The sequence below is a fragment of the Nuphar pumila genome, chromosome 2 (genome assembly GCF_984573655.1).
Source record: "Nuphar pumila chromosome 2, dmNupPumi1.hap1.1, whole genome shotgun sequence".
Taxonomy (NCBI): domain Eukaryota; kingdom Viridiplantae; phylum Streptophyta; class Magnoliopsida; order Nymphaeales; family Nymphaeaceae; genus Nuphar; species Nuphar pumila.
In genome coordinates, this window is record NC_143250.1 from 9319172 (window position 1) to 9391260 (window position 72089).

General features: G+C 35.8%; 1 protein-coding gene across 4 annotated transcripts; it reads right to left on the reverse strand.

The window, feature by feature from the left end:
• Positions 1–15772: 15772 nt before the first annotated feature.
• LOC149844689 (zinc finger CCCH domain-containing protein 36-like) lies at positions 15773–51119 on the reverse strand. Of its 4 annotated transcripts, none has more exons than XM_089995122.1 (7): positions 50873–51119; positions 36973–37188; positions 36660–36870; positions 36370–36530; positions 34583–36282; positions 34426–34482; positions 15773–16433 (listed from the first exon to the last, which is right to left on the reverse strand). In XM_089995122.1, the coding sequence occupies exons 1-6, from the start codon at positions 50973–50975 to the stop codon at positions 34438–34440; spliced, it is 2436 nt and encodes an 811-aa protein (XP_089851248.1). In that variant the 5' UTR covers positions 50976–51119; the 3' UTR covers positions 15773–16433; positions 34426–34437. The 4 variants fall into 4 exon arrangements, with proteins under 4 accessions (XP_089851248.1, XP_089851249.1, XP_089851253.1 ...); XM_089995123.1 differs by lacking the exon at positions 15773–16433 and adding an exon at positions 18151–18428; XM_089995127.1 differs by lacking the exon at positions 15773–16433 and having other exon boundaries at positions 34282–34482; positions 36433–36530.
• Positions 51120–72089: the final 20970 nt, after the last annotated feature.

A 72089-nucleotide genomic window follows, 5' to 3' on the forward strand; every position in this document is an offset into this window, starting at 1 on the left:
CATCAACCCACAATTTTACCTTGTAGGGAGGCAGGCCCATTAAGTGATCTGATTTTGGATGAAGGATTTCCTTCTTCATAAAAAAAAAATTAAATTATCCCTACCTTATAATTTATTCCCAAAATCATTCCTAGCTTATTCCTATTGACAAAATGACCCTTCCATTAACGTGAAGTTGAATTAACCATGGGCAAATGTTGACAATGGTTAAGAGATAAATAAAATGATCAACGTACCTTGAGCTCTAAAATGCAAATCTTCAACAATTGACAAGATCATCTTCTCTTTCAATGCCCTATGTAGTGGTGTAACACCTCGATCTGGGAACTCTAGAGTTCAGATTCCTGAGTATTACTTCTCAAAGAGAAATACCAAAGTAGTGCACAAAATATGTCATAAATTTTTTTAAATAAATAATCATCAATTAATGTCAATAAAACAAATTTCACATAATCAAATCAAGCCACTAAGGCTACAACATCCAAATGAGGTGTCACCTCTCAAGTTCAATAAATAAAAAGAAAATAAGATAATTGTTCTATCGAAAGACGAAGCCACCTACGTCCTTAAGAAGGTTGATAACGTCCTATCTCCAAATCTTGTCTCACGATGTTACTTGGAACCTACAGTTATAGTTATTTAAAGGGGTGAGTCTAAAACTCAATAAGAAATAAATTACAAGCAAATTGAGCTCATAGTTACAATTGTAGTGAGCTCTAAGCTCTTAGTCTTATTTTAGTTTTTGATCATATAACATACACACGTTTGTATCTTTTAAATTCCCCAGTTTCTTATTAAATTCTCACAAGTTAGCATTTTTTTAATGCTAACAACTATCTATTTTGGATATACATGTAATAGCCTAATATGGGCATAACAACCCGTGTAGAATACCCCAATTCTATAGTGTTGGTCAGACTATAAACCACACTCGCTTTATCCACTATAGTGTAGGGCCTCGGTAGTGAACCAGTAAGTCAGTAAGTAAAGCTATACCTGCTCCAAGGTTCGTGACTCATGCTATATCCTAATCTTACCTTAGAGTATCAAATCTTTAGGTGAAAATATAATTCCTTAGGACATATATAATATGTATCTCATGCATTCTTACATGAACTATTTCTCGAGTTTATATTCATAGTATCTCGACAAGGGTTCTCAAGGGACATTCTCAATTAAGCATTCTCAAGGAACAATTCTAGGATTATGATATTTATCAATTTTCTAAGCATGCAAAGACATAGTGTTTGTACATCAATAAATCTCGATGGCCTCGATAATGGCGACTCTCATGTTGACTGCCATTAGATAGCCATTTTCACCTATCACCTCCCAGCAATTTATGGGGTTAAGTTTAGCATGCTAAGGTATTTCAAACCACAGTAACTAGTATGCGACTTAAAATGTCATCTCAAAGACTATTCACATGCATGTATTTCTAAGTTTTTCATAATCTCAAGTATGCATTTTATCTAAAATACAACAATTCAATACATGCAACTCATGCTGAAAATGCACAAATACATGAAATCGTTTATGGCACCAAGGCTATGGCACCAAGGCTAATTCGCATGCATTCATTTCATTTCTTATTATCACAAGAAGGGTGCATTTTTAATATGTAATTGCAAACTCATTAGGATACAACTATGACCTCAAGTAAACATGATTTCATGTAGTCTAATATATCATTAATTAAAAAATGCTTATAAGCATACAATGTACTATTAACTAAAAATGCTTATAATTTTTCTTACCTCGAACATAAGTGCTAAAATCTCACCTGAGGTCGAGTCTCCCATCATAGTAGCTGAGTCTGTACACAACACAAGGACTCATTTAATTACTAAATTACATTTCTTACATTTTATAAAATTATCAAACTACCCCTCCTAAAGATGGTCTGTTTGACCTCAATTTCTTTTGTGTGTATTTGGTTATGAGATCAAGATAAGCAGATTCCTCTCTGTGTTCTGATTTCAATGAACCAAACCTTACCCGATTTTGAGTTATGGGTGAGAAGTTATGATCATTTTACTAATTTCATAATATAAGGATATTTTTGTCCTTTTACTATCCTACAGGTCTGACCTAACCCAATTCAAATTCAGACTGAGCCCTATCTAATTTTAATCCAAACTAAACCTAAAAAGTTCAGTCTTTATCTCTTTCTTTCGTTTAGCAAAGTGAGCCCAGTTTTAGTTTGGTATAAACTAAACCAACCTAGTTTAGTCTGGTTGGGGTTCATACTGGATCAGAGACATAGATTCAGTCTCTCTCTCTCTCTCTCTCTCTCTCTCTCTCTCTCTCTCTCTCTCTCTCTCTCTCTCTCTCTCAAGGTAGTTGATTGAATCCAAATCAAGTTTGGTATAATTAGACCAGACCCAATTGGTGAAAATTGGACAAGATCCAGTCTCAGTTTGGTTTTGGTCAAAACTAAACTTAGATCTAGTTAGGCTTAGATGGATCCAGACCCAATTTAACTTGAGTTTGGATCAAGTATATCCAAACAGAGATCCAGACTTTGTTGGCACAGACTGGACTAGACCTAGTCCAGTCTGAGTCTAGACCTGAGACAAGGGGTCCAAACTCTATCTTACAGGATCCACAAAAATGAACCTAGACCTAGTTTGGTTTGGGTCTGATTCAACACCTAAAACTGAGATCGGGCTTGGTCCCAATCTTTGTCTTTTTTTTTACTAGACTTGGTCTGAAAACCCAGATCGAGTCAATCCTCAGTCTTCACACCCAGACCGGTTCAAGTGTCCTTGACACAACTAGTGAAGCTTGCAATAGGGAACGACCGAAATGGTCGTTTTCTCTTTTTTTTTTTTACTTTCTTTGTGTCAACCCTTTGTGGTCGAGATTGTTTGTCAGGTAAGTTTCGATCCGCATAAAAGGCTCACCTTCTCTCTCTCTCTTTCTTCTGTAGTCGAGGATATCGACAATCTCTTGGTTGACAGCGATTAAGGCAGAGAGCATGCCCTCTTTTACTTCGTGATTGAGTGACACCAGTGGTTGAGATAGCGAATGCAACCCTCTTTCGCTACTCTCCACTCAAGGACGTCAGCTACCAGGGTTGCTGAGTTTCATTTTTTTCTGTTGGTGTTGGCAACCATTGTGGTTGTCGGTGCCGTCTCTTCCTCTCTATCTATTTAAAAAAATAGCAGAATGGGTAGGGTTACCTTTCGTCAGCAGCTCTAGCCTCCCTCTGTCCTTCCCTCTTCTCTCTGCAACTTCATCTCTCTTTTTTTCTCTGTAATTTCTCTTTTTTCTCTGAGAACACGATGGGGTAGAGTCATTTGTAAGGTTTCTTAAATAGAAACCTTATAGCTATGGGAGCCCCCCATGCTCCCACGATTTTTCTCTATCTGGATGAGAAACCATTCCTCAATATGAGGAACAATTTCTTAAAGTTTATCTCAACTTCTTTTTAAATTTTTAGCATTCTAATATTTTTTTTAACCGCGCACAATACAGATTTTATAATTCTACCCCACTTAAAAGAAGATTCATCCCAAATCTTACCTGGAAACTAATATCGGATGTTTGTCTCATGCTCCCAGGTTGCCTCATTCTTGTTATAATGTTTTCATCTGACTAGTACCAATGATATGACTTTATTTCTCAACTTCTGCTTATTTATATCTAAAATCTCAATGGGCTTTTCACTCATACTCAAGTCATCCTGCATCTCCAACACTGACTCACTTGTATCCAATATGTGCAAGAGATCTGACATATATTTCTGCAACATAAGACATGAAACACATTATGAATTTTGGACAAAGAAGGTGGCAAATCTAAATGGTAAGTTGTCAGACCATCCCTCATAATTATCTCAAAGGGTTTAATATATCTTGGACTCAATTTTTTATTCCTACCAAAATGCATCACTCCCTTAAAGGAAAAAAACTTCAAAAATACATGGCCATCCTATTCAAATTCTAACTTATGACACCTTTGGTCTGCATAACTTTTTTGTCAACTTTATGCTGCTAAAAATCACTAGCGAATGAATTTAACATGCTCTGCTATACGCTGCAGCGACTGCAGCCCTAACCATCTTCTTTCACTGACCTCTTCCCAACACAATGGTATTCAGCATCAACGACCGTATAATGCTTCAAAAGGAGTCATGCCTATGCTTGCCTAAAAGCTATTATTGTAGGCAAACCCCATCAGAGGCATAATGTCATTCCACGAGTCACTATATTTCAAAGTGCATGCCCACAACATATCTTCTAGAGACTGAATGGTCCACTCTGACTGTCCATCTGTCAGAGGGTGGAATATCGTGATCAACTTTAATTGTGTTTCTATTGCATCTTGAAAACTCCACCAGAATTAAGAAGTAAATTTGGAGTCCTTGTTTAAAACAATCGAGTCAGGTACTCCATGAAGTTTGACTATTTCCTTGATGAAGAGTTGAGCTAGTCGATCAAAAGAGTGTGATGTTTTGCAAACCAGAAAGTAAGCTGACTTGGTCAGCCGGTTAACAATGACCCATATTGATTCCATCTCATCTCTAATCCTCGAAAGTCCTGAGACAAAATTCATAGTAATATCTGCATATTTCTAGTCAGATACAATAATCCACCAGGTCGCTAGTACTTAATCTTTACTTGTTGACACACCAAACACCTACTTACAAATTCTGCAATGTTTTTTTTATGTCATTCCACCAAAATGTATCCTTCAGATCTCGATATATCATTGTATTGCCTGGATGAATGACATATCTTGAGTGGTATGCCTCATCTAATAATAGTTTGTTGAGTTGCTCATCCTTAGGAATGCACACCCTATTGCAAAATTTGAGAAGACCATGTTTGTTTACCCTAAAGTCTGACACTTTAACCTCAAAAATTATTTCTCTAACTTTTGCTAACTTTAGATCTGAGGGTTGCTTCTCCTTAATTTGATCTCACAAATTTGATCTCAAGGTAGTTTGCATGAACAATAACCGACCTGGTAGACACTAAGTTTTTCCTTTATGATGGGCAATGGTGGAAAACAACTCCTAATCTGTGAGTCTCTCTAAGGCCCCTGACTTTCTGCTAAGGGTGTTACCGACTATATTAGCACTTCTCAGAAGATACTTCAACTCAGTCATAAACCTTCAGAAATGTAAGTCATCTTCACTATCCTAGATTAAGATCTTTATGAGAAAATAAATATTTCAGGCTCTAATGGTCAGTAAGCACCTTAAATTGTTCATCATACAGAAAATATCGCCAAATCTTAAGTGTGAACACCACAACAACTAACTCTAAGTCATGAGTTGGATATTTCATTTTTTGGGTTTTTAGCTAGCGTGATGCATAAGCTATCACATTTTCACGTTGCTTCAATATACAACCCAATCCTTTATATGAGGCATCACTCTAGACTATGAAACCTCCCCACCATGAAGGCAAAATTAAAACTAGTGTTGTGGTCAAGCGCTTCTTGATCTCCTTAAAACTTTGTTCCTACTTCTCATTTCACTCAAATTTAACATTTTTTCTTGTGAGTTTGGTCATAGTAGTCGCCAACACTGAGAATTCTTTCACAAATTTTTAGTAATAACCAGTCAATCCCAAGAAACTATGAATCTCTATAGTGTTTTTGGGTCTAGGCCAAATGAAAACTGACTCAATTTTTGTAGGATCCACCATAACTCTATCTTTTGATATAGCCAAGAAAAGACATTTGCTCAAAACAGAATGCACACTTTGAGAACTTGGCATAGAGTCAAAAATCTCTAATTGTATGCAAGATAATCCTTAAATTCTCTTCATGTTGCTCCTTCGAGGTTGAGTATATAAGAATATTATTAACAAATACCACCACGAACTTGTCTAAGTATAACCTGAAATTTTTGTTCATTAAGTCTATGAGTGTTGCACGTGTGCTTATTAACCCAAAGACATGACTAAAAATTCATAATGACCATCTTTTGATCTAAAAGTTGTCTTAGCCCTACCCTTTTCTCTGATTTTTAGCTGGTCATACCCTGAACACAAGTTTAACTTTGAGAAACATGTAGCTCTTTATAATTGATCAAACAAATCATCAATTCAAGGTAGCATATATTTATTCATGATGGTCACTACATTCAATTGTTGATAGTCAATGCACATCTATAGTGACACATCCTTCTTCTTAATAAATTAGATTAGAGCACCCCACGGGGATACTGATGGTCAGATAAAACCATTATTCAATCATTCTTGAAGTTGTTCTTTGAGTTCTATGGGTCCCATTCTATAAAATGCCTTAGAAATGAGTTTGGTTCCTGAGAAAAGATCAATCTAAAACTCAATCTCTCAGTTTGGAGGAAGGCCTAAAAGTTCTTTCAAAAAAATATTGACATATTTCCGCACAATCCCTACATTTGTCACTGAAAGACCATCCTTATTATTAGTCTTCATGTAGGCCAAGTATCCAACACATCTATCATGAAGATAATGATTGGACTTCAAGTATGATATGACTGTTGGCTGGCTAGTTTCTTAACCCATTGAAAGTGAAAGTTGGAGTCTGAGGGTTTTGAAAACTCACACACCTCCTTCTACAATCAATAGTGACATGGTGCATCAACAACCAGTCCATACCTAAGACCACATCTATCTCTTTGAATTTCAGTTGTAGGAGATTCACTGGTAATTCATTGTCTTCTATACTCACAAAACAATTTTTATACTCAATGATTACTACCATGGACTCTCATATTAGTGTTTTAACTAGATATGAAGTGATTAACAATGAAGGTGCAACAAGTATCAACTTTACAAAGGTGGAGTAATAAAACTATGCATAGCATCAGAGTCAAACAAAATATGTACATAAATTCTTGAAATAGGAAGTATAGCTTCCACCACATCTAGAATAACAAGGGCCTTCTGAAGTGTGACAACATAAACTTGGTCAAAAATTGTTGACTTCTGCTTCTGAGTCACACCATCCCTCTAATCTAATGACAGTTGAAGCACTTGGCATTATTTACATTGTACTACCCCTCGTGCCTCTCATGACCACAAGTCCCGCACTTATCCCAAGGATGGGTCGCGTCCTGTGTTTTTTGCCTTGTCGACAGATGCTTGCTTACAATCTTCCCTTGTTGCACATTGCCTTGTCCTTCAAAAGACTTCTTGAATCATGGGTGAAATTATCTCTTATGATAGTACTTCTTTTGCGGCGTCTACTGCTGCCTGGTTGCTTGACTTAGATTTTTCTTCAATTTTTGGCTTCTCCTTAGGCCTCTACTCCCAAAACTTGTGCATGATGCCTGATCAATGAGCTTATTGTACTTCTTTATCTGTACCAGCCCCATCATTCTCAAGATCTCTGGTTGCAATCCCCTCTCATAACATCTACATTTTTCCTTCTCTATAACTATAGGAGATTGCATGAATCTGGAGAGGAAATTAAACCAAGTTGTGTAGTGAGCCACAATCATGTGTCTTTAATTCAACTTCTTGAATTCTTCCTCTTTTACTGTCCTTTTATTCCTTGGAAAGAAATGTCTATAGAACTACCTCACGAAAGTAGACCAAGACATGTACATGTCCGATTTCAGGGCATCTCTGATGGATCTCCACCAATGCTCTATGTCACCCGACAAGTTGGACATGACTACCCACACTCGCAAATCTTCTTGACACTGAATCACGTCCAAGGTCTATTCCACTTGCATCACTCATTTTTCAACCTTAATACCATCAGGAGTGTCATCATATAGAGGGGGTTGCATGTTCTTGAATCTCTCAGCCCAAGAGGTGATGCTTGCAATGATGCTCTATGTTTGGCCTTGTTATGCTCTCATGGTCTGCAAGAGCTCATAAAGGATGCGATCTGTGGTGTACTTTGGGAGTACACTAGTGACTCCTACCGCAAGACTCTGCTCACAAGAAACAGGTGAAGCCTCCCTTCCCTCACTCTAGAAGTTGTAATGAACATTGTTACCAGAGAAGTGTAAAGTGGAGGGTACTCCTCTGACCGAAGCACCCCCTCTATTTGCACTCTCCTCCTATGCGTTGCTTGGTTGTGCCACCTCACATCTAACAACATGAGTGTCCTTTGACAAATATGATGTTCCTTTGTGAGTTGCCATAACGTACATCATTGCCATTCATTTGCATTTTTAATAGAAAGTCTACTAGATTCATAAGGTTTAAATTCATATGTAAGCATACATACACATAACACAATAAAATTTGTTATTAAATAACAAATTTTGTATATGTTTAAGCAAATGCAGAATTCAAAGTACAAAACATTCTAAAATTATTTACATTAATTGAATAAAATCAAGTGTCTCGAAATTCTCTCTGCTGAGGGGGTAACTCAAGAGATTCAATCGGGTTACAAACTGGTGTGGTTGGTGTGTAAGTAGGGGAGTCAGGAAATTTTATTGGGTTGGTCGATGTGTAAGTAGGGGAGCTAGGCGTGTCAGTGGGTTCTTCGTCCCCTCTTCCTTGGTTCTTCTACAAGTGTAATGTCACAAGACCACCTCCCCTAGTGTCGTCTTCTCTCCAAGTTGTTGTTAGGGGATCCTAGTAGGGAAAAGAAAGTCCCATCCCACTTAGATCTATGAAGCCAAGTGAGGGAGTTGTTGTGGCTTCTGTCACTGCCACTCGCCTATCCTCAACTTGTACCTCTAATGGTACATGACTCTCTTCCCTAGTTGCAGCAGCCATTGCCTCTGTGTAAACCGTCAAATCAATTTGACTGAGTACTATCATAGCAATTTTACAGTGAGTAGGGGACATGTGGCATCCTCGGGCGCTGACCATGGGCCTCCTTCTTCTCATGAAACAGGCCTATGTCCTCCGCATGACTCCTTTTTGAGCAGATAGCCCATCTCTAGTTGTCCCTCCTAGTACCGCCAACACTCTTTTGTGACGCAGTTGAGTGTTGCACAGTGATTGCTCTGGTAGTACGTAAAAAAGGGATAGTTGCATTGCCATATCCCGAACTGTGTGGCTCATATTCATTATGGCCAAAGCCATAATGGTCACCATCGTTGTCAAGTGAGCTCACAGTTGAATTGCTGGTGGGTCAGTGTTATCTTGACTGGGATTTCTATGACTCGTCATTCCTACCAATATAAAAATTTTAATTAATAGGTTTCTAACTAGCAAAGACTTTAATCCTTATTTATTAAACTTTGGATGATAAAATTCTTATGTCAACCTGACTTCGATATCACTTTGTAACACTCTAATCTGAGACCTTCGGAGTCCAGGTTTGTGGGTATTACTTAACAGATAGAAATGCTAAAGTAGCATACAAAAATATGGCATTTTTTTTAAAAAAAAATAAACAATCATCAATTAATATCAATAAAATAAATCCCACATAATCAAATCAAGCTACTAAGGCTACATCATCCAAATGAGGCACCACCTCTCAAGTTTAATAAATAAAAGCAAAATAAGATAATTGCTCTGTTGAAAGACAAAATCGGGTATATCCTGAAGAAGGTTGACAACATCTTATTCTAAATCTTGTCTCATGAAGTCACTTAGTACCTACAATTGTAATTATTAAGGGGAGTGAGTTTAAAACTCAGTAAAGAATAAATTATAAGCAAATTAAACTCAGATTTACAATTATAATAAGCTTTAAGTTGCTAGTGTTATTTTAGGTTTTTATCACGCAACACATACATGTTTGTGCCTTTTAAATCTTCCAGTTTCTTTCTCAATTCTCACAAGTTCGCAAATTCTCACAAGTTAGCATTTTCTCAATGCTAACCACTATCTATTTTGGCTATATCGGTAATAGCCTACTATAAACATAGCAATCTGTGTAGAATACCTCAATTCTATAGTGTTGGTTAGACTATAAATCGCATTCGCTTTGTCCATTGCAGTGTAGGACCCCCGGTAAGTCAGTAAGTAGAGTTATACCTGCTCTAAGGTTTGTGGCTCATTCTACATCCTAATCTTATTCTAGAGTCCCACATCTTTAGGTTAAAATATAATTTCCTAAGACATATAATATGCATCTCATGCATTCTCACATAAACTCTTTCTCGAGCTCATATTCACAATATCTCGACAAGTATTCTCAAGGGACATTGTCAATTAAGTATTCTCAAGGGACAATCCTAGGGTTCTAAAATTTATCAATTTTTTAAGTATGCAAGAATGCTATCTGCCATCAGATAGCTATTTTCACCCATCAGCAATTTATGAGATTAAGTTTAGCATGCTAAGGTATTTTAAATTCACAATAATACAATTGTAACTAGTATGAGACTCAAAATCTTATCTTGAAGACTTTGTTCTCATGCATGTATTTCTAAGTCTTTTACAATCTCAAGTATGTATTTTATCTAAAATACAACAATTCAATACATGCAACTCATGCTTAAAATTTACAAATACATAAAATCATTTATGGCACCAAGGCTAATTTACATGCATTCATTCTATTTCTCGTAATTACAAGGGTGCATTTCTAATATGTAATTTAAACATGATTTCATGTAGTCTAATTCACAAAATACGTTAGCATAAAATATGTTATTAATTCAAAATGCTTATAATTTTTCTTACCTCAAACGCAAGAACTCTAACATGCAGTCGATTCTCTCACCGTAGTAGTTGAGTATGTACATAACACAAAGACTCATTTAATTACTAAATCACATTTCATATATTTTATAAAATTACCAAACTACCCTCTTGAAGGTGGTATGCCTGACCTCAATTTCTTTGGTGCGTGTTTGGTTATGAGATCAGGACAAAACAAATTTCTCTTTGCGTCCCGATTTCAATGAACTAAACCTCACCCGATTCTTAGCTCAGGTGAGGAGTTATGATCATTTTACTAGTTCTAGGACATAGAGTATTTTGATCTTTTTACTATCCTATGGGTCTAATCTAACCCAGTCCGGGTCCGGAGTGAGCCCGGTTTGGTTTTATTCCAAACTGAACCTGAAAAGTTCAATCTTTGTCTCTCTCTTGAGTTCACAAACTGGATTCAGTTCTAGTTTGGTATAAACTAACCAACCCAGTTCAGTCTAGTTTGTGTTCAGACTAAATCATAGATAGTCTCTCTCTCAAGGTAGCAGACTGGATTTAGATTGAGTTTGGTACAACTGGAGTAGACCCAGTTGGTACAAACTAGATCAGATCCAGTCTCAGTTTGGTTTTGGTTCAAACTGAACTTAGATCCAATTAAGCTTAGATGGATCCAGACCCAGTTTAACCAGGGTTTGGACCAACTGGATGCAAACAGAGATTCAGTCTCTATTGGCACAGACTGGACAGACCTAGTCCAGTCTGGGTCTGGACCTGAGACAAAGGGTCTAGACTGTCTTATAGGATCCTCAAAAACTGAACCCAGACCCAGTTTGGTTTGGGTCTGGTTCAGCACCTAAAACCGAGACAAGCTTGGTCCCTGTCTCATTTTTTTTTACCAGACTCGGTCTGGGCTGAACCCAGACCGAGTCGGTCCTCAGGCTGGCCCGACCCGAACTGGTCCGGTTCAGCCCAGACCGGTTTGGGTCGGGCCAACTCGGTCCAGTTCAGCCCAGACCGAGTCAATCGGGTCTGAAATAGGGAACGGCCAAAGTGGCCAATCTCTTTTTTTTTTACTTTCTCGGTGTCAACTTCTGTAAATCACTCCCTAATATGCAGGGCAGTGAATAGCCAGCATTCAGTAGTTAGGGAGCCCTTTCTCAGAGAAAACAGCGTTTATATGATTAATCCATCAATGATGTACTCAAGCATGTGAAAAAAAATGCTTGAGCCAATGTCACTGATACGCCATTTTTAGCTCTCATACTGTATCCTCTTATATACTGGTCATATTGAAAACTTCATAAAATTGTTGTTATCCCTGTATTTACAGTTGAATCCATGTGACATAGGCTTGAACAGAGATACATGGATATTAGAAAGCCTATGTTCAACCACAAAATTATAAGAGATTAAGACCTAGGAAACCATACTCACCATGCATACATGATTTGTGAACAGTGTGGGGGTACCATACTCACCATGCATACATGATTTGTGAACAGTGTGGGGGCTATGACCGCTTGCAGTTTACGCAGAAACCAGGGGGATGCATCCCTGTAGGTGCTGTGTACTGAGCACATATGAGCGCAGTATGTCTTATTTTTGCGCTCATGAAGGCACATGTTAGGCTGATGTTGCGCACAAGGTGCGTGCGAGGCAGCAGGACATGGACTATTGTTCACTTTGAGTAAATATCATAAAACTGGGATCCGCAATCGAATAACTCATCTTCTATCTGTTGCAGCCAATCACATGGTAGCATTTCATGGGCTCAACAGCATGCAGGCCTCACTCAAAATGCTTCCATGTGTGTGCTGATTAAAGAGATCAGTGGATCCCTGTTTTTGAAGCTCAACTGGGTTCCACTCATCTAATAACTGATCTCCTACGTGTGCACAACCAATCACATGGCAGAATTCCATGGGCTCCACAGCAACAGAATGCGAGCCCCACTCAAAATGTTGCCATGTGATTGGCTGCGCACACATAAGAGATGAATAAAAGAGATCAGTGGGTCCCTATTCTTGATGCTCAACTGGGATCCACTGATCTAACAACTCATCTCCTGTTTGTGCTCTGCCAATCACATGGCAGCATTCGTATTCACTCTTAAATGCCACTGCATCTCAGTCTTTGGTGTGGCCGGTGACTCACTGGTTAGGTGCTGCCTCGCAATGTCAGTACTATCCTTTTTCCTAATACTTCGGAGTATATAGGATTTGCTGCAAAAAGAGATGATTTGTTATTCTTTAGTAGCTCTCTCCTGCAAATGTTGGAAGCCAACTGAAACTATCTTTGTCGGTTGGGAAAGGGGAAAGGGTGGTGGAGATGCGGATAGAGAGTACTCTTGGAGCTTTACACCGTGAACACAGAAACAAAGGTCATGGTCAAATTGGCACCTCTCAGCCAGTAATGAGACATCGGAAACAAAACGGTAGTTATCAAGAAAAAAAGAACTTGCATACTTCCATTTTGTTTACAGAAAATAATGTATTGTACTGCAAAAATGACATGTTTTCCGAAATGATCTACAACAACACCTTTTTACCCTTCGCATGGGTGAATTTCTTGAGGTTTGCACTATATATAGGTACGTTGTCTTGATGTTGTAACCTCTCAGTAATAACTACATTTGCACGATGATTTCACGGACTTCACAATGTGCAAAACTAAATCCGTGAACCACCTGTAACTGAAATATGTGTACCTTTGCAAATACCATACAAAATTTTTATATATAGATAACATTCACAAGCTATCATGTGAATCTCTTTTAAGTAATTGATCCTCAAGGAGGTCCGCAAATGTGTGACGTCATTCGCATATTAATTTTTGTAGATTTTCTCAACCTTTGTACTTTGGTCGATCTTCGCAAATAAGGTACTCCTTTGGATTATATAGTATGACATTTGCGAGCTATCATGTGAATTTTCTTTAAGTAAATGATTCTCAAGGAGGTCCGCAAATGTGTAGTGGCATTCACATATAATTTTTGTGAATCTACCCAACCTTTGCACTCTGATCGATGTTCGCAAATAAGGTATAACCTTTGCATATATAGTACAACATTTACGATCTACCATGTGAATCTTCTTTAAGTAAATGATCCTCAAGAAGGACCGTAAATATGTGGCGGCATTCGCATATAATTTTTGCAAATATCTCCAACCTTCGCATTTTGTTGTTGTGACTTATATGTGGAAGTTTTGACTCATTTGCAGAGTTTTTTAACATTCACAAATTTGAAGAATGACATGCATATAAATTTTCTCAATTTTTGTAGATGATAATCAATATAAAAGCAATGGTTTGCATTCCAGAGCTATTTTCATATAAACTAAGGTTTTTTGTGGTCCCTAACATTTTTATTCCGACAAAATTTTTTGACAACTATTTCATGTGATTCATCGATGGCACTTCATTAGTGACTTTTTTAAAATCATCGTTGGTGAGTTTTTTCAATGAACACATTTTTAACGATTGAATCATTTATATTTTGAAACATCAACATTAACCAATAAATAACTAAAACATTAACATGATTTAGTTATTTTGTTAAAGAATTGCATGATTTTCAAGTTATCTTTGTATGTTCAATAGTATATTTTGTTTTTTCTTTGTTTAAATCGTCTGCCAATGAGTGTTTATTTGTTGCTTTGTTTCCTTAATGATTGATATGCTTCTATCCTCAAATTTAGTTGTTTATTTATTGTGTATCATGTATTATAAACATGAGTAGAAAACAATTGCATTATTTTTTAGATTTTTTTGTATTTTTAATAGCTTATTTTGTTTGTTTTTTTGTAATACTTTTGTATCTTTATTGCCCACTTGTTTACCTTTATTTCTTGTTTTGTTATTGTAAAAAATATGAAACTTGTTTATTGCAAAATGATGATTGAAGAGACTCTCGAAAGAACCCACACCCACACATGTACTACAATTAGAATACAGCAAGAAAAGCCAAAGAAAAATAATACATTGGGTGATACTTCCTAATACTATGAAGTACTAAGTAAACTTAACAAGTGAGTAGAGAGAGACCTTACTATGGGGCCAAAAGCCTATGTGTTTGACATTTTTTACAAAAAGATATTTTTCACAAAAAATATAGCCTTAGTAAGCTCTTGAATGTCGTATTATATATGTGAATGTAGTGCGTCGACCAGAGTGTAAAAGTTAAGGGCATTCACAAACATTAACAAGTGAATGTCGCTACACATTTGCGAACCTTTTTAAAGACCCTTAAAGGAGATTTAGCTCGTGAATGTCATCTATTTATGCAAATTTTGTATGATATTTACAAAGGTACATAGATTTCAAATTTAATTATGCAAACTTCATGAGGTCCGCAAAATCATGAGGTCCACAAAATCATTGTATGAATATACATTTTAGTAAACAACTGCAAAATCAAAATAGAATACCTATATATTGCATGAAGCTTTATAGGTTCGATTGTGTGAAGGGTAAAAGGTCTTAAAAAAGTCAAGCATTTGCAAATTTAAACATAAAGCGGATTTCAAAAATTGTGAGGTAGTTCAAAATCATGTCATTTTTGTGGTAGATCACTTTTCATTTTGTTTATCCTTTGAATTAATAAGCAGACAAATCCCAGCAATACTTTAATTGAATAAAAAAAGAGGCTCTGCAGCAGCTAGTTCATGTCACCTTGTGTTGGGACGGTGCAGGTTCAAGACCCAATGGTATAGTTGTATAACTGGTAAGGGTCAGGCTAACCCCAGCTGGCCTTTAAAAAAAAGGAGGCTATTTTTTATGCAGCATCACTGTATGCTTAGCATGGGACAAATGTCCAGCCATATCACCACTTAGGCAAACTGGGGTTAGGCAGACCCCTATCAGTTATACAACGATACTACTGGGATTTGAACTTGCAAGGTCCCAACACAAGGTGATGTGCACTAGCAGATCTTACCAGACAAGCGGAGCCCCGTTGGTCCATCCATCTCAACACTTCTCAAGATGAATAACACCCATCTCAAGAAACGCCAGTATGGATGGTTGTTTCACTGCATGCCCACCATGCAGCGACACTGCATATAATGTGAAGTCCTGGAAAGGGGATTTAGAACTATTGCTGGCCTGAATCAGTCTGATAATGTTAGCAATAAAAATAGCTGGACCAGGACCACCCACTCATGATCATGAACATACAGAATCACCTTAAGCCCAAACAGAAATGAACAAAATCTATCGTGGTGATCCTGCCAATGAAAGAAGACAAAGTGTCCTTTTCTGAGATGATTGACCCACGGTATTGGGTTCACTATCTTTATGATAATAAGTTTTCAAATATCTCACAAGATCGAGGATATTAGGATAGCCGATGGCAGAACAACCATGACTTCACTGTTACTTTGCTTTGCTTCATACTATTATAATCACCCCGATGATTTTAGAAAATGTAGAAATCCCTTGATTAAAAAATAGCCACATGTATCCAAATTTTGATAGGATGCCATGATCTGATTTCATTGAAAATGATAAAAATATCACCTCCATGATCTGTTTTTGCTCCACTATGAGTTTTTTCTCTGACAGTCAAACAAGGTGGTCATCAGTTGGATTTGAACCTGAGATCCCTCGGTCAAGATAATGCGGTCTCAAAGTTTTGCACCTATTTTCTTCAACCATGATTTTGAGCCTTTTTCTTTTTCTTGTTTTTTTTGGGCTAGGCTAGAACACTCCATCCCCCTCAAAATCACCGACCGCATATCAACAGGCTTCCAGTAGGTAAAACCTGTGATGTCCCTCCTGCCCATCAGGAAGTACACCCCGCTTCAACCTTTTCGCAGAGGTTTGGAACCATGGTCACCCAATGTCAGGTGACAAATAACAGTTGCCCTTAATCAGAAAGGCAGAGCCATGGTGGGCAATTTTGAGCCAAAGTTGCTGCACATAAAAGCATAGTGATTTAAAATCAACCGAAAAGCCATCTTCACTCTACCCTTCCACATAAGGACCACCCGATCATTGAATTTGGTATAATGATACCTCAAACCCTACACATGTACAAATTTCTTCATGGCGCACAAAAAACTTGGCAAAATATATCCTGATGAAAATTAAACCAAACATTATCCAATTGAACAACATTGTATTCAGTTCACCGCAGCAAAAGAAAGGTAGCTTTGATGAAACTTATTATCCTGAAGATATGGGATTCTGAAGTGCTTGAGATTTTTAACATTCTAAAATTAAGAAACGAAAAAAATCTCAAAATATTTGACTTCTAAATGGAGAAGTATAAAGGATGAAATTTGGCTTGCGAGAGTTCAACCAACAATAATTACTTTTGACTGACTTGAAATTATTTGCACATAACTTGAAAATGGACCATGCAAATTATTTGTATAAATTTACCAAAATGCCAAATCAACAGTTCGTGCAAAATCTTTGAGTAAAGCCTTCATATACTTTGAGAAAACATTTGACATTCCATTCTTCACATGTTGGAAGGCTTATTGCATACACTTCCACTAGAATATGATAATAATTTGAATAACTTTATCTTTCAGCCACGAAATAAAACAAACACAGCAGTGAGAACATAAAATGATGCAATGCAACCAAGATGCAATCAAAATCTTCAACAATAACATAACTGATTTACAGTACCCACTGCTGATATCCAATTCTAGAATTGATTTCGAAATTGCAGTTTGTTTTATGTTACTAGGGAAAACCAAGCTAGTGCATGTCAACATCAACTATTTATTGAACTTCTCAAATTCAAATATGCAAACTTAGTCACTAGGCCTACATGTTTAGCATCACTGCCCAAGGTTGTCTTTTTTTGTTGATATACCAAGACTACTCTAACATCCTTTAAGATTCAATAGAAAGACTTCAATTTCCCTAGTTCCCCTATTCCGAAAAGTTGCAACAGCCATACATAATTCATTATGTTTTTCTAGAGAATATATTGTTATCTCCTATGTGGTAGAGAACAATTGTGTCAATTAAGCTTCACTATGAGATGTATCAATCAAGTTTCAAACGCTACTGCCTTTTAAGCCCAAGGCTAAATTTAACTCGTCAACCCTATCATCTGTTTCTTAGGAAGATCACCTAAATGATCAGTTTAAGTATTTTCAGCTTTTTATGCACTGATTCTATCTGTTGCATATCTCATAGTAGCACCACAAAAGATGATTTGCTACCATCAGAGGCGGTTAAAAAAATATCTGAGAAAAATATCTAATTGAGAATTGTAACATAAAAATATATCCTGTTTGTTACCATCAGAAGTCGTTAAAAAAACATCTAATCAAGAATTGTACCATAAAAACATATCAAATTGGCATACAAATAAAAGTTCTGGACTTATCTACTACCAGAATAAGAGGTTTCATTATCTTCTATGTCACAGGGACTCGGCCAACTAGGTGCCGCACCCGCATTGGTGCGGGGGTGCGCGTGCGGCACCCGGTGCGGTCAACCTGACCATGGGTGCGGTCAACGCACCCATGGTCATTTTATATATATATATATATATATATATATATATATATATATATAATTTTTTATATTTTGCCGCACCCCCGCACCCGCACCCATGTGACATAGATTATCTTTGACTTGCACTTTCACATTCAATAGAAAATCCTTTAACTGTGAATTCTTGTTTTGGTACTTATAGCTCACTTCTTACATAGCTGTATAGCTGTGCTTATATTTGGACAGAGACTCTTTGAAGATGTCCATAATTGTTTCATAGTTCTAAATCTACCCTCAGATCTCTTGGATCTATGCATTCCCTTGTGTATTCTTTTTCTTGGGCTCTTTGACGCCACCTAATCTTTTAGGGCTGGTGCTTAGCCAGTACATAGCACTTTTGACTAGAGGTAGTTGCAGAACACTTGTAGATTGTTAATGTCGCAACACCTACCAACAATCAGAGCATAAGAAATTACACATTATAACAATCATGTCTTAACTTCGAATATGAAGAGAAAGAGAATAATGTCTACTTAATGCTTAGCAGATGACATGCAATTAAATGAAAGAGGAAAAGTGCATCAAGACAGGTCTGCTGATTCAGCTTTGAAAATGACACAATTGAAGTATAGTATCACTCCAACAAGACAATTAAATGTCATTAGATTATGATGAAAGCACGCCAGAGCTATAGTGATGATTCTATTAGTTGAACCTGTTGAAAGAATTGTAACACAAGTGTGTTACCATGGTTGGGTCATATGCCCATGTACACTGTATTACTTATAAGGGCATTTCTTCCAATCTGTAATAGTATTGTAAAAGTCAAAGTAAGATGGACTTTTCTGTCCAGGTTTAGATAGGAGGTCAGTGCAAGGGGGGCGACTCATATATGCTGCTATGTATCATTCTTTTCTCAAATGAAAGAAGTTCTTCTATGGTTTCCCTCCTGCCCCTTTTCATCTTATCTCTTCTCAATTGTTTCGATATGGAATTAGAGCCATATCAAGACTGAAAGGGAGGTTGAAAAAGGGTGTGCAGTGAAGAGGCTTCATCTGTTTCTGACCAGCGATATGCCTCGTGATGCGTGCTGCTGACACCATCAGTGCTTCAGACGCCTAGCAGAGTTGATGGATTCTAGTTAAGGGATTCAATAGTTCTTGATTTTAGAAGATCATCAAATCAAGAATCATGGTTTTTGGTGATTAGATTTTGTAAAGATTTTCCAATATTTTCTGGATTGGGGATCATTTTCTGTCAAGATTCGGGAATTATTTTTACTCTAATCAGATTTGTGGCTTTTAATCATGCAAATAGCTTGCATCTGGGTCATTTTTTAGTAAGGATTGTGCTGGTAGTGGTTTTGGGTAGAAAACTCATGATATTTGTGAGTTTCTTTGAAGTTTTCATGAGGATGTATGAGGCGGTAATGCTGTTTTGATGATTTTATGAGAGACCATACTGTATCAACTGCACTAGTTTTATGCTTTACATAGAAAATTTATGAAGGGTTGTTAATATCGGCCTGCCGTGAGTATTTTTACATATGAGGTTGTCTTAGTTTTGTGAAGTTTTGACCTTCATTGGGTATTGGTACTGCAGTTTGGGCATGTACACTTGGTTATAACAGTGTGTGTATTCTATTTTGATTAGTTAAGACATATACAGTCTTCTTATTGCTCGCTCTGTTTTGTTATTTGTGCAGCAAATTGGAAGTATGGGGGTTGTTTGCGGTAATTTGGTGGTGTAATTGGGGAATTGATAAGTATGGAGAAGAAGGCGGTTATTCAACTGATTCCAATCAAACTAGATGAGAATAACTAGGTTATTGGGCTGATTTCATGAAGACTGCTGTGGAAGGGTTTGGATATGGTGGGCAGGGTACCTTGATGGGACCAAAACCAAACCCACAAATACTGATGCTGCAGATCATGCTACTTCCCTAGAAGAATGGGAAAGATAATACTAATGTATTTAAGATAAAAGACTTGCGCGACCTGAAGTATTTTTTGGGACTTAAAGTGGAGTACTCTTAAGAGACCATTCTACTTGTCTCAGCATAAATATGCAACAAGTTGCAAAGGCAAGATTAGCAGATGATTCCAGAAAGGTAAAGTCCCATATGGAGCCTAATGTGAACTGATATTCCAAGTGTTTATGAGGGTTACCCCCAAAAATTCTGCCAATAGAGACCACTTGAAAGGGGCCAACCAACATCTCGTCATGTCTATCAGGAGAAATCTCCAAACGAAGTGACTCACCGACCTGAACCATCGACACGAAGAAGTTCCCGAAGCCGGGATACCTTCCACTATACTTGCCCATAATCGCTAACCCTGTAAGCTAGGATGAAGGCCTGTACTGTGAGAAGTGTCGTGCTTATCTTCTCCTTCAGGGGGGGGGGGGGGGGGGGTAGGAGTCTCCATCATGGTACCCCCTCGAAGCTGGGTATTGGCTGGCCTCTAGTTCGCATCAAGTTAGATGACCCAGTGATCTATAGGCAGTTGGTAGGCAGACTGATATATCTGACCATTACTAGACTCGATATTACCTTTGTTGTGCATGCGGTTAGTTTATAAGTTTGCCTAAGTCGGTTCACATTGTTGTTGTGCTTAAATTTATCAGATATGTGAGAGACACTATACATTATGGCATGTTCTTTTCTTTATCATGCTCGTTAGAGCTAAAAGCATATATGATGCTGATTTTGGAGGGTTCACTCATGATAGACTCACTATTATGTGGCTTTATATCTTTCTTGGGAGTTCACTGATTTCATGAAAGAGCAAGAGGCAGCAAAAAATAACTCTACCCATAGTTGAGATTGAGTATAGGGCTATGACTCAAGTCACAGAAGGGATTATACGGATAAGATGGTTAAGGGGAGAGATGGGAACTTCAGTTCATAGTAAAAATTATTTGTATTGTAACAACATGAATGCTATTCATATTGCAAAAAACCCAGATTTCATGAGAGGATTAAACATATGGAAATAGATTGTCACTTTACAAGGGCATTTGAAAATGGGATTATTTGACTTGAGCATGTGAGCTCTAAGGAGAAAATTGCAAATGTTTACGAAGAGGCTAGCTCCTACACATTTTAGGAATTTCTCATCAAACTTGGGATGATTCCTCTTGCATCATCCCAAGTTTGAGGGGGAGTGTTAAGAGAAATGTAACATAGGTGTATACCCATGTACATTGTACTATTTATAAGGACATTTTTGTCCAATCTGTAATAATATTGTAAAAGTCAAAGTAAGATGGACTTTTCTGTCCAGGTTTAAACAGGAGGTTAGTGTAAGGCGGTTGACTCATATATGCTGCTGTTATATCATTCTTTTCTCAATGAAAGGGTTCTTCTATGGTTTCTCTCTTGCCCCTTTCCATCTTATGAATATTCGAAAGGTATTCTAAGATAGAGGATGATAAGAAAAATAACTAATATGAAATGTAATACCAATTTTAATCATATGTTCCTTGTGATTAGCCTACATACTTTAAGCCATCATAACAGTACAGGAATGTCAAAATTAAGAGCACAATGATATTAAACTTAACTACTTTAAGCATCATAGATGACAAATGTTTAAATAAATAAAAGATCAATTTATGGATGAATTGTGTCCCAGTCATCCATTGATTTTCTATGGGTATCTCTTTAGAAAAGAATGATATGCACGCACACATACATTTTTATAATCAATTTAAAAAGTAAAATAACAAATTTTGTTAATTCACCTATTAAGATTTTACAAATTTGTAGACCATAGTAAAAATAAACTAGATCAAATAAATTGAAAAGAATTGCATTTAGTATAATACATTTTTAGCATAAGGTTATCTACATACAATACCAATAAAATCTATCAACCCTTTTGAAAGAGGTGAAGCAAAGGGATTGTAAGTTTGTAACTGCTCTAAATGAGTGATAATTGAGTTTGTGAAAGTGAACAACGTGAATTTCACAAATTGTATGCAGTGGAGAGTCCCAGCTACCTAAGATAATACATCTTCTGATACTATAGAGTTCATCTACTCAATTAAGCCTTGCTCGCAAATCATCCATTCCTCGTAGGTGATATTATGGACCATGAATGTTCTCTCTTGAGCCATCCTCCATCACTTCCTCATAAGTAATGATTGTACGTCGTGTCGTGCCACTCCCATCTACGTGAACCATCAATCTAAGAAATTTGATATAGGGCAAAAGAACACCCTTCCTAGTCAAGTAATATGAATCATAGCGTTTGATTTGGATTTTGGGAAGGAGATTAAACTAGAAGTATTATTTAAGAGAAGATGAATAGAGCTTCAATTTTGGGATCTCATGTGAGTAGACTAGAGCCCAAGTTTATTATATGAGATGGACTAAGCAGTAGGAGTGGAGCTAGTAGGGATAAATGGCATATTTTGATTTTCCATGGATAGTATCAAAACATTCTTCAAAGCTCACTTTTTTTTTTTGAGTAGTAATATTTTCTTTTACACTTTTCCCCCATCTCAATTTTCAATAAACAATGATGAACACCAACAAGAGGAATGATAGAAGCTAAAACAACAAACAGAAAGTAAGAAATAAAGTCTAGAATTGATTAAAAAAGAGCAATAAATGGTGCTGACTGGATGATGTCACACGATTGGCAATGGCAAGGGGATGAGCACCCTTGCTATGCATGCTGGGATGAAAATCCCAGATATATCCATTGGGTGAAGAGAGAAGAAAGATAGGAGAAGAAGAAGAAGATAGCAGAGAAAAAGAGGGGTATATTGCTTGGAGAGGAAGAGAGAATGAAGAAGGATGAGAAAAGAAGAGGAATCTTCCCTTAAATGATTATCACAAAATGGGATGATTGGCTTTGATATCAGATTAATTCTTGGAGGAAGGAAGAAAATGAGCTTTCATAAGAAAGAGACAAACTGTAGACCAAAATGGCCCTTCTTAGCATGAAGGCTGCAGTCCTCTCATTCTTATTAATATGAGAAGCCCTAAATAGGGTTGTAGAACTATTAATATTAGAACAATGCCACTAGGTGGCATTGCACTACATATGCATAAAGTAAAGGAACAAATAAAAATTACAACACAAGAGGCAACCAGATAGTGTATAGACACATCACAGCCAGCACACATCTCTCTAAATATATGAAATGACAGAAATATCCTAATTGTGTGTACTATAATGCCTACTCCATTCATTGAATTATTATTTCTTGTATTCCACATGTTAGCTCCATCTCTTAGATCTCTAGCTTTATTTTATTTTCGTTGTCTCTTGTAGACACCTTGTATTTATTTTTCTTCTCATTGTATCCACCAATTTTGCACTCTTGTCAATGTCTATGCAACAAGTGATGTTAAGTGTTGCTAATGGGAAATATCTTGCACCCTTGTCTACTTCTCATTATGATTGGGTTCCAATGGAGATGTCCCTTGTGATGAACAACCTGCACCCTTGTTTGCTTCTTATAACACTCACTATTTAGGATTGCATTTCAAACATATAAATTGAAGTAATAGCTAATAGGCTTGAGAAGCAAATTGCCTATAAGAAAGACATCCTTCAAAAATATAATCATAAGCATTCTTCAAAGAAAATTTTATAATTCTACTAATAAAAAAATGTACTTCAATAAATTTTCAAACTTATGTAAAAAAATCGGAACTTATGCATGATTGAATGTGAATCACAACTTGTGAAGAGTTGCAACTGCTAGAACAATCGAGTCATAAAGGTCCCATAAATGGACGGGCTGGTGTTTTCCATCACCAACTTGGTCATTTCCCCATTGATGGCTGACTAAAAAATGGCTGGACAGCCATGACCTTTTAGGAAAAAATGTATATTTTGGCTATATGGTCAATCACAGACCAAAAAACGGTTGGCCAGCACCATCCGACATAAGTGGCATCAGTCGGCCATTTTTTTGGCTGGTGACTGGCTGACTACTTTTCTTTTTTTCTGAATTTCTTTTACTTTTTGGAAAACTAAAACCTAGTTTTTCAGGTTTTGAGTCATCCAAACACTGTCACCTGGGTACGGGTGCGGAGGGTAAGACACTTTAACGAAGTGCCGAATAAGAGGAGCGATGTCTCCAAGAGCAAACAAGAGAGCACACACATACACAAATAGCCACTAATGGGCAAGAGTACAACAAAACCACAAAAGTAGCAAAACACCCAAAAGAAGAGGAAAAAATATATTTCACTCAAGAAGGCTTCAAAGAAGCATGCTTTACAATGGGGGAAAACCCCTCTATTTATAGACAAAAGAGGAGGCCTTGGAAGGGCTCCTAGAGGGACGTTGGAGCCCTTCCAACAGTCATAAATATGACCGTTGGATGCTCCAACGTCCTTCTAGGGGGGCCTTTCCAAGGTGAAAAAGAAAAAGAATAAAAAAAGAAAAAAAGAAAAAGGAAAAAGGAGGAAAAGAAAAAAGGAAAATTACAATATGCGTGAAAATGTAAAAAGACTATTTTACCCTTAGTGAGTATTTACAAGAAGTATATATTTATATATGTAGATAGACACATAGACATATATATGTAATATATATATGTGTGTGTGTCATAATCTACATATATAGATATATATATAACATATTTTAACACCCCCCCTCAAACACACAGTGAGATCACTGAGAGTTTGCTGAGGAGAAAGTATAAACGAGGCGATGGCCAAGCTTTGGTGAAGAAGTCCGCCAACTGGTACTCGATAGGAACATATGGCAATTGAATGGTGCCCCGTAAAAACTCATCATGAACATAATGACAATTCATCTCAATGTGTTTTGTTCTTTCATGAAAGGTGTGATTGCTGACAATGTAGATGGAACTCTTGTTGTCGCAACACAGCTTCGAAGGAGTTGAGAATGAGACTCCCATATCTTTAAGCAAACTTCTTAATCATACAACCTTAGTGGTGGTAGTGGTCGTCGCACGATACTCTGCTTCGGTAGAAGAGAGAGAAACTTTTTGTTGCTTCTTACACCTCCATTAAATAAGTGACTCTCCAAGAAACACACAATAACCTGTGGTAGAAATACAATCATCGGGGTTACCCCCCAATCAGAGTCAGTATAAGCAAGTAAAGTAAGAGGTGAAGAAGAGGGTAAGAATAATCATTTTGTTATGGTGCTTTTCAAATATTTGATAATTCTCGTGACTGCGGCCATGTGAATGGTGGAGGGAGCAGTCTGAAATTGGCTTGCACTATGAACCGCATGAGAAATATCGGGTCTGGTGATAGATAAATATGTTAGTAACCCAATCAATTGACGATAAGGTGTGGGATCTGCTAAAGGAGTGCCATCACTGGCTCTTATCTTGGCGTTGATCACTTCTGGCATCTCCACCTTCTTCTCATCTGTCAGCCCAAATTGATCAATAATGTCGGAGGCAAGCTTCATCTGAGAGAGAACATACCCCTTGGGAGAGTATGCAACTTCAATTCCTAAAAAAATACCTTAGATAACCAAGGTCAGACATATCAAAATTTTCTTTAAGAATATTTTTAACAAGGTCTCTTATCATTACCTGTGATAATCATGTCATCAACATATAATAACAAAATTGTAATGTGCTCATTAGAATTTTTAACGAACAAAGCAATATCAGGATAACATGAAGAAAAACCATTATCGAGAACTACTTTACTAAAAAGTTCATACCAAGCTTTTGGTGCTTGTTTAAGACCATAGAGAGCTTTATTTAACTTTAGAATATTTTCTTTACCAATTTCAAGACCTGACGGAGGATCCATAAGAACTTCTTCACATAGAGTTTCATTTAAAAATGCATTTTTAACCAAGGTTTTAAAACCCGTGACTCGGGACTCGACTCGTTCTTTATTGACTCGTGACTCGGCGGGTCAACTCGGTGACTCGGACCGGGTTTTGTTAACTTTTGATTTTAAAAGAAAAACAATTTATAATTTGTCTCAAACCATGTTTTCCAGTAAACAAGAGATCCTTGGGTTGTGTAAAGGCATGTAATCACTGAAACTGGGAGAGAGATGTGACTCTTTCTTAGGTTGCTTTTGAACTGATAACAATTGGCATCAACTAAATTAGCTTGGTTTTTGCTTGTATTACTTCCTGGGTTTGTCATTTTCTAGTTAAACCATTCATAGAGAGCAGTAGCATTGAAAAATGCATAGGTTGATCTCTCCCAGACTATCTCACAGGAATATTCCCAACTTACCAGTTACCCTTGTGTCATGCCCCCTTATACAGTATTCTTAATGAAAAATTGAACAACAATGGCATGCCATGTGTCCTTTTTGTTGTCCATGTGACCATATATAAATGTACATCCTTGACAAATGAACAAAGGTCATTAAAAGCAACTAATGTTGTAGCAAAAAACTCTAGGATATCCTGCTAAATAGCCTTCAAATTTCTTTTTTAGATAAAGGACTACGGAGTAAGTTGAAGAATAACTATGGTGTCAGTTGAAAAATATGAAATTAAGTGGCATGACAAAAATTCTCGAAAGAGATGCAGCATATAAAATCCTGGTTGTTCACTCCCAAACAGAGTTAAAACTCTTTTCCCTATGAACACTGGTTCCTAATGTTGTTTCTTATGAATTAGCGGGATTTTTGTATTTTGATGGTTCTGTGCATTGTCAAGCAATCAAGAACTTATGTGAAGCTCTGTTGACATTTGTCTTATTGGTAGAAATTTATGAAAACGTTACGAATCCTCTCTTGAGTGACTTCTAGCTACTGGCTACCACAAGGCCAATTACCAGTTTTCACCATATACTTAGTTCCTTATGTTTATGCTTCTGATAATACATGATGAATATTATAGTGGATTATGCTATGATAGTGATACTTAGTACCTGTTACGAAGTTAACACACACACACAGGGAAGATCCAAGAGCACATCAGTCCACCAAATCAGCCAACACAAGGACCATTAAGGACACACTCACAAGAGACCCCAAGGGTCTGTCTAATTGCTTGTCCAAGATTGGACAGACCCTTAGAACATAACAAACAAAACATATGTTCTGTCTGTAACAACCGTACTTCGTCCCAATTCTGTTTAACTCAAATAAAAAATCAAATTTCAAACATCCCAGAACTCGCCCGAGTCAGGCCGAGTCAGGCAGAGTCAGGCCCGAGTCAAGGCTGAGTCTTGTCAGGCCGAGTTTGCCTTGCCGGGTTGACTCGTTGGAGGGCCGAGCCGAGTCAGCCGAGTCAACGAGTTGACTCGGCGAGTTTTAAAACCATATTTTTAACATCAAGTTGATATATCGGCCATTGTTTAATGGAGGCTAAGGCAATTAATGTTCGCACACTAGTCATTCTAGCTACAGGAGCAAAGGTTTCTTCATAATCAATCTCATATTCTTGAGCGTAGCCTTTTGCAACCAAACGAGCTTTGTATCTTTCTAGAGATCCATCACATTTGGTTTTGACTTTATATACCCATTTACACCCAATTACCTTTTTTTCCTAACGGTTGACGAATAATGCTTCAAGTTTGAGCTTTGTTAAGAGCCTCTAATTTAACTTTCATAGCTTTAATCCAATGTGGATGATCTTTAGCTTCTTTAAATGAAGTAGGCTCATGATACGAATATATTAAGCCCTATAATTAGGTGAGAAAGATTCATAACATACAAAATTTTGTGGTGGCCTACTATTACGAGAAGATCTCCTAGGTGGATCAATAGGTTCTTCTAAGGAGAAGTCTTGGGAATATCTCTCAAGAGCAGGTTGATGTTCATTTTCCAACCGCCGAGTATATACATTTATATCATTAAGGTTCTCATTTTGAGAAACATTACCATGTTGCGGCATATCATTATGATGTGAAATGTCATCACAAGTATTATCGCAAATAATTGCATCAGGAGACTCAATTCTAGGAGCTAGATCAAATAGGAAGGAATAGTCAATGTCTTCTCTAGATGTGTGAACATCAAATCTATTTTGTTCTTCAAGAAAGTTTACATTTCTTGATACATAGAGTTTATTATTTCGAATATCATAGCATCTATAACCTTTTTTATTTTCACCATAGCCAATGAATACACATTCAAGAGCTTTGGGTGATAATTTATAGTCCTTGAACAAGCACAAAGCATTTACATCCAAATATCCTTAGTCTATTAAAAGCTGGAGTAATTTTAAAGAATTTTTCAAAAGGTGATACATTTTTTAAAGAAAAAAAGGGCATACGATTGATAAGATATGTTGCGGTAAGAAGAGCTTCGGCCAAAAAAATTTTAAGAACATTTTTAGAGACAAGAAGTGTTCTTGTAGTTTCAATTAAATGTCTATGTTTCCTTTCCGCAAGATCATTTTGTTGCAGAGTTTTAGGACAAGATCGTTGGTGTAAAATTTCATTTGTTTTGAAATAATTTTAAAAATCTTTAGACATGTATTCACCTCCAGAATCGGATCTAGATATAGCTATATTGTTTTGAAATTGATTTTGAATAAGAACATGAAATTCTTTAAAATTAGTGAAGACATCGGATTTGTTTTTAACAATGTATACCCATGTATACCTAGTAAAGTCATCAATAAAAGTAACATAGTAGAAGTAACATCCTTTGGACATAACGGGTGTCGGCCCCCATACATCGGAATGCACAAGTTCAAAAGGTCTTTTTGACACAAAGTTACTATGTGAATACGGAAGCGAACGGATCTTTCCAAGAATACAATCATTGCATGTAAATGTATTTGTATTACAAATTTTTTCCAAAAAAGGAAAGAGATACAACTTGGAAATACTAGGATGTTCAAGCCTCTTATGTCAAGTCTCAATATATTTGGATTGAACATGATTACAAAATGATTTGGATGGCAACGACAAAAAGTCCGTATAATATAGATCCCTTCTTCTATGGCCTTGCCCAATCCGCTTCCCGAACCGGAGATCCTGCATATAGCAATGGGTAGGTGAAAAAGTGACATCATATTCAAAATCGGTAATTTGAGAAACGAAAAAAAGAATTTAAATTAAGTTTTGGAATAATTCGAATTTTGGGAACAAAAAAATCTTTGTTTTGGTCATAAGCTATGTAACAGGGATTCGGCTAGCACGGTGTCGCACCCGCGTCGACGCGACTCGACGTGGTTGCGGGTGCGGCACCGGGTGCGGTCAACCTGACCCTGGGTGCGTTGACCGCACCCAAGGTCATTTCGGTCCATTTTATTGGATTTTTTAAAAAAAATGCCCTATGAAAAGGGAGGGGGTATTGCACAGCCGCTGGAGTGTTGCGGTAACCAACCCCCACTCCCCACGATCCCCCACGACCCCCATCTCCCCTCTATTTCGCCCCTCTCTTACGCACTCTTCTAAACCCCCCATCCTCTTCCTCTCTCACTCGTTACCTGTCTCTCCCACTCGTTATCTTCCTTCCCCTACTTCTCTCCCTCTCGTTTTCCTTTCTTTCTCGCACCATTTGGTGAAAAGGCACACGGCTCACACGAGCACGATGGCGAGGGGACTCCTTTGGATTCACGGTAGCCGAAAGAGGGAATCAGAAAGAAATCGGGAATCCGCGATTCACAGGTAGGGTTTACTACGATTGTTGTGGGTGTATTTTGTTTCAAGTTTGCAATGGGTTGTAACACACCCCAAATATAAAGGATTTTGAAAGAAAAAAAGAGGGGTTTTAATGGCTGCCAAAAACCCCAAATCGGCAGATTTAGGGGTTTTGGTTGCTTTGAACCCCAAATCAAAAGAGGAGTTTTAAGGGTTGTCGTAAACCCCAAATCGGCAGATTTGGGGATTTCGGCTGCTATGGACCCAAAAAAAAACTCGAAGATTGAAATCACGGACTGAGTACTGGCAACAAAACGTTTTTTTTCTTCTTGTATGAAATCCATGAATAGAAATTTGTGATTTAGTTATCCTAAATTAAAATTGAAAAAATGTTTGCGATTTGCCTCAACTAATCGGTGTTCTCTTTTGTATCTCAAAGTATAGTTGTGTATGACTGTGGGTTTGCATTTTTATCCATGGTCGAAAATCTGTCTGCAACACCTACATTGCAGCAAAGGATATGTTTTATTAGTTGTTCTCACTTGCTTAGTTCTTATCCCATCATAATTGTGTAATGAATGGTGTTGTACATTTGGATGCAAGTAGGAGTTATATTGGTCGAGATAGTGTGAGATTTTATGCTACCTAAAATGTGATGAACATGAAATGTTGTGATTTGCAATATAGATTGTAACTGATCACACCCCTAATTATTGGAAGGGAAATCTATGTGTGTTTATGGATATTCTATAACATAGGGAATTTGTAGGTATTTTTGGCACACGTGGGTCCAGGGGTGTTGCATATTTAATCCCTGTACAACTTATTTTCTTAGATACACTATGGTACTGTGCTATGCTTTACTGGATATTGGTTTTTCCAGATGATTATACTGTGATGGTAACATTCACACCAGAAATCGTGAAATATGTTGTTTGTTCATGTATATTTTTTTTTATAGAAAACTATAGTTCTAATTGAATTCGAACATATTGAGTAGTGGATTATATATATAATTATATATATATATATATATTTATATATATATATATATATTTACATTTTTGCCCCTGCCGCACCCCCACACCCGGGTTTTTTGGAAGTGCCGAATCCATGTACCCGCACCCATGTGACATAGGTCATAAGTTTTCTCAAGATTCCCAATGCCTTCAACATCCAAGGATGTTCCATCAGCAGTGAAAACATAAGATTTGAATTTGTTGAGACTTGGTTTTGACAAAAGTGATGCATTCGAAGTCATATGAAAGGAGGCACCTGAATCAAGAATCCAAGAGGTCATACCTGGGAAGGATGAGATGGTGGCACCGGAAGTGGATGGTGTAGAGGATGATGGAGTGGAATTCATCATCATGAATTATTGAAGAGTTTCGGTAAGATGAGCAATGGACTCCTTTATGCTTTCATCTTTCTTTGAATCTTCATTCGGAGGAATTTCCCCAACGGAAGCCACCTTCTTTTTAAACCTTGGATAATCCGGACGAATATGGCTCGGTTTATTACAATTATGGGAAATAATCTTTTTTCCTCCACCACCATTATTTTTCCAAAAATGGGGTGGTTTGTATGGCCTTACATTGTTGTCGGGTCTAGACACGGCATGAATTTCATCATCCTTTTTTAAGGCCAAACGAGTCTCTTCTTGACACAAGTAGGCCAAAATGTCACTTAGAGGAATAGAAGACCTATGAAGGAGGGATCCTCTTAATTGCTCAAACTCGAGACGAAGCCCATGAATAAATTGGAAAAATCTTTCTTTCTCCATTTGATTTTGCCTCATGGCAATAGCACTACCTTCCCATTGTAGTTCGAGAAGGACAAGTTCATCCCATAAAGAAGATAGGGTACTATAATAGTCCTTAATACTCATATCACTTTGCTTGGTTTCTCTTACTTTTTCTTGTAGGAAGAAATGTCTAGCGAGATCTTTTTGAGTGTACATGCCTTTCATAAAGAACCAAACTTCATTGACCCTCTTAAACTTTGCAAGATTTGCACAAATTTTTAACTCAACATTATTCATGAACCATGCTAAAATTTTAGCATGCTCACTTTCCCAATCTTCCATTTTCGAGAAGTCAAGAATAGCTTTCTCTTTTTCTTCTTCATTCAATGTTTTTTCCTCATCTCCTTCAAACTTGGTTAACTTCAATTGTGGTTCCCGAATGGTTCCACACACGTAACCCCAAAGTTTTTTACCTTTGAAATTATTTTCCATAGCGGCCGCCCACATACGATAATTGGTCCCATCTAACTTAAATGAGAGGTCGATTTTGGCGTTTTTGTTGGTCATTTAGAGAAAAAGAGTTTGAAAGCAAAAGAGAGGAGAGATATTACTTGACAAGAGAGGATCCGATGAAGCTTTCACAACCAAGGCTCTGATACCATGTAATGAAGTGCTGAATAAGAGAAGCGATGTCTCCAAGAGCAAACAAGAGAGTGCGCACATACACAAATAGCCACTAATGGGCAAGAGTACAACAAAACCACAAAAGTGGCAAAACGCCCAAAAGAAGAGGAAAAAATATATTCCACTCAAGAAGGCTTCAAAGAAGCATGCTTTACAATGGGGGGAAACCCCTTTATTATAGACAAAAGAGGAGGCCTTGGAAGGGCTCCTACAGGGGCGTTGGAGCCCTTCCAACGTCCTTCTAGGGGGGCCTTTCCAAGGTGAAAAAGAAAAAGAATAAGAAAAAAAAAGGAAAAAGGAAAATCATAATATGCGTGAAAATGTAAAAAGACTATTTTACCCCTAGTGAGTATTTACAAGTATATATTTATATATGTAGATAGACAGATAGACATATATATAGATAGATATAGATATATATGTATAACATATTTTAACAGACACGGCAAGTTTGAAAAATGCGGGTACGGGGACACAGCTATTTTTAAATAAAATAAAGAAATAATAACATTTTAAATGTAAGAGGAAGAAGGGGTAAAATATTTTTTTTTAAAAAGTAAAAGTTGTTTTAAAAATATGTGGGTGTTTGAAAATATATAAAAGGGAATCTTTTGGTTATTTTTAAATAAAAAGAGGAAGAACATGATATTATGAATACAAAACAGAGTAAAAAAAATTTAAGAATATGAAGATTGGTAGGGGCCTCAACGAAATTTTTGATTTCATTAAAGAGGAAAAAAGGGTGGAAAGGGCACCGACTCGCTCCCTCATCTCTCTCGCTCTGCAAGGAAGACATGGAGGTGGCACGAGGTACGGGTCATCTCTCTCTCTCTCTCTCTCTCTCTCTCTCTCTCTCTCTCTCTCTCTCTCTCTCTCTCTCTCTCTCTCTCTCTCTCGTTTTCCCCTCCTCCAACCTCTCTCTCGTTTCCCCCTCCCCCAACCCTTTTTGTTTACCTCTCTCTCTCAAGTGACCCTGCAGTCGGCGAGAGAGAGAGAGAGGGGAGGAAGAGTCAAGGGTCCATGGAGCGAGACCAGAGAGAGTCGAGGGTTCCGAGAAGAGGGGGGGGAATTTTGCTTATTTTTCTTTTTTGAGGTTTGGGCCTGCATTAGACCCGACCTGGAACAGTGCGATGTGCTCGCACTATGCTCGGGACCCATACCGGTGTTGATGTGTGTTGACACGAGAAAGGCAGGCGAACTGCCGTGTCCCGGTATCATAGTCCAAACACCAACAAAATCCAATTTTGCAAAAACAAAAAGTTTCAAGGCAAATCAAGTTTCTGAGAAACCTAGTTTTGCCCAATATTACACCAACACTCCATTGCACCCATGTCGGCCCAGCAGGACACGGGTACTGGACATGGTGCGGGTACGCACCGAGTCAGATCCAATCCCGACCCGACCCAAACACTTTTTTTGTTTTTTTTTTTGTGTTGACCTGGGTGAGAGAGGGGGGGGGGAGAGGCAAACAAGAGAGAGAGAGAGGGTAAACCAGAGGGTGGGGATGGGGGGAACGAGAGAGAGGTAAACGAGTAGGATACTGAGAGGGAGAGTGAGAGAGGTGAGAAACAGAGAGAGAGTACCTCTTATTCTTCCAGTAATAATCTGAGAGAGAGAGTGAGCAAAAAGGGGGGCGTATATGTTATATAAGGATCCTAATATAGTGGATCCATATATAATCCAAACCCAAACTCTCTCTCTCTTTATATATATATATTCCTGTCCAAGTGCCTATATTTTTTGAAATTTTCATATCGTAACCTCCGTACCCATACTTGTACCCACACCCATACCCATGTGACATAGGTTTTGCCTTTCTATCATCCAAACGGGGCCTTATTTATTAGATTTTTAACTTGCCCATTTTTTAGATGTGCTAAAAAGAGTCACTATCAATGAGGGAATGGAGGTTTTGGTGCTCAAGCAAAGGCACAAAAATTTCACTTCAATATGCAAGTATTCCTTGTCACACAATAGGTCATGTCATTTTACAAATATGCAAAGCATAAAGAATAAGGCCATAGAGATTATAAGGTTACACAAACAACTGATGACACCAAAATATGGAGATAAAAATTCATCAGTAGAATCTTAAACTTACCTTCATCTGAAAAAAGATTAGAAAGGTTATGTGTTAAGACAACACAGAAATCGAAAACTATGTGACTTCTAGTGCACAAACACAGACCAAAATCAAGTGCTCTAAACCTCTCGTTCCTTCAATATCAAGGGGCTTCAGTTAACAAGTTGAATTTCATATCATGCAATTCTTAATCTGCATATCATATTATCAACTCAACTTTTAGTCTAGATAACTTTTTGATCTTGGCATTTTCCTCATAGGCTACCAACATGGGCTTTGAAGATGTCTATCAATCATAAAGCAAAGGTATGAAGATGTCTACCAATCATAAATCAAAGGTATACAAGAAGCTTAATTATCCTTTATATTTAAAAGAGCAAACAAGAAATAGACAAGTTGGTGATATGGGCCTATACACTTAAAGCTTTTCAGTCGGTGTTCTCTCGAGATTTCGCATACTTTTCAACGTAACCCTGCAAAATACAGAAGTGCCCAAAGGACAAGACCATATCATTATGCCAGTTACAAAGAGAAAATTGATCATAGAATCCTTTTCGCAGTTCAGATACACACCTCCACAAGCTTTGAAATTTTTGGCCGAGAAACAGAGAGGAACTGCTCAATTGCTTCATTATTGATTGGTATCTGATGGGACTGCATTGAGCTGAGGACTTTGCCAACTGACTTCTTAACTACCGACTTGTGTGCATCCTTACTTAATTGACCCCCACGCCATGATGGTTTCACCAGTTCTTTCACAAAGTCGATGAGGGCAGCACGGAAACACTTCATGGCTTTTGTCTCCTTTATATTGCTTTCACCATCTACTGGATGAGCCATATTCACATATAACTCCATATTATCAGTAGTTTGCACATCAGTAGAGTCACCAGCACTATATACTTTTTCCTTTGGCATAAGATTTATATCTTCATTCCTAGCCAGAAAAGAACCCTTGCCTGCTTCAGTATTATAAGGGGATGTTTCCTTTTGAAAGTTGTTGCTGCCAGATCTGGTTATACCATTACTATTCTGTGTGAGATCTGGTGGCACATTATCAAAAATGCTACTTCTAATGAAGTTAGAAGCCTGTAAAGTTCCAATAGCTCCTCCACTAGAAGGCTCAATACTATCACGAATAGGGTCGTATTGGCTTACAGGCGACGACATCCTTGTTGATGCATGAACAAAAGATGATTGAAAAGGTACAGATGGCTCCCAGGAATATGAATAAGAGCCAGTTTTATACCCTCCAGATGCTGATGCTTCACCTACAGAAATTTGCATCAACTTTTCTCCCTCAGACCTTGTGTGATATGGTGGAGAATTTCTTGGAAGATTGGTATACCTTGAAGCAGAGTATCTAATATCATCATTCAAGACTTTGTGCATGGTTAGACCTTCTGGCTTATCCAGAGTAGTGATCCCTTGGTAAAATAATGATCCATCACTAGTAAGTGCATGGTCCATTGTTGAGGCAACAGTAGATGAAGGAGCGACATGGCTAATATCTACGTCTGACTTAGAAAGAGTATCATAAGTTGATGAATAAGAGGCAAGCTTCGGACTGATTGATTTCATTCCATTTCTACCATAAACTGAGTGACTACTCTTACTGTAAGTATCATATCGTGTGGATAAGCCATTTGATACAAACCTATAGTGAGGAGCACTGGATAATGAAGGCTCACTTTTCACACCCAAATTAAGGTCATAAGGAGCTGATCTTTTAATTGCTTCACTGCTCATATAGTGCCCTCCAGGAATTTCTTGGAGATTTTGAAAGCGCAAGTACTTGGGACCTGATTGAATACCACTGAATTGTTCATGGTGAAAATTCAGATTTCTATGAATGGGAAGAGCCTCCTCAGAGGACCCACTGTGCACCTGTAGTCTTTCATTAGTGATTGAAGGCTGGACTGACACACTCGAGATAGGGTAGAATGTCGATCCTTTCACAGAACCATAATCTTTATATAGATTTTCCCTGGTTATTTTGCCGACAGGATAAAGAAGCTTTGGATCGTCCCTTTCCAAAGGTGATTGTTGAAATTCATTAAAGACCGATTTGACACCTGAAGACAACTTTGTTTGATGGATGGAAAACCTAGGGTCAAGAAACCAATCATCTCTTTCACTTTCCCCACCATGAACAAGGGAAATATGTTTCTGCAGAAGGGGACCTGAATTTGTTGAAGCATCAGCATACTGAAAAGACCTCCCCACGTGAAAAGCAGACAGCTTGAAGCTGTTGATTTCTTCAGTATCTTTCCCTGATTCAGGATGATAGACCAATTAAAAAATTATCTTTGAACAAAGCCATTGATATATTTGCCTCTAGAAAGGGAACAAACTTATACCAGCATCAGTATTACTTCCATTCTGATGCAGGAAGCTACAAGAGTTCCCTTTTATGCACCAACCTCTTGCAAAAAAGGCACAAGCTACTGCTGGTCGTTTTCTACTGTTTTCTTCTGCACAAGGAGACCTACTTTGAGGCTTTTGATGCTTATCATCCAAACTGAAAAACAGGACGGCCATTTAATGATGACAACACATCAACCGGTTGAATAAAAAAATCAAGTTAAGACGATAAATCAGTTTTCTATTTCTTCACCTGAAGCATTATCATAAAACTGAGATAACATACCTAAGTGATCTCAGCTTGCGGTCCCCAGAGGACTGCATGGCTGTTTGCTCACACAGATGCCCCTTTCCATCTTCAGATTCACCATCTCCAGGGGCCTCATGGGATGAGATTTGAGGATGCTCTTTTGCATTGCTAACATGATCAAATTTATTATTTTCAGCTACAATGCCATCATCATCATCAAGATTAGAGGTCTTACTCTTGACTCGACCTTCAAAAGCATCAGCAATTCTTTATCTGGTTAGTCTCATTCCATTGCCATTTTGCCACAGTATAGTATTTCATTGTGTCAAACGAAGACATGCACTTTTACCTGAAGTAGCAAGCTCAAAATCCTGACAATTTACAGACTGGGCCCCAGTTGGATATGTAGCTAGCATCTCTGCTGAGGAACTACCAGAAACAAGGCTGTCATCACCTTCTATACTATGGGTTTTTGATTCAATATCAGCTTCACTTTTTCTGAGGGACAAACTGAAAGGACCAACATTCTCTATATTGCCAAGCGACTCATTTTCTTGAGAACTATCTGCACATATGAAAATTGAGCTAAATGGTCATCTTAGTGGACTAGAATCAAATCCACATGACAAATTGATTCTTCAGGTGCTTCCATAGAAAAGTTATTAAGTCCAGACAATGAGCAGAATTTGCACAACTCTTCAAGGAGATTGATGAAATTCAACACAGAGTTGGTACACAAACCCACTTTCGGGGTGTTAATAAAGATGCTACTATTTGAACCACAAAGTCCTTAAATGGCAACACATGCTCGTACATGACTTGTCATCTACGTCACAGGGACAAGGACACACTTGGTACGGCACAAGGTTATGTAATAAAAATAGGACAAAGGGAGCATATATATATATATATATATATACATATCATAGTCACTTATATCGTTCAAGGTGTTTTCTCGACAAGGATTTTTCTCAGAGAGATTTTCAACAAATGGTTTTCCTCAGGAAAACCTCAGGAGGTTAAAAAAATGGAAAAAATATAAATAATAATAAAAAAGATAAGAAATAATAATATTGCATTATTTTTCTTGCAAAAATATAAACAAATGATTTTTAAAAGGTTTTAAAATATAAAATAAACTAAAAAATAGAAAATATAAGCTTAAAATATAAAAAATAAGTTTTTTCCCAAAAATATCATGACATTATTGTGATATTTTGAAAATATAGTGATATATTGCCGATAATATTGGCTGACCTTAAATCACCGATATTATGGAGATATTTCAAAATATCAACGATATTGGTGACACTGATATATATAATCCAATACAGGCTTGGTTGTGTCCCTGAAATGTTGTGGAGTGTCCAATTGGATGTGTCGACATGAGACATATATGCGAAGTGTTGTGTCACAGTTTGTCATAACAAATAATAATATGCACATGCTGATGGTATTTTGTTATGGTATGTAATTTTTGTGACATCGCATATTAGGCAGTTCAATTCTATTTACAAGTTGGATTACCCTTATCATCGTAATATAATTATCATGTCTTGTTTTTTGTTGTTCACATGGTATCAAAGCAGGTCCTGAATTATCCATTTGCCATTTGATCAATCAATATATCAATCAATTTCTATCTTATTTCCTTTCTTGAAAGGAAACATGAGACAAGACAAGAAAGAAAGGTCCACTTCTAATATATAGCTTTCTAGAGTTGTTATTTTCATTACATAGGACCACATCACAACATTAAGTTATGTCGTAATGACCGTTGATAAATCATGAATGCCAGCATTTTGGGATGTAGATCCAAAAGAGTTAGATTTGGAGGGACACATGAATTGAATGTCATGAACATGAATCTAGATGAGCCAACTCTCCCATCATGTTTAGAATTTAGACATAGGATTCAATGAATAAATATCATTGAAGAGATTAAAGAACAAACATTTCGATGTGACATTTTAGTTGATGAAATATTGTTTGGGTGGATCAAATTAGATCTCAACTGTTATTCTAGTTGTCTACATCCAAACCTTTTGTATGAGTTGTCATTTATCTGTATGTGATAACTAGTTAGCTTATACTTTGTTGTAGACATGAATCTAGACAAAGTCAGCTATTCCATCCTCTTAACATTCATGCTTCAATGAAAGGAAAAAAAAGGTGACAATGAGGAGAGTGAAGAACAAACAATTTGATGTGACATTTTAGACAATTTATTTGTCTTGTGTAACTCTTTTTGAAGTTGGGTGGATTAAATTAGATCTAAACTAATTCTGGTTGTTTTCATCCAAACCTTTTGTTTCTTATGAGTTATCATTTATCATGTATGTGATAACTCGTTCTTTTATACATCATTGTGGAGATTTAATAGATTGTGTTATTATTGTTGGTAATCACTCTCCATTTGTAGTTTGTTACTGTTATCTTCTCATTAAGTGATTATGTGCACAAGTTTTTACTCATTTAGTTGTGTTTTACTTAATGATATTGACTCTTGAGTGCATAATCTTCTGGTGTGTATGCATGTTTGTGTTGTCCCACTTTTGAACATTTTTAAAATCCTTACCTCGTATTATGTCATGTCGGCATCCGTGTCTATGTAACATAGCCTATAACATATGAGGGATAACTAACCTTTTAATCCTTTGTTCACACTCTCCAGTGCATGTGATTTCAGTAATTAATGATGTCTATACAAATTCAGAACCAGGATGGCATTTTATATAACAATATGACCTTAAAAATGCACTTACATCGTCAATATGTCTAATGGGATAGATGGTTCATCTCATGATTATGGAATCATTACATTCGTATGGAACGAGTGATGAAAAATTGAAAAAAAAATGAATTTCTTCCGACAGGATTTCTAGCTCAATTGTCGATTTTTCATAGTTTTAAGCAGAGTTGCCAGTCGAGGAAGCGGGAGCCAGAAGCGAGGCACTTCTAAATTTTTAGGAAGAGGAAAGTGTGGTACAACTTAGAAGCGAACTGAGAATCGTCACGGAAGCGAGAGGGGAAGCGAACATAAAACGATCTAGGAATCGAACTGGAAGCGAACAAGGGTTCGAAGGGAAAACGAAGAGGGAAGTGACAAAGAATTCTAGTGGAAAGCGAGTAGGAATCAAAAGAGAAGCGAAAATGTATATTTTTCTAATTTATCAAAATGTAAGATTTATATTATCATTGATAAAATAAAGCATGACTAGATAACATTAAAATTGATCCATTAATCTCAAAACTGAATCATGTATGCAAGGCAACCATCTAACAAACACATCATGTTGCAATCATTTAATAAATAATACATCAATATATATATATATACATATATATAATTCATATTCCTGTTGCAATATATAATTCATATTGCAGCAAGCCATTATATTTAGTTCATATAAATAAAATCACCCACGATATTTACTCATACCATGATCAATACAAGAAACAAGATCCAAAAACAGGGGGAAAAAGAAAAATATGAAGTAATCAAGATGCATTCAGTACCCAAATAACACTACAAAATCCATCCAAAAACAAAAACTAAAAAGAAACAAAGGGGGAGCTTCGGCTAGAGAGAGGGAGGCGATGCCAAAAAAGGGGCCAATCAGTTGGCCTTAGCCCCTTTTTAGGGAAAGAGAGAGCAAGGTGGCAGTGGGTTGGCCCCTTTTCTAGCAATTGAAAACCCAGTCGATCGAGAATTATCGTAGAGAGAGAGGGAAAGGAGAGTGAGAGGGGGGGGGGGGGGGGGGGAGAGATGAGAGTGAGAGACGGAGAGAGGAGAGTGAGAGACCGGCGTAATTGAAGATCTTGAAGACACCCATGGTCGTCGGAGCCTGCTGATGTCGTTGGAGGTCATCGAAGCCTGCTGACAGTCGCCAAAGGTCGTCGGTCGAGAACGAGAGAGAGAGAAATTTGGGAAAGCTAAAATGTCCTTTTCATAGAAAATGAGCTTCCCCATTATTATGAAGTGAGACTCCCATTTAGGGGAAGCGCTCTTCCCATTTTAAAATAGTGCTTCCCCTAATGTTTCGGAAGTGCGGCGTTTAGCGTTTCCCACTTGTGCAGGCGCTTTCGGTAACCCAGGTTGTAAGAAACCCAGTTTTTACCCAAAACCAGGTTTTTGGCAAAGCCTATTTTACCAAAAACTTGGTTTTTTAGGTATTTGGATGTCCAAAACTTAGTTGTCCAAGTTTCTTATTAACAAAAATAAAAAATAAAACAAAAAAACGGAAAAAAAGTGTGGACCATTTTCTAGCCACCCACCAGTCCAAAAATGGTTAGACTAGTGTCATCAATGTTCGATGGTACCAGCTGGCCATTTTTTCAGTTGGTGGGTGGCCCAAAAATGGTTGAAAAGACAAACTTAAAGAAAAAAGAAAGGAAAAAATTCCCCATCCTTTTTCCAGCCAATGGATGGCTAGAAAATGGTTAAACATTAAAACAAAGGAAATTAGTCAGTCATTCTCTGGCTAATGGGTGGTAGAAAAATGGTCATTATTAAAAATTAAAAAAAGGTACACAAATCCAGGTATTTCAATCAACAACAAGGCAGGAAAAGATATTTTTGGCTAGTTGGTACTATACAAATCTAGTGGTACTAATCCTACCATTTGTTGGCTGGTATGAGCAAGAAATAGCAAAGGGGATGGTCAATGTGAGAGAAGGAAATAAGGGGGAGATGGGACCTGTTTTTTCTAAACCAAGTTTTGTTACAAAATTTGGTTCAAGCCACCATGACAATGGCAAAACCAAGGTTGCCAGACTAGGAAGCGAAAGCGGGAAACAATACAAGAAGCAAAAGTGGGAAACGATGTATTTTTAAATGTATAGGAAGCGGGAAGCAATGAATAAAAAAATAATATAAGAATTGAATGGTAATCAAAATGGAACACAAATAAAAACTAAAATAAAAGTGACTATTCTTAAATTTCATGATTTTTTAGTATAAATTAAATTTTTAACAAAATCTAAAAATGATGACCACCGATTTAGAAAAAACACATGGAAGTGAGTGAGATGCATGAGAGAAAACACAAAAAACATGAAAAGTAGAGTGACAGAACATATAAAAAGAATAGATGAAGTGTGTGGAAAGCATAGGAGAAGCATAGGAGAATCGAGATTCTCATCATGTTTCGGAAGCGAGGAGTATTGGATTTTCGAAGCGGGCTTCTCATAAGATGCCTAATGAGTGGAGGAAGAGTACTTTGGTGCCTTTATATAAGAATAAGGGTGATATACAAGATTGCACAAACTATCGTGGTATAAAACTCATGAGTCATACTATGAAACTTTGGGAGAGGGTGATTGAGTCTAGGTTGAGGAAGGTTGTCATGATATCGGAGAATCAATTTGGTTTTATGCCTGGAAGATCAACTATGGAAGCTATACATCTTCTTAGACAACTTATTGAAAGATATAGAGAGAGGAACAAAGATTTGCATATGGTTTTTATTGATTTAGAGAAGGCATACAATAGAGTACCTAGGGACGTTCTCTGGTGGACAATGATGAAGAAAGGTGTTTCTCTCAAGTACATTAGTATAATTAGAGATATGTATGAAGGAGTAGTAACCAATGTCCGCACTTGTGGAGGGGTGACAACCAATTTTCCGATAACGGTTGGGTTACATCAAGGATCTGCTTTAAGCCCTTTCCTATTTGCGATAGTGATGGATGAGCTTACGAGATCAATTCAAGAAAATGTACCGTGGTGTATGTTGCTTGCTAATGATATTGTTTTGATTGATGAGTCTAGAGCTGGGGTTAATGCTAAGTTAGAATTATGGAGACAGACATTGGAAGCTAGAGGTTTTAAGTTGAGTAAGAGTAAGACTGAATATATGGAATGTCGGTTTAGTAAGCAACGAAGTAGTGATGGGAGTATAGTGAAGCTTGGTGAGCAAGATATACCGGTGAATGATTATTTCAAATATTTGGGATCTATCATTCAAAAGTATGGAGAAATTGATGGAGATGTAAATCATAGGATAAAGGTTGGGTGGATGAAATGGAAAAGTGCTACTGGAGTGCTGTGCGATCGTAGAATGCCATTGCGGTTGAAGGGAAAGTTTTATAGGACGACTATTAGACCCGCTTTACTATATGGTACGGAATGTTGGGCTGCCAAGAGACATCATATTCAAAAAATGAGTGTAGCTGAGATGCGGATGCTTAGATGGATGTGTGGAAATACAATAAAAGATAAGATTCGGAACGAAGAGATACGTAAGAAGGTAGGTGTTGCACCCATTGAGAATAAGATGCGAGAGAATCGTTTACGGTGGTTTGGACATATTCGGCGAAGGCCTAATGATGCTCCAGTTAGAAGGTTGGAGAAATGGGAAAATATATTAGTTAAAAGAGGTAGGGGTAGGCCTAGGAAGACTTGGATGGAGATGATAGGAAAGGATATGAATGCTTTGAACCTCACCGAGGACATGGCGTTGGATAGAAATGATTGGAGGAAAAGGATTCATGTGGAAGACCCAAAATGAATTTCTTTTTTGGTTCATATCGCTGACCCCAATTGTTTTGGGATGAAGGCGTAGTTGTTGTTGTTGTTGTTGTTGCTTCTCACATATCTAAGAAGCTTTTGGTAACTCTTGGTGTAGTGCAGAAGTTCGGATGGTTGTTAGAAGATACTAATTATAATTTACTACACAGAAGCCACTTGTATGCATGTAGCAATGTTTCATTGATCCCAGGTGCATGTAGACTATAATGAATGTGAGGTCTATGCTTAAAGCCATAACTAAGGCCTTAACCAATATCACCGATATTTTGAAAATATCATGATATTATCAGCAAATCCAGGTCAGCCGATAATATCATTAAAATATCGTGATAATATTGTGATAATTTTAAAATAAACTTATTTTATGTATTTTAAGCCCATTTTTTGTATTTTTTGGTTTCTGACTGTATTTTAAAAGCTTTTCAAAGTTATTTCCTTATATTTTTTCAAGAATACCTATTATTTTCTTATATTTTTTATTATTTTTCATATTTTTGTATTTTTAGAACTCCAGAGATATTCCTGAGATTTTTCAACTTTTGAAAATCTCTTTGAGAAATACCCTCGCCAAGAAAATACCTTGAATAATATAGGTGACTATTGTTTTAACTATAGTCACAACTATTGGTCTCGGTTATATCTCGGCAAGGCAATTTCTCATGATAATAGATGAGGAAGAAGAGAGAAAATACTACAATCATGGTTCCAACTTAGTCCTCTTAGGTGTGAGGAAGCTTTATCTCCTGTCTCCTATATTTATAAAGAACCCTCATTAGGGTTTTTATAAGTTATACATTTGTGTTGTTTCACATTACTACCGTTAGGGCGATCCATACATTTAATAGAATACATAATATTATAAATATGACATCTTTAATAACTATAATAACTTGAATAACTGAAATACCCCTGGTGGGTATTGTAATCCTAGTGTACTTCATTAAGAATGGATCTATATTTTGATTTCAAGCTCAATCCTACCCATAGTCATAAATATTGGTATCGGGTATATCTCAAAGAAGCTATTTCTCGCGATATTATAGGTTTGGTGATAAATCTCGGAAAAATCTTGTGACTTAAAAATAAAAATTTATAAAAATAACGAAAATAAGAAAATATCATGTTTATATAATAAAATACATATATAATAAAAGAAATAAGTGAAAATTACAAAATAAAGAAGAAAAACACATTTAAGATGTAGAAAATAAATAAAAACATTAACAATAATTGATAATATTATGATATTATCATGAGAAAATCACGATATTCTTGTGATAATATCGTGATATTTTCAAAATATCACAAAATTTATAATATCGCGATATTATCAAATTGGCAATTTTTTTAAAATATCGCAAAATTTTACCTATAATATTGTTTGCTGAAAATACAGTGATAATATCACGATATTTTGAAAATATCACCGACTGTGATCCTACCACCATAGTTTGGTGCTTTCTACTACTCGATACTAAATTTTCACCTATGAAACACAATATAGAAATACCTAACTTCTCATATTTGGATCTCCAGCTGTGAATTGCAATCCATCACTTATTATTGTCTTCGTGTATCTCAGTATTCGTTTTATTTTTTTTTATGATGAGGAACCCTCACCGAGAACCATGTCACTTAATGGGCCCGCCCCTTGCCAGAAGAGGGAGGGAAAAGTAGGGAAAAGGGTTGTTGCCCCCCCCCCTCGCTTCCTTTTTCATGTCCCCACCCCATTGACCAGAATGTGAAGGGGGAGTGTTTTCAGGTGGGCTGGTCTGGGTCTGGAGCCGACCCAGCCCATGCCATGCCTGGTGTCGAGGTAGTACTTGCGCTCGCACCTGACTCAGGTGTGTCGCCCCCCTCCCCCCCCCCCCCCCCCGATGCACCCATGTGACAGTTTCACATGTACGACATCATGCATGAAATGCAAAACCTGATTTACTATGTATGCTACATCAGGTGAGTGATGGTTAAGTATTGCAACAGGTCTATGTAGTCAAAAGTTGCGACTAGGCACCGACTAGTCCGCTTAGTTGGTCAGACGTAAGTAAAATGCCTAGGCTTTGCAATTCCTAGGTGGGTACCTTAAAAGGTACCAATTTTGCTGATTAGGCACCTACTAAGGCGCCTAGTTGGCGATTAAGCTGCCTCCGCCTAGGCACGAGGGCAGTTTAGCCATTTATTATTCTTATATATATTATTATTTTGTATATATTGTTAAAATGTATCTAATATATATATATACACTGTATATTACATCAATACCCGATAGGGGTATTTTTGTAATTTCACATAGTTGTTTTAGAAAACAACTATTTTCGTTTTTTGATAAAATGTAATTTTATTTTCTTATTTTTTATTTCTTTTTTTTATTTCTTTTGAGGGTTAAAAGGGGCTCCAACCTTAGAGTCGTTGGAGCCCCCAACAGTCACAAATGTGACCGTTGGGGGCTCCCAACGACTCTATGGGAGCCCCCTTTTGGCTCTCCTTTTGAGGCCTTTTGGCCATCCCTTTGCTCCTCTCCCTCTTGTATAAATAGGGGTGAACCCCTTGTATATTTCTTATTCTTGAGAGCTTTCTCTCTTCTCAATAAGAGGCTTTTTATATTGTTGCCTTCGTAAAGGCTTGTGCTTGTATTGTCCCTTTGTGGACTTGTGATATTGTCTCTTTTATTCATTGTTGTAAGTGCTTGTATGCACTCTTTATATTTCCGCAATATCTCATTACATATATATATGTGTGTGTGTGTGTGTGTGTGTGATTTATTCTGTGAAATCATGAAAACATGCTTAGTTATTATATTTATATGTGTGTGTGTGTGTGCTACTTTGCTTTTGGGGTTTTTTCTGTAAAACATTGAAAAAATGCACAGTTAATTTTAATTGATTATGCTTTTTATATGTGTGTTTATTTCTGATATTTTTTCTATAAAATCCTGAAAGCATGTTTAGTATTATGAATTATGTAATATGTTATTTATATATGTATGTGTTATTGTGCTTATGTAAAAGGTTGAAAACATATTTTGTTGATTATACTGAATATGTTATGAATAATTGAAATATATATATATATATATGTGTGTGTGTGTGTGTGTACAATTATATATGTATATTAATATATTTTGTGAAAGCATGTGTAATTTTGTACTTGTGTAATAAAAACATCTTATTAGTAAAAGAATTAAACATATTTTTATGTATATTTTGGGTACTTTTTTATATTGTAATTGGGGTATCGACTAGTACGCGACTGGTCTTTTTAGGGGTATACTGACTAGGCACTGCCTAGCGCTTTTGACTACAAAGCAACACATCCACTATACTTCTATGGGCCCTTGAATCTGAACCAGGTTCTCCCTTAACTCACAACAGCGGGTGTGCTTGCAACATCAGACCTTCCATCTTGTTCTTCTTTAATAAATGCATGGCACATTTTTGTCTGTAAAATGAATTCCTCTTAGACTTCTATCAACCACTATTCCTGGAAAAAAAAAACTTTAGTAACCATAAATCCTTTATTTGAAACTTGGTCTTCAAATATTCATTCGCATCATCTATATGTTGTACAGAAGAACTTATAATGACCATCTATGTCATACGGACTCTTCTAACAGGGCACCGCACCCGTGTCGCACTCGCACTCAGGCGGGTGCGACACTTGGACACAGATTCCTTTGTGTTAGGTGAAGTCAACCACACTGAGGTCCATTTCTAGCCAAAAGTAGATTCAGTTAACCCTAATTAAGTCAATTTTTATCTATATTATATATATAAATACATAAACGCACACAAATACACGTAGTGTTAACTTAAAACTGTTAAAAATGATATATATATATATATATCCTCCCCGCACCCAAGTTTTTTTAAAGTGCCGCATCCGCACCCGCACCTATGTGACATAGATGACGATGTAACTAAGAGAAATTACACCATGATTTCCACTGTATATAGATAATGAATAACCAAAGGGACTTTTGTCGAAGTTGGGATGCAGTCCATAAAAACTTGCCAGGCAAATACTATCACCCTTGGATATGATTGAGGGCCCCATAAAGTCTCATCCAGAAAAGGGACACAAGAAGGACGGAAAGACAAATAGCAAGATTTCAAAAAAAAACTTGTCATCTTGAGCAGTTCCAGGTAACCAAATCAGCAGAAGAATTCAGTGCCAGATTGGCTAGTAGCTGGCTGAGTAATTGCCATTCATTTATTTTCATTAGACACCAAGTTTTTTCTCAAAGAAAAGTTCAAGCTACATCGCTTAAGCAGCATGCACCCATTGTTCACCAATATAAAAATGTTTGTGAATCTTAACTTCAGCCAGGGATGATGCTATAATCTGCATTGGTCTCATCCACCAATTTAAGGGAAACACATTCTTTGAATTCAACCAAAACTGCACATCATGCCTCCCACAGGCTAGAAGAACTAAATCCTTCTGTATTCCATGCCCAAGAGAAAGGTAGTAGTTGCTCTAGATCAATGTCAACCACCAGCTTGAGTCAGAATGCAGTTTCCACCACCTCTTAATGAAAAATAATTATTAATCAAGACCAATTTGCATATGCTCACTCCACCTTGGCCGGCTGATAAAGAAACTTTATCACAATCAACAAGGTGAATTCTGTCCACTTTGCCTGAACTGCTCCATAAGAATTTTACCAGCATTCTATTGATCCTTTTCTCCACTTTCTTGGACATCTCTAAAATAGTCAACAGGTACAAAGGAATGGATTCCAAAATGTGCCTGATCATGGTGATTCGCCAGCTAGTGAGAGGTAACATGACATTCACGGCTGGATCTTGCCGCTAATTCTAACCACCCCATCCCAATGATGATGCCCGGAAATACCTTTAATAGGCTCATACCAAGAAGCTCGTGAAGGAAACCCAACCTGCAGCCAAAAATATTAGGCATCTTCTTTTTCAGATCATCCAATGCATTGAAAAGTATGAGAAATCTTTTCCTTGATCATATGCAGTCTAGAAGCTATGGAGAAGCATCTTAAGGCTATGCAGGTCCTCCACTGCTGCATTCCCTCTGCAACACCAAAGATTTAGCAAAGATGTGTTTTAATTTGGGATACTAGGGATAACCATGCCCTCAACAAGGTGAGAATCAATTGCGTTGTTGAAAAGAGCATTCCACCCAATTGGCTCCCCTAGGGTCGAGCCTTGGGTGTGAGCACTTCACACTCCTCACACTCAGCATTGGACGTACCAGCAACTGTGGGGAACTCGGCTAGGAGCTCAACCCACACCAGCAAGGAGCACCGAGGCTACAAGGAGGGTGCCCATCTCCATTGGCCAAAAAGAGACCATGGCTAGCGCAAGGGAGGGTAACCGACCTTCTGTGGCGATGTTGAAACAGCAAGAGAGAAAGAGAAAATCAACCTGAACATCCCCATGAATGGTACCAAGAGACAATCAACCTGATCATCTCCATCTTGATGACTGGATAAATTGTTTTATCGTAATCTAGTCCATACTTGTGTACCTTTACCACTAGTTAAATGCTGAATCCCAATATTACCATTGGCCCGTGTTTCATTTTATGTCCACACTTGCATCCTATGGCATTATTACCCTTTGGCCTATCAATTATTTCCATGTAGTTTATCCATAAAGTGCAACTGCTGTAGCCTTCTGCTTGCTTGAAGAAAGTCCATAGGTTTTTCCACTTATACAGTTAACATGAAAGTTTTATACTCGAGACTGAACGCTTAATAATTAACACGTCATTGAGTAGGGTGTTTTTCTCTATTAGATCTTATAAGTAGTGCCACCCTAGAATTCAAGAATTTTTCACTAGGTTCTTCACAATTGGTACTTTTCTATTGTACACTTGTTCATTAAATGTATCCACGTTTCCATTTTGCTTTTCTATAGTTTCCATTTTGCTTTTCTATAGCTTGTTACCCTCCATGCATTCGGTGGTTATTTTGTTCCAATGGTATCATTGTTGTTAAACTTCTCCTTTCTTCTCCTCTTGGCATTTCATGATATTTGCGTCTGAAACATTGGAGTCATCTAAAGCTAGAGATGCTTGTCCACTACCTTATAGCCAGTTCATGAGTGATTCATTTTCTTTCTGCTTTCTTCATGTCAAAAGCATTTTCTTCAAAAACCAGACATCTTGCATCAACACTTTCTGCTTTATAAGGTCCTACAGTACTAGTAGCAACATCCTTTGTAATCATTAGAAACCCCCCAAAGCAATGCGCTAGAAGAAAACATATCCGAAAGATCATGTGTGCATAACACACCCTAGACTTTCAATTTATCATAAGATGGATGATTTTCATACATCATGTGTGGAAATTTATCATTTATTTTCCATAGGCAGCATATTTATAATGTCAGCAGCAATATGAAATGTTTTACTCCATAATTCTGGTGGTGCCTCAATTAAAATGAATCATTCATAGTGCAAACAAAAAGAAGTTGTACGTATTAATATCATGATAGCTTGAACAAGTTTTCTTGCTCTTTAGTGAGATAACTATGATAAGAGTGTCCACACAATGGTTGTTATGGGAATCCTAGAAACTCGAATTGGTGCTCCCCAGCTCTGCTCAATGGTTTGTGTTATCTCGTTAATCCCTTAAGAGATCCTCCCAGATCCAAAATGACAATGCGAAAGAAACTTTTCTTGTTGAGAGGATCAGGGGATAAATAGGGGGGCAATGTTCCCAAGCCAATTGTGGTTTGAATAATGTATACCTTGCAATTGTACATGATTGGATAAAATGTGCTCACAAAAGAACGAAGAGTATGAAATGCTTTTGCCACAGCTAGACTGCAGATAGATTCTACCTTTCCCTCCTACCTTCCAACGGCTCACTCTTTTACACCATCATCCGTTCTCAAATTGACCGCTATTGTAAATTACATGAAGACATAACAAGACATACAGCTAATCAGAACAATAAAAACATCCACAGTCTATTCTTCTTGGAGGCTCTTCTTTTCAAGTAATCAACATACAAGCAATTAACTGGTACCCTAAGTTTCGTGTTTCCCCACCAATTGAATATAGCAAGAAGGAGACGGTCTTCTGTTTTAAACCAGTAATAAAATTCCATCAGGCAAATACTAACCTAAAAGAACAAACCAGTTGTATTCATCAACACTACGCATCAAGACTTCCATAATATAAGACACATAACACAGGAAAAAACAATGCACCTTACAAACTCCAACCTACATCCTAAAACCGCATAAAATTACGGCGGTTAGAGCATACCAGCGATTGTTCTTCAGTAAGGATCAGAACTATGGCACCCAAGGCAATGTGAAACATGGGTGTACTGATCTTAACATAAAATGGAAACAGAATAGCAATAACATTAATCAACGATTTCCTAATAACAACATAAAAAAAAACAAACGCATAATATTCGATTACAATTTACATATTATCCTGAACAACATGAGTTTGATCCATGTTTTTCAAAGCCAAGCCTACCCGCTAAATTTTCCATTGCCAGACAACAACTCGAGAAAGGAAAACATAAACCCATCAACTTACACACAGACAATAACCAAGATAACATCTCCCAAAAAAAATTTGTGGGTATCATGTCTGATGCAAAAAAAAACACATTAATTGAGACAAATTTTTTTGTGGGTACCCCATCAAACTATACCAATCAAAGGAACGATCGTCCATCAGAAGGATTCAAAAGGGGGAAAAAGAGGGAAATATCGGGTACCATCATCGCATTTGGAGATGATAGAACGCTCGCCGGCTTCCTCGAGGGGCAAGGCATCGGAACCTGTGGGGTCCTCGTCGGGAATCTCGCCGGACTTTTGCATCTTCCTTCTTGCTTGCAGGGCGCTGTCAGCAGCAGGAGAGACTTAAGATGGTGCGCTGCGAGGGCGACGATGGCCTGACGACGTCCCTTCCCTCCTCCCCCTTCTTAACCCGCGGAACCAAACTAGGCCTCGTCTTGCTTCTCCATTCCCACTTTCGCAAAGAGAGAGAGAGAGAGAGAGATTATCTCTGACACTCGTGTCCCCGCACACGTGCCGGCACGGGCTTCTCCTCGACCTAGGGATGTCAATGAATAGGATTTTATCCGATATCCGATCGACTCCGGTTATGTTTAGTTGGATTTGATAAGCCAAAACCATATCCGATTAGGATGCGAATATAATTTTGATTTTTTGCTACAGAATCCGAAAAATATCAGAATTTGTTTACATGTAAAAATGCATATCTGATATGAGCTTTTCACCTTCTGAATCCGAATCTATGAACCGTTTATCTCCCTACCTCAACCTCGTTATGCCGATGTAATACCCCAAAAAACTGAGATATTTTCAAGACACCCCTATTATGAAAATATAGTTTTTTTTAGGGTTAGCGTTTAGTCATGTGACATGATGTCTGTATGACTTTTTTTGTGTTGTTTTTCAGAAACTAACCTTAGAGATGTGATCTACATTGTTTGGTTAGTGAGAGTAGGATTGCCTCGTTATGACATTTAGGTGATTTTATGTCTTGAAAAATCAATGGCTGCCAATGTGCAATATTTTTCAATTAATAAAATTGTATTTTTTTATAAAAAACATAATCCAAGAGATGGATGGACTATGTTGAATCCATATGTGAGGTCCTATTGGATTGATATTGTAATGTTCTAAAATTTTTAACTTGAAAAATGTATGAAAAATAAAACTTTTGTTATAATTGATTATTTTGAAATCAAATCGGTAGCACAACAAAAATTGTTTAATTAATCTAAGTTAGCAAATCTTGGACGGGTTAAAAGCAAAATACACCACAAGAAAGATTATATCATAATCTTAATAGATTTGGGTCTGAACCCATACACATTGATTTAAATGAAGAATCCAGAATCCACAAATGATTCATTTAACAAAAACTTCAACCCATATATAATTTAATTGAAATTATTTAACATCAAAGGTTTGTTAGATTTCGGGCAGCGGAAGCGTACCTGAATCCATGTCGATGATCACGATATGTTGCCTTGTATGCGACAGACAATAATCCAGTTCATACGATCAAGATTCACATAGTAGAAAAATCACGATTCACGATAGATTGTGTGAGTACAAAGCCTTCTCTACGTTGTCTTTTCTCCCTCTTATTCTTGATGATGATGGGTCTCTTCAAGAAACATTTTTTAACAGCCTTGAGGGACTAAGACTCCTCTTTATATTGGATTTACCCATCATGACCGTAAAAAGAAATCTATTTATTTACCCGATTTGAATTGTAAAGTACTTTTATTAGGTTGGGTCTGAATGTAAATAGATCCAATATTATTTTAACTTTATTTTATGCCACTTTAATGAAAATTCTAACAATCTCCCACTTAGCATAATATAAAATAAATAATTGTAAGTATATCTAAAATATAGCATTGGATCATAAAAGAAGTTTTATTCGAGTGCACTGTAATAAACATACCCAACAATATGTATTTGCAATTCATCATTCATACTTACTTTAAGAAAACTTATTGATATAGATCATGGCGGTTATATACATCAAATGATATATTCCCTTCCATGCATCATACTATCAACAATTTCACTTAAATAAGTCTTATATGGTAAATAATATAAATAGTCTCACTTTAATGTCAATACGATAAAATCTTCTATTTCACACATGAATGTTAACAAATAAAATAGAAGAAGATAAACAATCATCCATTATGAGATCTCAAATGTATCAATTACATCATCAATTATCCCATGAAATAAAACTCATACTCATTACATGTCTTGAGAAAACTTTAGGTACCAAGGCTTTAGTCATGGGGTCAGCAATCATGTCAAAACCACTGACAAAACTAATTGATACAAGATGGTTGTGAATCCTTTCTTGTACATAAAGGTATTTAATATCATTGTTCTTGTTAGCACTAGTAGACTTACTATAATTGGAGAAAAATACTGCAAAAGAATTGTCACAATGTAAACTTAATGGTTTAGAGATGGAATCTACAACTTTAAGTGCAGTAACAAACTTTCTTAACCATAATGCATGTGAGGATGCTTCATGACAACCAATACTTTTGGCTTCCATAGTATAGGTAGCCACAATATGTTGTTTAGAGCTTTTCCATGAAACTGTCCCACCCGCAAGCAAGAAAACATATCTCGATGTGGATTTCTTGCTATCCAATCTACCAGCAAAGTTTGCATATGTATAACCAATCACTTTCAAGTGATCGGTTTTGCCATAAGTAAGCTTGAAATCTTTAGTTCCTTGAAGGTATCTCATTATTTTCTTTACTGCTTTCTAATGTTCTATTCCTAGATTGCTTTGATATCTCGCAAGTAATCACATAGCAAAACTAATATCAGGACGTGTGCAAACTTGAGCATACATTATACTCCCAAGGGCGGCAGCATATGTAATATTCTTCATTTCTTGCTTCTCAATCTCATTTTGTGGATACTGATGGGAACTAAATTTATGACCTTTAAAGATTGGCACTTCACATGATGAGCAACTAGACATGATAAACATTTATAAGATCTTAGCAATATAGGGTTTTTGAGATAAACCAAGTAGTCTTTTAGTTCTATCATGATGGATTTCAATGCCAATAACACATGATGCATTCCCCATATATTTCAGAAAATTCTTAGTCTCACTTAGAAGACTCAAATTATTTGTAGCAAGTAATATATCATCCATATATAGAATCAGAAATTTAAACTTGCTCTCACTGGCCTTTAGGTATATACATTGATCAGCAATGTTCTCACTAAACCCAAAGGACAAAATGACTTCATTAAATTTCAAGTACCATTGACGGGAAACCTGTTTAAGCCTATATATGAATTTTTTTAATTTGCATACTAAATTTTCATTTCCTTTCATTTCAAAACCTTCAGGTTATACCACGTATACTTCTTCGTCTAGATTCTCATTTAAAAAGGTAGTTTTTACATCCATTTGATGTAACTCTAAATCATAGTATGCCACTAGTGCCATAATAATTCTGAATGAATCTTTTCTAGAAACAGGAGAAAATGTTTCTCTATAATCAATGCCTTCCTTTTGAGTGAATCATTCTGCTACAAGTCTGGCCTTGTACCTTTCTACATTACCTTTGGGATCACATTTGATTTTGAAAATTCATTTACAACCAACTGGTTTATATCCCTTAGGTAATGTAACAAGGTTCCAGACTTCATTCTTTTGCATGGATTCAATCTCCTCATTTATGGCATTCAACCATAAATCAGATTTTCCACTTTCAGTGGCTTCTATGAATGTGAATGAATCATTATCAATACCAACATCATAATCACGCTCTTACAAATATATAATATAGTCATCTGAAATAGCAGGTGTCATAATCCTTTGAGACCTTCTAAGTGCAGGAGAATGGACTATATTATCAGTATCATCATGCGTGTTATTTTGCAGTGGTACATGTTACGACAATGAAGCCATACATGATACTTCAAGTACAAGGTTTTGATGATGAGCAAGTGGAATCAACTGCATTTCAGCTAAGGCTATGAAGAAATTAAAGAATTTGGTAAAGAATCCTTGAAGATTAGTGTGAAAATGTTTAATTCATTAAAAGTCTTAGATTCTTGTAAGAGCCTTACTTAGAGTGCATATTTAGGTTGCATTTCACCTTAAAAGTCTTTAGAAAAACTTTTCTAAAAGAAACTCTTTTTAGAAAACTCTTTTCTTAAATTTTCATGTTTATTAGTCGACCAATAGACTTATCAGTCGACTAATCCTTTTGCGCCATATTTTCTAAAAAGTCATTCTTGTCAAATTAGTCGATCGAAGATTTTATCAGTCGACTGGATAGAATGTCTGTTTTCTGGAAAATTAGCAGCAGTCGACTAATGATTTTATCAGTCGACTGAACAGAACATGTGTTTTCTGAAAAAATTTAGCAGTAGTCGACTAATGCTTTTTATCAGTCGACCGAACAGAATGTTTGTTTTTCAGAAGATTTTAGCAGCAGTCGACTAAAAGGTTTTTCAGTATACTGATGATATTATCAGTCGACTAACTTTTCTCCAGTCGACTAAGTTTCAAAAGTTCAGATTTTCAAACGGCTCGATTAACAGATCAGTCGACCGACGATAACTGTCAGTCTACTAATAACTAACTATTAGTCGACTAACTGATGTTTCAGTCGACTAATTTTGCCGTTTTCCTGAAACTTCAAATAGGCGTGTCTTTTCATTTTTCAAACGTTTTGATCGTTCGAAAGGGACTGTTTTGACACCCTTTCATACTCTCAACATATGAAATCTTTGAACTATAAATATGAGTGCATTCTACACTCAAAAACATAAAATTTAATAGAATTACATTGAATTACTTCTTGCTTTTCACTCATATTCATTCAAGTATTTGTTTTCTCACTCACGTGATATTTTCACTTCAGTTTTTCACTCAAATCACTTTGAGAGATAGTGAATTCGTGAGTAGAGTGTTTCAACAACCTCAAAAGCCAATTGCATCTCATTTGCATTCAAAAGGAAGGCTCATAGGTTGTATTGTAAGTTGTTATTTCTTTTGTAAAAAAAAGACTCTTTGGTGTAAAGGAGTTGTTTGCTTTCAATAGGATTGTTACTGAAAGTGGGACCGGTTATGGTCTGTGTGATCTTGTAGTTTACAAGGTTGATAGTGGAAAATCTCAAGCTGGTTTTTGCTTGGGGACTGGATGTAGGTCGGGTTAGACTGAACCAGGATAAAATCTTGTGCTCTTTGTGTGTTTGCTTTGAGATTTGCAAAATCATTTTATTTCCGCAGAAAATTATAAAAAGCACTATTCACCCCCCCTCTAGTGCTTGTTGCCTCGATCCTAGTGCACTTTCATTTGGTATCAGAGCACATGTTTGCTATTACTTTGATTTGACCATCATCTAGCATGGCAACTACAACATCTCAGCACAAAGAAGGAAGTTCCTCTGTTCATCCTCCTCTCTTCGACGGAACAAACTATGGATACTGGAAAGTAAGAATGACAATATTCCTGCAATCCATGGATCTCGATATCTGGAGAGTTGTTTCAGAAAAGTACCAAACTCCATCAACTGATTTCAGCCGATGGACTGATGATGAAAAGAAGACTGCTTCACTTAATGCCAAGGCAATGAATGCCTTATATTGTGGCGTTGACAAGGTAGAGTTCAATCGCATCTCTCAATGCTCTACAGCTAATGAAATCTGGCATACTCTTCTCGTAACACACGAAGGTACGTCAAAGGTAAAGGAATCTAAAATTGCTTCTTTAGTTCATAAATTTGAATTGTTCAAAATGAAGCAAAATGAATCTATATCGGACATGGTAACTAGAATGACCGATATAACTAACACTTTGAAATCCCTTGGAAAAGAATATTCACAAGTGGATTTAGTCAGAAAGATTCTAAGGTGTTTAACTCCTGAATGGGAGAGAAAAACCACTGCTATTGAAGAAGCAAATGATCTCAATACTCTCACTCTTGAAGACTTAGTTGGTAACCTAATGGCATATGAGGTCCAACTTCAAGATAGACAAGAAGAAGAGCCTAAGAAGAAGTCTCTTGCTTTTAAGGCTACTTCTGACTCAAAAAATTCAGAAGAAGATGAAGATGCAGATATTGCCCTCATCACAAGGCAATTCAAAAGATTCATCAAAAAGGGAAGATTTCAAAGAAAGGCAAAGAAAGCAGATTCTTTCATTCCCAATGAAGTAAAGTGCTTTAACTGCAAAAAGGTAGGACATATTAAGAAAGATTGTCCTCTTCTCAAATTCAAGCCCAAGGACCAATTCAAGAAGAAAAAGGCATTTCAAGCATGTTGGGATGATAGTGACTCCTCTTCCAATGAAGAATCAAATGAAGAAGTCGTCAACATGTGTTTTATAGCACAAGAAGATTCGGTAAGTCAATTTGACTATGATGAGTTGTTTGAAGCATTTAATGATTTATATGCTAAATTTAAGAGCCTTAGTTCTAAAAATAAAGAGTTAAAAACTGAAAATTTAACTTTTGACTCTCAAAATAAAGTGTTACTTCAAGAAATAGAAGATCTCAAGAAGGAAAATTCTTGCCAAGTACTTGAGATAAAAGAAATTGGAGTTAGAACCAATCTCTTACAAAATGAAATATTTAGTCTTAAAGAAAAGTCAAAAGATCTTCTTTCTATAGTGACCAAATTCACCAATGGTCAAGAAAATCTAGAAAAACTTCTTGGTTCTCAAAGATGCTCGGTTAATAAAACCGGATTGGGATATAGCTTCTTTGATACTCAAAATAGACCAAACTATGTGGTGAAAAATCAAAGACATTATTCTCAACCTTTTGTTCATAAAACTAAACTTTCTAGTTCTAATAGAAATGCATCTAGAAATGATTATTCTAGAAATGTTTATTCTAAATCCTTTTATAGAAAGAATATTTATTATCAAAGGAAACCAAAATCCAAATGGATATGGGTTCCTAAGACTAACTCTCATGGACCCAAAAATAGAAAGGGGTCAAATGCTCTGTTTTCTGATTTTGTTGTAGGTACACAACATAAGGAGCAAATGGATATTTGACAGCGGCTGTTCCAAACATATGACTGGAAGGCCGGAGTTATTTTTCACCCTCCAAAATAAGGATGGAGGAACCGTCACCTTTGGTGACAATAATAAGGGAAAAGTGATAGGTATTGGTAATATTGGTAATCCAAAATTTCTCTTGATAGAAAATATTCTTTTAGTAGATGGTTTAATGCATAATTTAATATCTATTAGTCAATTATGTGATAAAGGTTTTCATGTTTCTTTTGAAAATGATTTATGCTTAATTTCTAATTTTTAATCTAAAAAGATCATTTTTAAAGGTAAAAGAAGAAACAATGTGTATAAACTTTATCTAGATGAATTACCCTCTTTTAATGAAAAATGTCTTATTGTTTCAAATGAAATTCAATGGTTATGGCATAAGAGACTTGGACATGTTAACTTTAAAATTATTTCAAAATTATCCAAGAATGATCTTGTAAGAGGCCTACCTAGAATACCATATAAAAAGGATCACTTATGTGATGCTTGTCAAAGGGGTAAACAAATCAAGAGTTCTTTTAAAGCAAAAGATATAGTTTCAACAAAACGTCCTCTTGAACTTTTGCATTTAGATCTATTTGGACCATCCAGAATTCAAAGTTTGAATGGTAGCAAGTATGCTTTTGTTATAGTAGATGATTATTCTCGGTTTACAAGGGTGATTTTTCTAAAAAGCAAAAATGATGCTTTTTCAGAATTTTCTAAACTTTGTAGAAGAATTACAAATGAAAAATCTACATCTATTATTAAAATTCGTAGTGATCATGGTGGTGAATTTGAAAATGAATCTTTTCTAAAGTTTTGTGATTTACATGGTATATCTCACAACTTTGTTTTTCCTAGAGCGACTCCACAAAATGGAGTTGTTGAAAGAAAGAATAGAACTTTGCAAGAATATGCTAGAACCATGCTTCAAGATAAAAATTTACCAAAATATTTTTGGGCTGAAGCAATTAATACAGCATGTTATGTCTTAAATCGTGTTCTTATTCGACCAATTTTACATAAAACATGTTTTGAATTATATTATGATCGTATACCAAAGATCTCATATTTCAAAATTTTTGGTAGTAAATGTTTCTTGTTAAATACCAAAGATAATCTTGATAAGTTTGATTCAAAATCAGATGAATCAATATTTCTTGGATATTCTTCTAGAAGTAAAGCATATCGTATTTTCAATAAAAGAACATCTTGTATTGAAGAATCTTTACATGTTGTATTTGATGAGAATTGTGAGCAGATCATTCCTCTAAGCAAAGAAGAAGATTCAATACTTCAAGAAGAACCCTTGATAGAGAGTACTTCTCAAGAAAATAATCCTCTTCAATCGGTTTGGAAAGAAGTTCCTAATCATCCACATGAACAAGTTATTGGTGAAATAAAGAGTGGTGTCCAAACTAGAAGGCAGTTAGAAAAATATATTGCAAATGTTGCTTTCATATCTAAATTAGAACCAAAGAATATCAATGAGGCATGTGATGATGAATTTTGACTTTTAGCCATGTCTGAAGAACTTAGCCAATTTACTAGGAATGATGTTTGGGATCTAGTTGATAGACCAAAGGATCATCCAGTAATTGGAACAAGATGGGTCTTCCGAAATAAGCTGGATGAAAATGGTGAAGTCATTCGTAACAAAGCAAGGCTAGTGGCACAAGGCTATAATCAAGAAGAAGGCATAAATTTTGATGAAACCTATGCACCAGTGGCTCGATTAGAGTCAATTCGTATGATGCTTGCTTTTGCTAGTTACATGAACTTCAAGTTATATCAAATTGATGTTAAGAGTGTATTTTTAAATGGACACATCAATGAAGAAGTTTATGTAGAGCAACCTCCAGGCTTTGAAAATGAGAAATATTCAGAAAAAGTCTACAAATTGAAAAGAGCTTTGTATGGACTCAAACAAGCACCAAGAGTGTGGTATGAAAGACTACGAAATTTTCTAGAACTATCTGGTTTTTCCATTGGTCGAGTAGACTCCACTTTATTTATTAAAAATCTTAATTCAGATATTCTTATTGTGCAAATTTATGTTGATGATATAATATTTGGTTCTACTAATGATTCTCTTTGTAAAGAATTTGCTAAAGCTATGCAGAAAGAGTTTGAAATGAGCTTGATGGGCGAATTAAACTACTTCCTTGGACTTCAAATAAAGCAAACTAAAGAAGGAATCTTCATCAATCAGGCTAAGTATACAAAAGAACTTCTCAAGAGATTTGGGATGGACTCATCAAAATCAAGAAGGAATCCTATGAGTACAACTACTTCTTTTGATAAAGATGAAAATGGTAAAAGTGTAGATACTAAGCTCTACAGAGGTATGATCGGATCTCTATTATACTTAATTGCTTGTCGACCTGATATTATGTTTAGTGTTTGTATGTGTGCAAGATTTCAAGCTAATCCAAAGGAATCTCATTTAACTGCAGTAAAACAAATTCTTCGTTATTTGAAAGATACTTCAGATTTCGGTTTGTTTTACCCAAAATCATCTTCCTTTGATTTAGTTTCATATAGTGCTGCAGATTTTGCAGGAAGTAAATCTGATCGCAAGAGTACTAGTGGAACTTGTCATTTCTTAGGAAATTCCTTAGTCTCTTGGTTTAGTAAAAAGCAAAATTCAATATCACTCTCAACAACTGAAGCAGAATATATAGCTGCTAGTTTAGCATGTTCACAAGTACTTTGGATGAAACAGACCTTAACAGATTTTGGTTTGAATTACTCCACAACAACTATTTATTGTGATAACACTAGTGCTATAAATCTTTCGAAAAATCCTATTCAGCACTCAAGAACTAAGCATATTGAAGTTAGACATCATTTTTTAAGAGATCATGTGTTAAAATGAGATATTTCGTTAAATTTTATTTCCACTAAAGAACAACATGCCGATATCTTCACTAAACCTCTTAAAAATGAAGATTTTATGAGAATTAGGAGAGAACTAGGTATTTGCTCGTTTTTGGATTTATAAAAATGCTGATTTTTGAACAAAATCTCACTATATTAGTTGACCGATAAAATTCTAGTCGACTGGTGTTTTATATTTTGGAATGTATCGCACCATGTCAGTCGACCGATATATTTATAGTCGACTGATGATATTTTTAGAATAAGTCGCAATTTTTAGTCGACCGATAAAGTTTTAGTCGACTAAATTTTTCATACTTTATACTTTATGGGTTGTAATATTTTTAAACTTGTATCTCTATTTTGCTTATGCTATTTTTGCCCTTACTTTTTTTGATTCTGACAAAGGGGGAGAAAAAGATAAAGATAGCATTACATTGAAATTGCAGAAGATCTTGAGAAAAAGATGATATCAATTACATTGCAGGAGATCTTGCATGAGAAATGCAAAATTAAGAGAAAAAGAAATCTTTGAATGAATGTATTTCTAAATGCATGAAGAAATGATGAATGGAAATGCAAACCAATCAATATGTGCTTTAAATGTGCTAACTTTTAATGTTTTACAGCATATTGATAGGGGGAGCAAAATCTCCATCTATGCATCTAAATGCTTCATCTTTGATTAAGTTTGTCATCATCAAAAAGGGGGAGATTGTTACGACAATGAAGCCATACATGACACTTCAAGTACAAGGTTTTGATGATGAGCAAGTGGAATCAACTGCATTTCAGCTAAGGCTATGAAGAAATTGAAGAATTCAGTCAAGAATCCTTGAAGACTAGTGTGCAAATATTTAATTCATTAAAAGTCTTAGATTCTTGTAAGAGCCTTACTTAGAGTGCATATTTAGGTTGCATTTCACCTTAAAAGTCTTTAGAAAAACTTTTCTAAAAGAAACTCTTTTGAAAATTGTTTTAGAAAACTCTTTTCTTAAATTTTCATGTTTATTAGTCGACCAATAGACTTATCAGCCGACTAATCCTTTCGCGCCATATTTTCTAAAAAGTCATTCTTGTCAAATTAGTCGACCGAAGATTTTATCAGTCGACTGGACAGAATGTCTGTTTTCTGGAAAATTAGCAGCAGTCGACTAATGGTTTTATCAGTCGACTGAACAGAACATGTGTTTTCTAAAAAAATTTAGCAGTAGTCGACTAATGCTTTTTATCAGTCGACCGAACAGAATGTTTGTTTTTCAGAAGATTTTAGCAGCAGTCGACTAAAAGGTTTTTCAGTCTACTGATGATATTATCAGTCGACTAACTTTTCTCCAGTCGACTAAGTTTCAAAAGTTCAGATTTTCAAACGGCTCGATTAACAGATCAGTCGACCGACGATAACTGCCAGTCTACTAATAACTAACTATTAGTTGACTAACTGATGTTTCAGTCGACTAATTTTGCCGTTTTCCTGAAACTTCAAATAGGCGTGTCTTTTCATTTTTCAAACGTTTTGATCGTTCGAAATGGACTGTTTTGACACCCTTTCATACTCTCAACGTATGGAATCTTTGAACTATAAATATGAGTGCATTCTACACTCAAAAACATAAAATTCAATAGAATTACATTGAATTACTTCTTGCTTTTCACTCCTATTCATTCAAGTATTTGTTTTCTCATCACGTGATATTTTCACTTCAGTTTTTCACTCAAATCACTTTGAGAGATAGTGAATTCGTGAGTAGAGTGTTTGAACAACCTCAAAAGCCAATTGCATCTCATTTGCATTCAAAAGGAAGGCTCATAGGTTGTATTGTAAGTTGTTATTTCTTTTGTGAAAAAGAAGGACTCCTTGGTGTAAAGGAGTTGTTTGCTTTCAGTAGGATTGTTACTGAAAGTGAGACCGGTTATGGTCTGTGTGATCTTGTAGTTTACAAGGTTGATAGTGGAAAATCTCAAGCTGGTTTTTGCTTAGGGACTGGATGTAGGTCGGGTTAGACCGAACCAGGATAAAATCTTGTGTTCTTTGTGTGTTTGCTTTGAGATTTGCAAAATCATTCTATTTTCGCAGAAAATTATAAAAAGCACTATTCACCCCCCCTCTAGTGCTCGTTGCCTCGATCCTAGTGCACTTTCAGTACATGATCAACATCAACCCTTACAGTGGGTAATGTAATATGGTTTGATTGTTGATCTATCATATCATGATCAATGGGTTCATACCTCACATCTGTTATAGAGGTAGTAGGTAAATGATCCCTAACTTTCTCAAATTCCACATTACATGGAATGCTACACATACTTCCACTCATTTTATCATTCTCAATAAACTTAGTAGTGCCAGTTTCAACAATTTTAATGGTGGGCGATGAACTATAAAATCTATACCCTTTTGACCATTTTGGATACCCAATAAATTAACAAGTAATAGTTCTTGGGTTCAATTTCTTTACTTGTAGATTATATAATCTAGCCTCTGCTTGACAACCCCAAACATGCATATGTCTCAAACTGGGCTTCCTTCCTGTTCATAACTCAAAAAGAGTTTTGTTAATAGCCTTACTAGGAACTCAGTTAAGGATATACATAACAGTTTTTAAGGCCTCATTCCACAAATTTAAGGACAAAGATGAATTGCTCATCATATTCCTCACCATGTCCATGAGAGTACGATTTCGCTTTTCAGCCACACCATTTTGTTGAGGTTTTCCTGGCATAGTGTATTGAGGTTCCTTGCCCTTCTCTTCAAGAAATCTAGCAAAAGGTTCAGGAATACGACCCAATTGACCATGTCTACCATAATATTCTTTACCCCTGTCAGATCTCACAAATTTGAATTTCTTATTCAATTTATTTTCTACCAAGTCTTTGTAAATTTTAAATATTTTCAAAGACTCAGATTTTTCATGTAATAAGAAAACAAAATCCTAACGTGAGAAATCATCAATGAATGTGATAAAGTATTGCTCACCACTTATACATTGTGGAAATGGACCACAAATGTCAGTGTGAACCAATTCTAAGAGTTCTTCACGTCTACAACCTTGTTTATTCTTGGCTTTGGTTTGTTTTCCTTTTATACAATCGATGCAAGTGTTAAAATCAGTGAAATCAAGATTAGGTAACATTTCATCTTTCACCAATCTTAACATTCTTGCTTTCGATATGTGCCCCAATCTTTTATGCCATAGCATAGAGGAACTCTCATTAATCAAGCAACGCTTAACACCAATATTCACATTCAAAGTAGAAACATTATTAGAGAATGAGCAATCTGCATTTAATTTATAAAGACCATCACATAAAGTTCTAGTACCTACTAAAATAGAATTCTTAAACAAGCTAAACTTTAAGTTTCCAAAACTGATTGAATAACCCAATACATCAAGTTTTAATAAGGAAATCAAATTCCTACATACTGATGGAGCGTAAAAAACATTATAAAGATCTAAATAATATCTAGTATCAATACAAAGCTTACAAGTCCCTACAACCTTGACTTTAGATTTTGGTCAAATTTCCCATTAAGATGTAGGATTCACTCTCGTTTGGTTTTCTGTTGGAAAGGAATGCCTGCAAAGAATTTGTAACATGAATAGCAGCACCATAATCAATCCACTAAGAATTAGAGGATATATTCATAAAATTGGTTTCAAAACAAACACATAAATGAGAATTACCTCTTTTCTAAAACCAATTTTTGCGCTTTAGACAGTCTACCTTAAAGTGTCCCTTCTTATGACAGAAGTGACACCTGTCATCCAACTTTCTTTCCTCTTTCCCTTTCTTTTGTTGGAATTTCTTTCCTTTTCCTTTCCGAGACTTATAGTGCTTTGATGATGAAGCTCAATTGACAACCAACAATCCTTCTTGTTTCAATCTCTCTTCTTGCACACACATGGCTATCAATTCATTCAATGTCCATGTTTTCTTATGTGTGTTATAAGATATTTTAAACTGTGATGAAAGAGAGTTGAGTACAAACATAACTAGAAAAGATTCAGAGATTGTCATCCTCAATGCTTTAAGTTTCCCAACTATGTTAGACATCTCCATAATGTGCTTTCGCACTCCACTGATACCAGCATATTTCATGGAGGTCAATTTATTAGTGAGCATTTCTGTCATTGCTTTGTCTGATCCACTACACTGTTGTTTAATGGAATCAAGATATTCTTTAGCATTCTCATTATCAGGAACAGAACCCCTGACATTCTTTGATATCGAACTCTTGATTATCATTAAGGACAATCTATTAGAACGCTCCCACCTTTCAAATTTGACATTTTCTTCATTTGTACTGTTATCAGTAGTGTCATTAGGTTTTCCAGTTCGTAGAGCTAAATCAAGATCTAAACAACCCAACGTGATGAGAAGCTGTTCATGCCAATCATTATAATTTGATCCATTCAGTGTCGGAATATGAGATAAATGAGAATGCATGGAAGCCAGAGTCATAGTTGAACAATTAAAGTTAAGCTCACATTAATGTCATGATGTAGATAAATCGTTATGTGCAATTCCAATAATCATTAATATAATCACAGCTAATCATTCATAATTACATGAATATAAACTATGAACAATGCCAATAACGCTATGATAATGTCATTAATATTTAATAATCAATTAAAATACTTAAATGCGAAGACATCTCTCATTTGGGATAAGATTCTTTGTGTTAAGTAGTTTTCAATCGATTGTTAAATTTCAAGTAATATATTGAATTATAGTTACTTTTGAGCAAAACTATAATTTAACACTCTAATTCAATTTTCATTTCAAGAGAAATATCCAAAATTTTCTCTAAAATTAACAACCTTATATATTAACACATTCTAAACCCTTTGGGCAACTAGAATAGTGAAAATAGAATAGGATTGGTAAATATAAAATTGCCAATAATTAATATTCATAAATATTTTATGCACTTTTAAATAAAATAAGAGCATGAATATTTATTCCAAATCCTGACCCAATTATTAGATCCATTAATTATGACTTTAAGTTTTTAATTGGATCTTATTTAAGATCCATTCATGCTGGAATTAGTGTACAGATCCTGTTAAATCATGATCCAAATTCATCTCATAACACAACATTCCATGAATATGGTTAGCAATGGTAAGTAGGGAAGTCATAAAGACATAAGGGCAAAATAGTCAATCATGAGGAGGCAAAACAATTAATCCCAATAAAGTAGGGCCATTCAGTTTCCTCTTTATTTCCCTCTCTACATGCATACGGTAATTGAGGGAGTGGAAGAGAACGTCCAACTGGCTGACATCATCATTTGTAACGGCAGCAATGCAGTTATCATCAATGGATGGCAGTCATCATCTGACCCTCTATACACGACCATGGTGAAGGTTCTTTAATGGCAGTCACAGGGGGTCAGAATGGATTTCAAGCCCAATACATCCCTTTGTATCTAACTTAGATCACGACAATATCGCTCTTGTGATCAATTAAGTAGAACTATGGCAACTCTAATGGTTGTATATTGATATTTATATAACTTAAATACAACCCTTGCAGCCGATTCAACAAGGCTAGCATACCAAAAAAAATGCAATTTACAGTAAACGAACTGTAAATATTTCATTAATATTTCTAATGAATTGTGAATATTTCATTCAACAAGATCGATTCACAGTAAATACGATTAAAAGAAAAACAATCAGTTTTAATCCATTATAGTCAATGGCTATAATCATTTGATCATCTTAAACAAGAAGATCATTAACATGAACCAAGATACTAATATGTGTCTCTGATACCATTTGTTAGATTATGAGTAGTGAAAGCATACATGAATCCATGTCGATGATCATGATGTGCTGCCTTGTATGCGACAGACGATAATCCAGTTCATACGATCAAGATTCACATAGTAGAAAAATCATGATCCATGATAGATCGTGTGAGTACAAAGCTTTCTCTACGCTGTCTTTTCTCCCTCTTATTCTTGATGATGATGGGTCTCTTCAAGAAACATTTTTGACAGCCTTGAGGAACTAAGACTCATCCTCTTTATATCGGGTCTACCCATCAGGACCCTAAAAAGAAATCTGTTTATTTACCAGATTTGTATTGTAAAGTGCTTTTATTAGGTTGGGTCTGGATGCAAATAGATCCAATATTATTTAACTTTATTTTGCGCCACCTTAATGAAAATTCTAACAAGGTTGACATATTAAAACAAGTTCAAGAACAAAACAAGATAAAGTATGATTTCATGTCTCCACCACATCATCCCACCATTGCATCCAACACTACTCAACACCTAAAAAGGTTAGAATAATAATATTTCTTACTCACATAGTCTGGTAGGTACAATAACATCATACAATTGTAAATAACTAAGACACACATGATAAATAACTCATGCATCCAATTATATAATCATGGTACACATCTATTAGTCATTCATGAATACATGTCATAATGCTTACCTTTATGAACCATGATATCACAAGTGGTTTACAAAAGATATTATAATCCTAATGTCATCATTCCAAGCATGCAAATGATCAACTAACAATTTCTATTTTCAAAGCATGTTTTTAAACCATTGTATGAACATCGGGTCTTTATTTTAATATTATAATTCTTGCATAGCCACTAGTTGAATTGATTTCTCATATTTTCTAGTCTTTCTTCTTTTAACCTGCTAATCAGGACATTGTGAGGCCCCATAATATCGTAGGTACCATGGATAACCTGCCAATAATGTCACTAAGCGATTGTTTGATGGGAATACTTGATTTACTAGAAAAAGTTCTAGCTTCAAGCTTGCCATCAATATGTTGATGAGGAAGGCTCTTTTCAATGGAAAAACATGGGCTCTTTTTTTTTGTATCAAACGCTTAGCAAATAATGAGTCAAGTGAGTAATTCATGTAAATTATGAATTTTATGAGAAAGAAGTGTAAAAATATAAATTAGTCTAAAATGAAATATAAGAAACATCCTATGAAAAATTATAGTTGTTTCGAGTTGATTTAAGTCAAATTGGCATGCAAAATCAAATTTTTGAAAAAGATAAAATATAATAAAATAACTGATAAATTTTATCAAAATAAAGTCGAGGGGGATTTTAAACAGATTTAGGGTAAATTAATATATGTGTAATGTAAATTCAATAAATTTAAATTTAGTTTCATAAGTTTGAAATTTAATATACAAAAAAATAAAATAAAATACTCAAAATGACAATAAGTTTTGTTGACCTTGGTAGAAATCATTTTTAAAATACATTTTTGAGAAAAAATATTTTTAAAAACAATTTAAATAATCTAAATAAATTGATAATGCTAATATGTACTAAGTATTACAAAAGACTAAGAAAAAATATGAATGTATAGAATACTCCCTAAGGGTCACATCAACCCTATTGAGTTTCGAATTTTCAGAAATTATTTTTAAAATTTTTGAAGTAACCTCCTAAGGAATATTTAAAATAAATAATTAAAATATATGGATTTTTAAATTTTAATATATGACATGTATTTGCATTTAAGCCTAATTCAAATTTCATTTAATTCTACATTTGAATCTTTAAAGAATTGAATTTGAATTTAATGTGAATTAATTTGGAATTTATTTAGTTGAATGAAACTTGTAATTTAACCAAAATTTATAAACTTGTAGGAGTCCATAGGTGGGTCATCGCATCCTATGTGGCACTCGATTTAAACTTTTAAAAAGATAAAATAAAAATAAAGCTTTAAAATCAAGTTTAAATTAAAACTTACCTAATCCCAATACAAGTTTTGAAAAGTCAAAACTTATTTTATTTTAAATTAAGGCTTTCAATGAGAGGGCCATCCCCTCCTAGATGATTCTAGGAGGGGGTGGGCTGGACTAAGGAAGAAAGAAGGAAAGAAAGGAAAGAAAAAAAAACAAAAAAAAAGTAGGGATTAGGTAACAAACCTTGATCTTAGATCAAGGGCTGGGAATTTCTCCAACCCTTGACCTCCCCTACTCCCTATTTAAGCAAGAGAGGGGCTCACCCCCCCCCCCCCCATTTGATCCCCCTTGATTTTTATTCTAAGCCCTTTCTCTCTCCCAACTTTTCTCTTCTCTCTTCCTTTTCCTACATTAAATTTTTATTGTTTTCACCCTTGACTCAGCAAGGGAGACCATGTTCTTGAAGGGAGCGTAAGGAGGTCATCTTCGAGGCCACTGGACGTATGAAATGGCTAGTTCATGCGAGAAAAATACTCAACACTTGTAGGAACAAATTTCACCGAAAAAGGTAGGGAGATCTATGCTCTACTTGTGAAACAAAATTTGTGGCACAAATTCCAATAAATTTTCATAAGCATAGACCCTAAACCAAGCCTCACACACGTGGGTTTGGCTTAGGGCTATCCAAGTACAAAATAGAAAGGTATTTTTAAAAGAAAACCCCTCTCAAAAGCCGATTTTTCTCAAAACCAATTTCTTAAAAATTAAAACATATTTTTTTTTTGAAATACATGAGATAGTTAGTTATTTTTCTATAAATCTCAATTTGGGTTAGTAGATCATGTTAGTATAGATGATCTGTAAAAATTTGAAGGATTTTCATGGTCAAATTTCTTAGATATTACGTATTTGGTTTTTATCGGATTTCTAAAAAAAAAATTTGATAATTTTAGTAAAAACCATGATATACTTAATTAAGTTCATGTAAAATTTAATTGTGAATTATAGTGTATGTGTATGTCGATATGATGGAATTAGTACATGATTTTTTTATTTTTATTCATAGGAAAATTGCATGATTTACTTATTATATTATGAAATTTACCGAAATTATTTTTGAGAAACTAAGCCCTATATGAGACTGATATATTTTTTTTGGTCAAACGGCTGAAAAAAATATATTTGTCCATTGTAGATTATTCTAGTTTAGTATAGTGTAGCGTGAATTTCATAATTTTTTAAATTTAATTCATACAAAAAAGTCAAAAATATAGATTCAGGTGACCCGTTTTGGCCCCACCCGAATGCATATACCCGATATTTCATAATTCTGGCCTAACAACCAACCGATAATTTGCTCGTATCTTCCTTGTCCAGATGAGTTTTGATAATCGGTTTTTTGCATTGAAAAGATAACAAAATTTTATATCTATTCCAAAATTTGGGCTCTGTTTATGATCTGAGCAGTTTTCTGTGATAGTCAGAAAAGAAAAATATAGGTTTGTAGTAAAATATTTGTAACTTTCTCATACAAATGAATTTTTATGAACGGTTTGTAGCTCTAGAAAAATGACAAAATTTTCTTTAAACTGTGAAAAATTCAGCTCTGTTTATTATAACTACTATTACAGTTAAACAAAGTTAGACTTTTTGTAAGTTTGAAACCAGTTTAAAAACCGATCCTCGAATACTTGAATGTGCATGCCATTACAAATAATATGCATACCATATATATGCTACAAAAGTCTGATTGTATGCAGCGAATAAGATGCCCAATATGGAAGGATGAATGAATGTTTGATTAGTGAAACGTGTTCACTAATGTGACTATGCGCTAAGTAAGGGACCAAAAGGTTCGACTTGCAAATTTTTTTAAAAATGTTTCAATGCTATCCCTGTTGTATATTTATGCATATCTCTATGATGTTGCTGCTGATGATGATTTGAATGTGTAGACACATCCAAGTTATGAATGTTTATAACATTGCTTATGTATATACATGTGTGTTTATAAAGCATAAAAATGAATATGTTATCGAATGTAATGCTCTAATATATGCATCAATTATCCTAAAGTGGTCGGATCCTCTTTGATGGATTCAATCATGATGTTGCATGTAAGACATTTAATGTTAATAAGTGAAACATGCGATTTTAAAGTAAGGGCTTGCAAGGAGAGGACAAACAATACATCTAGCTTTTTGGAATTTTGTTTTGAGCATGAAAGATTACTCCTCCTCACCGAAGAAAATAGGGAAACCCTTTGCAATAGACTGCCACGTAGGGGGAAGAAACTCATGAGTGGAATTCTGATACATCGGGATGGTGGTGTTGGGAGTCTCTCTCACATTTGTCGTCCCTCACCCGAGACTAGTGAAAGGTGTCTAGCCAGTCTAAATCTACCTTTATATGAAAACACTGTCTGTACCATGACCCTGATCCAGGTGTCTCTGTATTTGTACCCACGAGGCTAAGAAGTGAAACTTAAACGTATGCACATTAGCTAGGCATAACATGCATTATATAATAAATAAAATATAATTAAAGATAAGAATTAGTTCATACATATGAATGACTTTTGCATTAGTAAGTACATATATTTTTAATGTTTATACATTTAACCTACTTAAGTTGAAATAAATGATGCATATTTGATGTTTTTGCAAATAATATGCTTACTTGAATTAATGAGATGCACATTGAATTATTTTAGATTTAATTTGATTCATTATGAAAAGTTAAATGCAATTTTTGCTTTCTTATTTCCGCTTTATTTGTTTAGTATAGCTCTACCCTATTGAGACTTTGTATGTGAGACCATTTGATTTTAATGTTTTTCAAAACATGAGTAGGACTTCCATGCGATGATGTGAGGTTGCGACGAGGACCGAACCATGCCTTTCCCACACCTCCAATATTTTGGATTGAGACTTTGATATTCTATTTAGATTTAATTATGGATTGGATAATTATAATTAATTTAGACATTTATCGATATTTAATTTAATTCATGAATGTTTGAAATTCTAATTCCATTATTGTATGGTTGTGAATGTATTCGAGAAGTAGCACGCCAAGTTTTAGTCACGATAGAATTTTTCTGTTGTCATTTTGTTAAAGTATTTAAAGGTATTTAAAAAAAAATCACCATTTTTAGGATTTAAAAATTGGGATGTTACACAAGATTTGACCAAAATATGCTTGATCATTTTTTTGCTTGACTTGATCATAGCAAACTAGATCTAAAATGGTGCAGATCCAACTGGAAGTGTACATTAATTGGTTGGATCAAGGATTTGGACAATGACTCTACTAGCATATGCTTGATCTGCATCCAACATGTTGGATCTTGTTCAGATCTATTAACTAGAAGCAACCTTAACCCGGTCCAAATATGTAATCAACAATGACAATTCTGTCCATTGCTAAGTGGGAGGTAAGTAGCCTGAACTGTAGGCCTTCTACCAGCTGTGACATTTTCATTATATTTGGAAAAGTGAGATGCATTTAATTTAGTTTTCTAGATTTCAAATTGGGGAAGCTTGTCTCAATTAGCATATATTTCGATGGTGTTTGTTATGATTTAGGGTTTTGATTTAATATTTTTTATAATGACATAAATATTTAGTTATAATTTCAAGGTTTTTGTATTTTCTTAATTTCTATTAGGCGTGAATTCATGAATAATGCATGCTTGATTTTTAGTAGAATAATAGGGGCTTATTTTTTTTTATCAATTAGCATAAAAAAATTATGATGATTGTAGGAATTAGGGTTTTGATTTGATTTTTATAAATTGCCATGAATATTTA

What these genes read in the sequence shown, in the direction of transcription:
- LOC149844689 (XM_089995122.1), bottom strand. Translation starts at nt 50,975, where the DNA reads ATGCAAAAGTCCGGCGAGATTCCCGACGAGGACCCCACAGGTTCCGAT. An exon ending in CATCTCCAAATGCGATGATG is followed by an intron (nt 37,189 to 50,872) that starts GTACCCGATATT and finishes TCATATGTGCAG; the next exon opens with ATAGTTCTCAAGAAAATGAG. An exon ending in CGCAAGCTGAGATCACTTAG is followed by an intron (nt 36,531 to 36,659) that starts GTATGTTATCTC and finishes CCTGTTTTTCAG; the next exon opens with TTTGGATGATAAGCATCAAA.